At 40.3% G+C, this 64,446-nt stretch overlaps 1 protein-coding gene across 1 annotated transcript; it reads right to left on the bottom strand.

Moving 5' to 3' along the window:
• Nucleotides 1-18,874: 18,874 nt before the first annotated feature.
• On the bottom strand, nucleotides 18,875-25,561 carry FST (follistatin). Its single transcript, XM_074166536.1, has 6 exons — nucleotides 25,480-25,561; nucleotides 23,257-23,448; nucleotides 22,595-22,813; nucleotides 22,005-22,229; nucleotides 20,726-20,956; nucleotides 18,875-19,989 (listed from the first exon to the last, which is right to left on the bottom strand). Exons 1-6 carry the CDS (start codon nucleotides 25,559-25,561, stop codon nucleotides 19,907-19,909), a joined length of 1,032 nt encoding a protein of 343 aa, XP_074022637.1. The 3' UTR covers nucleotides 18,875-19,906.
• Between the last annotated feature and the right edge of the window lie 38,885 nt (nucleotides 25,562-64,446).

Below are 64,446 nucleotides of genomic sequence, written 5' to 3'. Positions count from 1 at the left end.
AACAGGAAAGTGGCAAAGCAAAAGTGACATTAATTCCCCGTCAAATGAAGATGAACTATTATTTTGCAATAAATCATTTAAATTAAAACAATTCCCTTAACATATAATTAAAATATAATGATAATAGAAAATACTTCATGCAGTCCTTTTTTAATTTGGGGTCACTTTTTATCCCATTTTCTATGATATTTTCTTGACTAAATTGTTGTTGTTTTGGTTTTGTATCAGAATTAGTTTTCACCAAAGGCAGTAGTATTGCAACACAACAAAAAGCCACAGAAATAAATCTATATTTCCTCTGAAACAGAAACAGTTACACACAAATAGGTCTTTTCCACATGGTTTAGTATTCCTGGTGAGTTTAATTTTAGCTAATACAAATAGTAAAGTTATTCATACTTGTGCCTTTTGACTCCGATATTAACATGTCAAGATGAAACTGGGGAGGGTCAAACTCATCTATGTGTTGTGTAAACAAGGCTCTTTCATAGAAAAGGCTGTATGATCATTCCTTTTCCTCTTTCTGCTCGTCAGTGAAACAGTTAAGCATTTTCTAGATTAATTGGCTTGTGAAATTACCTCATCTTGGTCCTTTTCTAATTTTATCTACATATTTATTATTCCTCTTCTTACCTGTCCTCCAAATGTGGGAAGAGAGGTAAGATTTGTTCTGACCTCTAAGCCTTACATTAGCAATTACCTTTCTTTGAGTAATTTTTTTCAGAAAAATACTCATTTTGGAGAGATTATCTCATTCCATGAAGAAAGCAGAAATAAGTTTAAATGAAAGACTTCATCAAAGAGACTTGTAATCCCAGCTGTCTCTGTGTATTCTTCTCATCAGTTTGGAAAGTATCATAAAAAAGCCCTTCTTTGAGACTACTGTTCTCATGTATTTTCCATTTTAGACCCTTGGAGTGCAGTGGAAAAACAGATAGAAAATATAATACTGTCATTTACGTTGATTTTTTTCCCCCCAATTTCATAAGCAGCAGGCCAAATAATACTAAAGCTCTCATATTTCTTCCTTTGTACTCTATTTGCCGTGTGAGACTTTGGAGACTCTTCGTCTTTCTCATTTTCTATCTTCCTTATAAGAAGGTGAAGGCTAGTAATATTGTAAAGGGTAATAAATTCCCTGTACACGTGTACATGTCAGTGGTCACAGAAATTGTGACTAAAATGACAGATACAATAAGTATTCTTCAGGGTCTTTTGTTAGTTTAGATTTAGGTCACAAAGTGTATTTCCCAGGCTGTCATTCTAAGATGAACCAGACTGACAATATAAATGTTGTTTTAGCTTTTTCAGAGCACTGGCTTTTAAAAGCATTGAATTAAGAGTTTTCAGAACTTTTGTAGTGTTCCTAACAATCCACATTAAGCCATAAAGATTAATTTTTAAACAGTACTTTCCTTCTCAAATCCTCTGCCCATGTTTCCATATGGTTTCATTTTAATGCCCATGAATCCATACTTCTATTATTGCTTGCCCCCTTTTACTGGAATTCACTGGAGGAAAGTGCTATTAGGGTTTTCCTTTTTGCAGAAGGGGCAATTGTTCTGAAAAGAGAGCACAAGATGAAATAAAAGGGTACATTTATGAACAAAGTGGACATAATGATTAAGGTTTTTAGTTGAATCTTTGTGGTCTAGAGAGGATCACTGGCATTCTGAATGAGAACAAAGGGTCTCAGAAAAAAATTAAGAAATTAGCAACTTTTTCTGGAAGCTTAAATTTTATCTTATATTCGTGTCTCTTTCTAATTCTTATGAACCTTAGAAATAGAAAAGTAATTTATAAGTATTCACAAATATTATTTTTTATTAATGTATGTAACAACTGTATAAGTAGCATCTGACAGGTTCAGGCAATTTAAAGGGAACTCTTTAGCCTCATGTTTAGATATTTGATGTATTACTAATTTATATTACCTGATTAGAAATGCGTATTAAAAAAAATGCATTTTGAGCACATTTGAACCCAAAATACTTTATAAGGTCTCCTCAGATGTGTTTAAAACTCAGCTGTATTTCTCACGCTCATATAATGCATTCAATGGAGATATTCATGGCCCTGAAGAAATTTGGAACATGCTAATATACTTTGCTGAACTGAGGCCTCCAATTCCAATGAACTGGAAAAAAACCACCCTCAAATAACAAGGAAACAACTGCAAAAAAAGTACAACTTTCAGAAGAAGCTTTTAAAAAAGCTTGTCACATTTATCTTCTTGGATAAAAACATGCAAAATTTTGCAGTGACTTGAAATCCCCATTTTATTCACAAACTTGGGATTTGCATTTCAGAAGGACAACTAGAATAGTATAGTAAACACAGAGGAGTTTTCCCTTTTGTTAGTTTTCTGTCTTTAAGAACACAGACAACAGTGTTGAAACTTGGTTTTACATTTTTCTGAATTCCAATTTTTAGGGATATTTCCTGAAAAATGTCCAAGTTATGAAGCCCATACATAACATTCACAATTTCAGTGTTTAAATAATAAGCAATGTTTGATTTACCAGCAGGAAAATTATATATCCAGCAAAAACCCTAGAATTTTCAACATTGATATTAGGCTTTGTTTAACTGTTACTGATTTGCTACAAAATGAAGGGGAATTTCAGGAATGCTTACGTAAATTATTTTGAACTTTGCCTTGAATGATTATCTTTATGACCTCCATCACCAGAGCCCTCAGTCTTATAAGTCTCCCTACAGGGGCAAAGCCCATGGCTTCTTTCCTGTATTTATTATGGTTTGACTGTTGTCTTACCAGGTTAAAAGTTTTCCATCACAACTGGGTTTCTGTATTCAGCTTATTGTCTTGAATGCTTAAAGGGATTCAAGTGATAGCTTCTCAATGTGAAGAACTGGAACAATTAAATAAATTTGAATAGAAAATTCTTGAATGCACATTATTGTGCTCATAAATCACATTTCTAGAAATAGTGGCATGGTGTCTTGGTCTTTTTAACCAAGAATATATAGGGACTGAAAGGGATCTTCCGGCTCATTCAGTCTCCCCCTATTTCAGGGAATCACATAGAATCATAGAATTGTGCAGGTTGGAAGGACTCTTCAGATCATTGAGTCCGTGATATAATCTTTTTAATAAATTGATAGAGTTCCATCTTAAAATGACCTGGGCTAATTTTGCCCCATCACTCCTTCTGGAAGACTGCTCAAGAACTTCATTCATCTTTCTGTCCTGTCCTGGGGTTGTGTTTGATTTGTAATACGTCCATATCATACAAAATGTTCTTGTATCATTGTTAGTAGTCCCTCAGTCTGGAGTCTCATTCTTTTTTCTCTTGTAACTAACCAATAATCAATGTCATCCTGTTCTTTCTGGGTGGTATCTGTGTCTTTGTCAGTACTGACCATGTATCCTAATGTTTGTTATCAACATGTGTATGCTTGGATTTTGTCTCAAGGTTAAGTTAACAAATATATTAAACAAGATGTTTAAGGAGAATTCTGATATGATACTTAATTTCTCAGGACTATCTGTGAACGTCTCCTTTTTCCTCTTTTTGGCCATATTTTTACCTGCCTTATCATTCTTCCAGTGATCCCCACCTTCTTCTAGCATAACTATGAATTTCCTTTATGGTGTCATAGCACAATTTTTGCTGATGCCCAAGTGGATTATCTCTATTGCATTTGCCTGAAAATATGTTAATCTGATAAAAGAATGTCAGCATCTGACCACACAATGTCAGTATGACAAAATTTATGTCTAACATTTTACTCATCTCTTCTTGGCTTACTTTCCACCCACCCCACACCCCCCCATTTATTCTTGCCTTCTGCTATGAACTTTCGCACATTCTTAGGGTCATTCTAGCAAGCCCATAGCTGCTTATATCACTTTCCTGGTCCTTCTCAAAAATACGTGCAATGCTATGTATTCTCTGATAAAAGGGTGTCATTATAGATAATAATCTTATCCATAGGGCAACCTCATAGAACCCGAAGCTGTTTCTGCCAGATCTTTAAGAACGAAGAATTATGAGCTAGAGGTTTCCCAGAATGTCTATCACTTCTGCTGTTTGCTGTGTCAATATGTAAGACAGAAACTAACCTTTGCTTACTAATGGAAAAAAGCAGTGTTGGGATGTCTGCAACTGTAAATATCAGTGAAAGTTTAAATACTTTCATGCAAAAATAAACTTAAACTCAGACTTCCTAGGAAATGTTTTTATTGGAAGTTGATTCTAGCCTGGTCCAATTTTATTCTTGTTTTTGTATTATTCATTCCCTTTTTGACAACTCACGAAGTCATGCTTTTTCCTGGCATAGGTCATCCTCCTTTTTGTAGCAAAAGTAGGTGGAGAGGAGTCAGCAGAAAGAAATCGGAAAAGGTCCTGTATATTTCCATACCATTCTACCTAAGTATTTGGAGGAAGGTTGTATCTCTTTGTAGTATCCCAGGCGCCTAATGTCCTTATCACCAGTTTCTGACAATAGGTTTCCAGAATTAGAATACAGTTACCATGTAGCCTGTCCAAAGATGACTTGAAGACCTCTTGCAGACTTAATGACTTTTATTTTCCAGCAGCTAAAAACCCGCACCTTTATGAATTTTGATTGCAAACTACTACAAAAGAAAGATCCCTATTGATTTGCAGGATGGTTGTAGTAATCTTTCAGAACGTCCATCTTTTTAATCTTATTTTTTATATATAAAAACAAAATACAACTTTTTAAAAATATAGGTGATGTTTTGTTTAAAGGGCATAATTTCTAAGGATGGATGTGACTTCCCTTGTAAAGGACTTCTTGACTGTATCCTTTAAGGGTATACAAGCAGTCTAGATACCTTGATGGAAATAGAGATGATATCAAAAAAGGCAACTGGCCCACAAATCCTCATGTCAATAGAAAAATAGAAGTCTTTTCTTCCATCATGCATAGACTGAGTTAAGTTAGAGTAAGACTTTATTTTCAGATGACAACAAGATAATTTTATGACAGATGTCTTTAGTTGAAATTAGGCCTGCTGGATTAATTAATGAATCTTAGCAAAGCACTGCTAAAATTAGCCTCAGAAATGCAACAGTCACTATTTTGTAGTTTTCTTATGCCTTTCTCCCTGTTTACCTTTATGTTGCTAGAGCCTAGGATTTCACTTTTACCAAAGCTGATTGCCCATTTCCTTTGCAGTAAAAATCTAAGCTAAAATCATCAAAGTGCCGGTGGCTATCTGAGACCCTCAAGCAGTTCTACCAAAGACAGAAGTTGTTCCAATGGAAAAATTAAAAAAAAAAAAAAAAAAAAGGAAAAAAGGCTCATTTTATTGCAAGGGGGAACAAAAAAAGTGGATTTCCCAAAGAATGCCAGACTTTGCACATATAAAGGGAGTACAGCTCTCAGGAGTGGAAGAGTAGTACTGCACTGGGCTCCTGGGCTAACCTGAGTGCTCAAATTGGGTGCAGATTTCTCCAGCTAGCATTGCAGTGAAGGCTTAGAAGCAGTGGTTTCATTTCTGTATTTTCAGCTTGTTTTTTTTTCCCACAGTGGATCAACTAGTAGTACCTGCTAACTAAGTCTATAAAATCCTAATGGAGACAAGGCAATTATCTTACTGCTCTGAAGTATTAAGGTAATAGTGTTGACTCTGCCTAGTTACTTCTGGAAAATTTGAGTGCTTGCTCTCCACTAGGATGCTACAAACAAGTAGCTTTTAATTACCTGCTGTAAAATCAACTTTCTGGAATGAAAACAAAGGCACGTAAGCATCTGTGATTTAACTCCTCTTACTCGCTTGCTAAGACTAGTAGTCCATCTGGCTATTTTAATATGATTTATTGTCATGCATTCTTCCTTTTCTTCTCTCTTTTAGTGATGTATTTTGCTATTTGCTTTAACCTTGTAAAAATTTCTGTGATCCTTTTAGAACAGAGCTTCATGATTTATTTTTGTTTAGTAGGTCAGATAACTTGTTCTCATGCAGACAGATCAGTGACATACAAGAAAGGAAATGTGAATTATCTGCCCACGTCCCATAGTTTAGATAGCATCTCAGGCTGAGCTATGCACCTGGGATATTCCTAGTGTTACCAGGAACCCACGAGGTGTGTCCAATAGTTCTTCATTCCCTCTCATTCCTTGCTTCAGTCTGCCTAGCTATATTTGTGCAGACAGCAGCTCTTTAAGCATCAAAGAAATTATTCTAAGCAATTATTTGGTGCGAGTGTCTCCGCTCTTGAAGTAAGGTGTTGATTCCATATACCATTGAGACTGTATTATGTAGTTCATTACTCAGAATATCAAGACAGAATTGACTAATAAGAGAAGCATAAGACAAGATGATTTGCATAGCTCAGTTGAACTTCACAGTTTGCATTTCTGAGCAGGAGAAAACGCCAAGATTCCATAAGGCAACTACTTATTCCAAATCTGGCATTTCTCCTATTCAGAAACACAGATTGTGAAGTTCACTCGAGTTACGCAAATCAATCAATTTTTTCCCTGAGTATTTTAATAACAAGCACATTTTTGTTATTAGTGTTTTACTTGTACACTATTTGCATATTAAGATATTAATTGAGTATATCCACATACCTGCTGTCTCTCCTGATTCTCCAAGAAAAATCTCTGTAGTCTATTTAAAGGAGTAGGGAACATAGACAGGTTGATACATGTGTGCCTGTGCTAGAGAATTAAGATAAGTATCATGCACAGCTCATTTGTGGCTTTGTCTTATGTCATTCCATCACTTGCAAGTTATACAAGCAATTCCTAGGCCATATAAATAAGGGGTTTCACACGTACAACATGTAAATCTGACTTGAAGGCTGTGTCTGTATTAGTGAATAAAATGGACTAAAAACTGTTCTTTGGTCCTGAAGCTAATTGGGATGGCAAGCCCTGTGCCCATAGCTCTTTTGCCCTTCTGACTATATTAACTGTATTCTTGTTGGGGATGATTCATGGCCTGTGTGAATCTGTAAAATACAACTTTGAATTGTGGGAGAGAGGTAGCTGGCCTGAGCCAAAACTATGCCAGGAACCTTGGTAACAATTTCACATGACACTCGCACACCCATGCTGGGGCCCTGCTGAGCTTATCAGTGCAGTGCTACCAGAAGATTTTGTTGTATCCCAGCCTGCCTCAGGGAACCATTCTGGGTCCCTTTCTAGCTCAGTAACCTAAGCACCAGCCCATCTCTGTGCCCAACCCAGTGGTTTAGAGCTGCTTGCCTTTGTGGAAGGAGTGGAAAGGCAAAAAATTCCACCTCCTTCCTCAGCCTAGGCTTATTTATTGGCAGTAGTGCTGCCCTGTAACTTGTGGAGAGGGGAGAAGGAATGCATGTATCATTGGGTCTATTTAACCTCCCTCATGAAAATAAGCAACAGTTTTTACACTCCCTCTGCTCTGTTGAGCCACCGTCCCCCCATGGAGGCTTCAAACAAAGATAATCTCTATGGTCTGCAGTTTCTGTGAAACCCAAAGAAACTTTTGAGGATTCTGTGCATATGACACATCTGCCAATCTGCCCAAGACAGACAGGACATAAAGTGATTTTATGTGCAAGTAATGACATTTATTTGCTTTGAATATCCAAATAATGTGTACAAGCATTTTTCCATGAGTTGTTGAAAAATTGACCTTAAATATTTTGCATTTCATTAGAAAAGATGAGGATTTCACAATGACAAACATATTCAAATCTTCCTCTTCTCTGGATCAGATATGTCAAATTTTTTTTTTTTTTTTTTTTTTTTTTTAATTAGCCCAGTCAGAACAAAGAGTGAGAACATGGGTTCTGGACTTGATACATGCTGTTGAATATTTTACCAGACTATAGTAAAAGCTCATTGGATATGTTCTTATATGATTTGCTACTGTAGTGAAAAGCATAGCTATTAAAAGTTTATAAGCAGCTGTGGCTACTTGCTCCTGTGAAAAAGCAAATCCCAAATGTCAACTTGGTTTCTGTGGTTCTTCAGAAAATAATGTATTCAAGTCTGGTCTATACTTAATAGGTTTTTACTGACATGATTATGTTTGCTAGCCGTGCAATTTTTTTCATTGTCATAACTGTGCTTCACACTACCTATTCTACCACAGATGTAGGTATCCTGGCACTCTTGCTTCACTGTCCAGACGGAGGATATACCTTTAAAACATATTTAAACTAGGTTTACCATTTCTAGATGAGGGGAATGATTGCCCTGTGTGGGACTAATAAAAAGAGATGTTCTTAAGTGCAGACAAGGCTTCAGTTTCATAGACACAGAACAGCTCTGAATAAATAAAGTCCTCCCTGCCTAGCAGTTAGCCCTGCCAAACTCTTACAACTTTATCATGTTTTTCAATATTTGGTTTTAGTTTATTTCTTAAAATCTTCGAGTTCTTGCATAATATGAATGCATAGAAGTCTGGGCTTTACATTAGACTGTATTTCTAGCATTCGTAGTTGTGGAGGAAAAGCTTGAAAATGCTCTTACAATCCCCACTTCTAACACAGCAAATAGAAGGATCTGAAATGTGCAGTATTTTAAAATATTGTAAGTTTTAAATCAAGTTCCTTCTTTCTGAGACCTTCCTTTTTTATAGTTTGATAATAATGACTTCTATAAATTTTATTTGCCTGATTTAATTTGAAATGTATTAGATCTCATGTACTGAAATATTTAGGCTAAAATGCATAAGAGGTACTTTTTAATAGGATTGCATACATTAAAAAAAGTATGTTTTTCAGATTCAGGGGCTTCTGCTCAAAATTGTGGCTGTTTTCTTTTTGGAACATGTTACAGTAGGTACACTTATCTTTTTTAGATGTGCTTTATGACTAAAACTTAAAAGTTGAGCTCTGTGCAGGGTACTGATTATTAACATTCTGAAACGAGGAGATTTGGAACAAATTTCACAAACACAAGATATCCCATGATTTTGTTAAAATAAACAGTGCCGATGAGGCTTCTCAGATGTAGTATCAAGAAGGAGCTTTCTGCCTGTCTGTGACTGTACACATCTGTTAATTCAGAGGTTTAAATGTGAAATCCAGCACTCAGGGACACCAGGTGGATATTTGATACTCTCTGAGGAATTTGGGCTTCATAAACCATTGTATGGATTATTCACAGCCATGCATTTTTTTCCCTGCTTGTGACAGAAAAAAATATGGATGAAATATTTGCATCAATAATTAATCCTGGTATAAATCAATACGAGTTACTAATAAATGAGAAACAGAGACATTTCACTGCCAAAAATCAGCTGTTATTGCCTGTTCACTTACTGAAATGGCACGCTGCATATCACAAATGTTCTATTACTAACTATAAAATATTTCTCTAGATGAAAGGAATATTTTCCAGCTCTACTGTGAAAGCTGCAGGAATAGCACAGTATAATTTGAGACTGGAATAAATGTGCATAGAACATGAGAAATATGGAGATACAACTCTTTATGTCTACTTTTCATGACTGTTCAGAAGTACTTACATGATTTAGGAGCCGAAGGGCTCAATTCACTTGTCCACACATAGGGATCTTGTTCCATTTAAAATTCATTAGGGTATCATAAGCTGCCTTGTGGGGCTGTCGGATACGACACAGGAGTTATGGAAGAACTGTCTCCTTTGGGAGCAGCAGCTGGAGATCAACGAGGGTATCTTAGGGTGCCTGGAGTGCACTAGATGAGCGTGTACTGGCAACTGAACCTTAAACCTTCAAAATCCAGGCTGAATTCAAGCTTAGGATCTGTTCTTGAAGAAGGTATCTGTGCAACTTCTTCTAAAGAATGGAGTAAGACAGTTTTTTCTTCAGAGTGGCTATCCCATTGTATTCAGTATGCTTGCTCAACATAGAATCATAGAATCATACAATGGTTAGAGTTGGAGGGGACCTTAAAGATCATCGAGTTCCAACCCCCCTGCCATGGGCAGGGACACCTCCACTAGAGCAGGTTGGTCAAGCCCCATCCAGCCTGGCCTTAAACACTTCCAGGGATGGGGCATCTACAGCGTCCCTGGGCAACCTGTTCCAGTGCCTCACCACCTGCACAGTAAAGAATTTCTTCCTAATATCTAATCTAAATCTCCCCTCTTCCAATTTAAAACCATTACCCCTTGTCCTGTCACTACACTTCCTGACAAAGAGTCCCTCACCAGCTCTCCTGTAGGCTCCCTTCAGATATTGGAAGGCTGCTATGAGGTCTCCCCGGAGGCTTCTCTTCTCCAGGCTGAACAACCCCAGCTCTCTCAGCCTGTCCTCATAGGGGAGGTGCTTCATCCCTCTGATCATCTTCGTGGCCCTCCGCTGGACCCACTCCAACAGGTCCATGTCCTTCCTGTGTTGAGGACTCCAAAGCTGGACACAGTATTCCAGGTGGGGTCTCATGAGCGCAGAGTAGAGGGGCAGAATCACCTCCCGCAACCTGCTGGCCACACTTCTCTTGATGCAGCCCAGGATGTGGTTGGCTTTCTGGGCTGCCAGTGCACATTGCCGGCTCATGTTGAGCTTCTTATCCACCAATGCTTCAAAGTCCTTCTCCTCAGGGCTGCTCTCTAGCCATTCTCCGGCCAACCTGTATTTGTGCCTGGGATTGCCGTGTCCCAGATGCAGGACCCTGCACTTGGCTTGGTTGAACTTCATGCGGTTTGCACAAGTCCACCTCTCAAGCCTGTCCAGGTCCCTCAGGATGGCATCCCTTCCCTCCAGTGTGTCGGCCATGCCACCGAGCTTGGTGTTGTCGGCAAACTTGCTGAGGGTGCACTCTATCCCACTGTAGAGTAACATCCTTACTCTTTCCTTAACCAAACATAATTGTTCCTTGCCCAAAGATCATGTAGGTAGTGAGGGACAATCCCCACCTCCCCTAGTAACTCTGCAGAGTTGGGGGGCAAAACTCATAAACGTGGCTTCATTCCATGATGAAAAATGGCAGAGGTGGGTATGATTTCTTCAAGCCAAGGATTGTCAACCAAGTGCTCTAATCAGTAGACTGCAGCTACTAATGGGTATTTTAAACAAAATGGTGGATATGTTTTCACCACATGACAGGCCTGATCTTTTCAAGATGTAGTACTCACAATTCTGAATTTAATTCTCAAATCTCTTTTTATGTAACTGAGGTCTTTACTTGAATCTGGCAGTAAATCAGCCAGAAATGAGACTTAAGTCTCTGAGAAATATAGGCACTGTTAAAAACTTTAGTCCTCAGCAGTGATTAAACTCACCATCCACACAGGAGTCTCACCTAGTAGCACAACATCAGTGCTTCCCAAAGTTTTCCCTTAGCAACCCTACTTCCAGGGTCACAACCCCACTTTCATTTTCACTTCCAGGCTTGCAGGCCCCAAGTGGGGTCATGACCCTAACTTGGGAACTGCTGTATAACACATTGAAAAAATTAACATACCAGCCAGTAAATATATCACCAAACCAAACCCATCCAGTCTACCCAGGACCCTGTGCAGTCTGCCATCCCTAGAGGCCTTACCTATTAAACATGGGTTTTCAAAACCTTGTATCTACTTGCAAGCTCACATACTGCTTTGGGTATGTGTTACCATTGTCTTGTAGTCTTCCTTTGTGCTGTTTAGCTAAGTTTGGTGTTGACAAATACGTGCTAACACTTCTGAAAATATGACCCTCTTTTTCTTGCTCATTCATATGTTGGAGGTGCTGCTTAGATTTATTATTTGCACATAATAGAGTTCACAGTTATTGTGTGTCAGAAACAAGATCTGGAGAGTCTGTTGTTCCCACAGCTGGAGCAACACATACACATCTGCTAAAACTGCAGCGTAAATTGTATTGTCCTTAGCAATTAATCACTTACACTGTGTTCTATCAACTCTCCTCCCCCTTAACTCCTGCCGGTCTTTACCCTCTTCTCCCTTTTTCTTCCTCCACTGTCTTCTGTTCTCCTTTTCTTCTGTGTCTCCCACTTCATTTTTTAACATCTTCCCCATAAGTGCCAAGTTTGGACATGGAGATGCTGCCACAAAAGTTCCTACTTCTCTTGCAGAATGTTCTACCACTAGATCTCAAAGAGCTTTGCACAGGTTGTGAAATCACACAGGTTATGAAATCTTAGTATCTTCATTTTACAGGGGGGAGATTATAACATTGTTCTAGCAAGGTCTGTTACTCATAGTCATCAAAATATCGGAGTCAGATGTTTCATGTGTTCATGGTGGAGTCCAAGCAACCAGGTTAGTTAGCTAAAGATATACCAGTAGATGGCACATCAGCGTTCATAGCATTGCTTGCACATCTGAGGGGCTGATAAAAATTGGCTTCTTGTGTGTAGTTCTTCACATACAACTTCTAGCATAATTTTATTTCACTGTGATATTGTGCTCTTTTCTTGGGATCTTTACTCTGCCTTTCTCTTTTTTAATTTTCCTTGCTGTGACACTTTTCTGTTGCTTCTCCATTTCTCCAAGTTTTCCATTAGCTATGTCTCATTTTGACAAGAAAAAAAAAAAAGAGAGAAAAAGAGACAAAACAAAAAAAAAAAGAAATCTTTTAAAATGTAAATCCCTCACTGTTGGGTTTTTTTTGTTTGTTTGTTTTGGTTTGGTTTGGTTTTTTTGTTTTTTTTTTTCAGAAAAGAGTTCTCTAGATCCTGACTATTTCATTACTGAGGAGCAGTGTGAGAGAGGTGAGCAGGAGCAGTAAAATTTACTCACAAATGTCCTTAAGGTCCTAATTATGTATGTGAATGTATGCCTCCAAAAGCACACCACAATGACCCACCTGCATGTACAGACGAAATGGTATTAATGCCAAGAACAGACCATACTAACCCTCACCATGGGGTTTTTTTGCAGTCTGAAGCAGACAGCTATTTACTAGCTTGCAGTGTATCTGTGAACCACATCCAGACAACAACACTGTATGTCTTCAAGTCTATATGTTACACTACCTTTGCTGTCCACAGGCTGCAGCTAAACACTTCAAGCTCTGGCCTTTATTCCAGAGAGGAAATGAGGGGTTTGATGGGTCTTCTGCTGTGGGCCTTGGCTGGATTTCGCTCCCTCAGCCCATGTGGTGCTGCTTGCTAGGTTGCTGACAGTGGCAAGTGCCTTTCAATTAAGGCTGAAGTTCCATCAGAGCCCGTAAGTGGAGAATGCCGGGGAGATTAATAAACGAATTGTCACAGCTTCCAGGCATGCTGGGTTGGGAAGTGCAACTCCCGAGTTTGCGGGCTGTGTAAATTTGGAGCTGTGAGTCTGTATCTTTATAGAGATAGACTTAGTCCTTTTTTTCTTTCTCATAAAATGAATGAAAATTAATTTCTCTAAAGTTAAAGTCCAAATGTGGAAATACTCAATATTTGTATATCTTTTGTGCCAAGCATTTTAGGCTTTTTGCAGTTTTGGTGGAGTCACCATTTGAAACAAGGATTTGAATTGCTCTGACTAAACCATCTGTATGTGGGAAAAGATTATGGGAAACATCCCTGCAGGGCCCTTTTTAGTTGCTCCAGTGGGCATTATCCATTATTTTTCCAAGTGTCTTTCCTTGGGGTATTTTTTTCATATTTTTTTTTTTTTCGTTTGTTTCCTTGCTGTCTTGACCAATCTAGCTGGTACTAGTTATTGTCTCTTTGAGAATTATTGTCAGTCCTAAAAAAAAATATTGCAAATCTGAACAATACAGTAGTTTTAAACTGCATTTTAACTGCTTCACTCTTTCATCTTATTTACTTGTTTTCACTTAAAAATACAGACAGAAACTTTTGTGCATTTGCTTGCCTTTTCCCCACTACACATTCTACTCAGCACAGAATGAAAATTCCAGTGAATAAACGCTGCGTTCATTGAACAGCAAAAAGTTTCACTAAAATCAATGGGAAAATAGCATTTATGGGAGATTTTAGGATCACTTAAGGATCACTTTAGGATCACTTTTAGGATCACTTTAGGATCACTTAAGGATGTAAAGGAAAAACATACTAAAGAAGGAACATTCTATATTCCTACTGACAACTGCATCCAACAGCTGTGGTGATATGGTTGTTCCTTCAATATTTCCTGGGGGAGTTGTTTCTTTTTAACTGGACATTCCTTGCTGATATTGGAGTCTGCAAGACTTAAAAGTGAGTGGACATACCTCTTCAGAGGATCATAGGATATTTCAGCTTGGAAGGGATGTTAGGAGATCATCTGCTGGATTGTCCTCATGGGGAAAAAGGTTTCCCTTATACTCAGTGTGAACTTCTCTTGTTTCAATTTATGCTGTTGTCTCTTGTCCTGCTCCCGTGCACTGCTATAAGGACCCTGACTGGCTACACAAGGACCTGCTTGTAGGTGGGAAAGGCTGCTCTGAGGTTCCCCCAAGGCCTTCCCTTCTCTAGGCAGAAGCAGCTCCATCCCTCAAGCTCCCCTTGCAGGGCAGGTGCTTCAGCTGCTGAGCCTCTGCTGGACCCGCTTGTCATCAGTGCCACCTTTGTCTACATTGTCCAAGAACTTGCATAACTACCTGTCTGGTTTATCTATGTGTCTTGCCCTGTGACCTCTTTTGGCAATGCTTCTAACTCAGAAAACAAATGGTAGCATGTTTTAGTATCTTCCAAGTGTTTCCAACAACAGCCACCCCCCAACATCATCCTTGCAGTTCCAGGTGCCTCTTAAAATATGAAGTGATTGAAACTCAAAATTAAGAGCTTCTCCAGGAAGCCCACCAGAAGATCGACAGGAACTCTGTTATCTGAATAAGAACATTCCAAATTGCTAAGGGATCTTGGGAAAGATAGTAAAACTGTTCTTATGTAAAACTGTATTTTTGCATACAACGATGCTACACAGGGTAGAAATGATTTTTTAAAACATGCTCCTTTTGCTGTAAACCACTATGAAAAATAGTTCCAACATTCATTTTTAAATATTTCAGAAGTCTTTAAAAACAGGTGACTAAAATTTAGTTCTTGAACATGAGTGCTGTGGTTTCGTTTTGAGGACTTGTGAGTATCTGTAGACCTCACTGAAACACAGGGAGGTTAAGATGCTATTACTGAGTGGCACTGGTAGAAATTCAAGGGCATTCCAAGCTCAAATTGACACTGGACCACTTTGGTAAACTCATTATTCTGTAGCATCTGGTAGGTCTGATTAGCTGTTGTCAAAGTCCAGAGTACCTTCTCAGTTTTCTGACATATTAGTGCTCTTCAATCCTATAGTTAATTTGAACAAATTCATTTAAAGAATAAGAGATCAAAAGAATGTACCTGTAAATTACAGGAAATGAGCCATATGTGTGGTTTTAACCCCAAGTCAGTCTCTGAGCTGAACATTACGGCTCACAATTTGTTTTCATGTCGTATTTCTCCACTGTGTGGTAATTTCATTTGCCAGATTGTCTAGAAGTAATGAATGACTGTGAATTATACAGATGATTACAAATAAGTCTCAGCAAAATCCAGCCACTAGTGTCCTTTATGTAGTTACATCTATCAAAAAAAAAAAAAAAATTTAAAGAGTTAACTTGTGCGTACTATTATTTTTCATATACTATCTGCAAAATTCATGCTGCCATAATGGGTCAGGCAGGCCTTGGAATTACAGAAATATCAAACAAAAAATGTAATTGCCTTATCTTCAGGGAGTTATGAATTTAAAATCTGATACCTTGTGAGCTCCTTGGTCTAAGTACAAATGTTATGCTTCACCAGAAAGCATGGAATCCTAGTTCTTCAAAGGGATAAGATACAGATGTTTCCGTGCTGGTGATTCACTGTATAGTAAAATGTCACTGCCTAGAGAACAGCACTGCATACTGAAATTTAATTTCACCTGATTCCCATTTGGAGGGAAAGAAGGAAACATTTTTATGTCATAAAAAAAAAAAAAATGACAGCTGTTTGAAATTTGCTGAGAGGCTTGGAATGTAGTTTTAGTTGAGGTGTATTAGCAGGCAGAAAGAAAGAAAAGAGGTAAAAGGTGCAAAAGAGGTCCATGATACTGTTCTTAAGTCTGTCATATGAACACAGCTATCAGGAATGCATTCAAGTGTGATCAAAATTATATTGCATGTATTGCACGGACAAATACATTTGGGAACCAGGGCTTTAAAGGCAATATTCTTATCATTCAAATGCCTCAAGATGGGTCTTTTGGAATTAGGCTGATTTTACTTAAGTGCCAGAGTATGGGTTTCTGTTTTCAAACATACGCACTCCACTCTGTGTTACTGTTCCTGCATTTGTGAATGGAGTTCACAGGGCTGGGATTCTGTACCAAAGTATACTCCATGGTGAACTACAAGTTTCAGAAATGCAATTTACGGCAAGGGGAATATGTATGCCACGCAACAGAAAACAATGAAGAGAAAGATATTTCTGAAATTCATTTGTCTCATGGTTTTAGGAGCTTGTACAAGATCGTTTCAGAGCTGGAAACCACCATCTTCTACTTAGACATCCAGACATCTCTGTTTCTTCATTTAAACAACATTCAGGGTAGCCTGTGCATTAAGAGAGGAAGCAAAACCAAACCAAAACCAAAACACCAAAAAAAAAGGGCAAGAGGTAGAAATAATGAATTCAGCACCTTCCTTAGACTGAAGGAATTAAGTTCACATTTCCACTTTCCAGGAAGTTCTCCATGTACAAGCCTAGAAGAGAGGATAAAAAAAGTAAAGCTTCTCCTGTTGTAACTATGACTCAGTTTAGAAAAAGACGTGAGATTTGTAATCTTGATTTAAGCAGAGAGTTAAACATGATTTCATAGCTCAAGGATGGAGCCACTTGCCTACTGGGGGAAAGAGAAGGGGAGGCAACCTGGATTCTGGCCCCTGCTTCGAGCACTATTTATGTATGTTACTCAATTACAAATGCAAAATGTGTAGGCAGCCCCTGGGGCAAGAACCCAGGACTTCCTCTTCAAAAGAAGCACCTATTAGGGTTGCAAATTATTCTCTCTCAATGAATCTGCTTCCTCTCCAACAGAAGTATGGCTTCAGCGGGCGTGACAGACAGTTCTCCAGCCTGAGCTTCACCTTGAGTTGGTGGTAGATGCACTCTTGGGAGATGTGGGAAAGATCTCCTCAGGAAGAGGCTAGCAGTGAACCTGCATCTCTCCCTTCATGAACAAGTGCCTTATCTAGAAGCATGATATTATGTAAAATGGTGGCAGTTGTGCAACCACAACCTCTGGACATGTTTCTGAGAGAAAGTGTCTGGGGCTGTTGTGCTTCATGACGAGGTTGGTGTACGTTAGGCGTGCTCAGAAGATCCTTACCTCATGAAGCCTCTCAAAAGATGCCTCAGCTGTACATCACAGGCAGGCTTTGGTACAAGGTAGGTTTCAAGATTTTCAGCTGTATAGAAATAACAGTAGCAACGGGAAATGCAGTAGCAGAACTTCCAGATAATTTTATCAGCAAAATACTGATGTAGATTTTTGTGGCCATTTCATGTCCACATATATGTGTAAATATAGCTTCCTGGCATTTTTGTTGCTTTTTTGAATTTGTCTGTCAGTGACTTTCTCAAAGTTACTTTATGAACCAGCAGCAGGACATAAAATTAGAACCCAGAAATCCTGCTCTGCTACAGTCTCTTTGTAAGACATGTAAATATATTTACAATTAAAAATAGTCTTTTAATGTTTTTTTTTGTTGGAAATGAAGTAGCTGGCACCTATCTGAACTTGAGAAAAATCTCCTCTGATACTCTCCACATCTATTAAACATTTTGTCTCTATGGCATTGTCATGTGTTTATGAATTCATTGAGAGATTTTATGATAGGTTCTTTTTCCATCCCTCTGTTTTCTTGGCCCTTGTTCTTTTATTCTGGGTTCTGTTCCCTCAGGAGACCAAAATCCTGCTCCCTTCACTCGTCTCATCATGTATTTCCTTCCAAAGAGACTACTTGTCTAAATGAAGGAACAGGAGGATGTAAGGCAGAATTATTTTGCTATTATTTTGAATACAGTATTATACATGCACACTTGTAGTTTTTATGTATTCAAAGATGAAGAAATTATATTTGCTTTGGATAATACTAAACAATCCATAACAAATTAGAGTTTACTATACAGTAAAAATATACAGAAGACTATAGCAGGAACAGCCTTCAAATATGATTTCTATTTAAAGAAAATGGTTGTCAACTTTGGCTGTCAGACCTCAGTTTAGTAAAGTACTTAAAACACCACTGAATAAGGTGCCTAAGTGCATTTTTAAGTTTTGTGGAGGACGATAGAGAAATTTTGGTAAGTGGGGCCTTATTTGGGAGACCAGCATAACCCAGGTAGCTTAAAACATTCTTTTGTTTCCTGCTGTGCTTATGGTTGTTGCCTTTCCTCAGTTCACTGTATTAGTGTCCACTCTTAAAAAAGTGTGTCCAGTCTTCACCAAATAGAACTTTCTGAATTAACCTTCCTTTTGGGAGAAAATAATTTCCAAGTGATAATGTGCTCTTTGATGGTTTGTTGGTTTGGGGTTTTTTTGTCTTTTGTGCTGATTGTTACACATCTTGAACTTGGCCAAGTTTCTATTGGTCATCTAAAATGGTGATAAAACTGCAACTCCGGTAACATGTATGTGATGCTTAGCAAAAATTCAAACGCATATTCAAAACCTCCTAGAAATATGGAAGTTAAAGATGTCCAAGAAATGACAGACTTTTTTATTTAGAGGATGAAGAGGGAAACACAAATGCCGAATCTCTTCTCCTCCATCACTGTACTTGGATTTAAAATTAATTAATACCAATGAACTGGAGATATTGCTCCTGTCTGAAAAAAGGGTTTATTAAATCAACGTCAGCTGAAAGCTTGGGCCTTAACCAGTCTGTTTCACTGCTATGACATGCACAAGCCTCCTTTCAAGTAACCACCAGTATGTCTTCTCTGAATCAGAGGGCCACAACTTTAGAACCAAAAACTGAGGACTGCTTCTAGGGAAAATTCCATTTTTTATTTTTTCACTCGTCATTTATTTACAAATACACATTATAACTTTTATATACATTGCACATTTACATGGTAGAAAAGTACAAAACTATATATTTAAATGAATTTATATTTAACTCGCCATGTTTGAAAATATAAAATTGCATCAGAAAAAAAAAGTATTATGAAAAGCAAGAAACTTGAACTGATAAAGCTTTGATATAATTTTTAGTGACACACTGATTGGGAAAAGAAAACTTTGAAATTGGTACCGCAAGACCATCTTAAAGGAAACGCCTGATAAAACACTTATGCATGTTACAAAAAAATAAAACAGTAAAAATAAAATAAAACCTTTATTCTTATTACAGTTAGCCCTGTAGCTATTAACAACCTTCATAATCCGATTTCTTTGGGTCTGGAATTCGTATAGTACAGTATATATGCTCAGCACATTGAGATCACTTCAGTACATGATGTGATCAAAAGTAGAGAAAAGTGAAGTGGAAGAAGTTTCCTTAAAGATCGCATCACTGCACCCTGGAAGTATACTTAAGTCAGTTACAATGCCTTTTGGTCAGTCAAGATTCCTTGTAAACAAAAACCCGAGGGATCTTTTATGAACAGAACCGGCAAGAATAAAATCCAATAAATAAATGTAACAGAAACTGACATGCAAGTTTGTTAAAGTGGAAAAGAGTTAACATCAGTGAAACAAAGAGATGAGATCATGTGGGTAAGCTCTAAGGAATGGATTTTTATAGTTTACAAGAAAAAAAAGCTTTACTTTACAAGCAAGAGACCTCACAATAAATAACACTGCTCTTCCCGTAACGAATAAATTTCTTCAAAAAACAAGGTGTACAGTCAACCAGACATTTTATGTATAAATTATAAAACATGACACAGTATAAATAAATGTCTACCAGACTCAACTATATGTATACTTTTTTTTCTCCCCAAAATAAATAAGCATACACTTATTTACAGTATGGACATTGATTTCGTGCCCAATGGCTGTTCCAATAGTGATGGAGGTTTTACCACTCTAGAATGGAAGATATAGGAAAGCTGTAGTCCTGGTCTTCATCTTCCTCTTCATCTTCTGGGTCTTCATTAATGGCTAGATGGGGGAATACAGGGGAGCTGTTGTTTAAATAAGGACAACAACAGCGCAGAAGCAGCTCAGTGCATGTTTTCAAAGCCCTCTGAACAGCCATAATACAGCGTTGCATTTTATGCGACTTGTAGTGAGATGCTCTTTGGCATCTGCTGTTATGCAATAAGGTTTTTTTATACATAATCTATGAAGTCATAACTGCAGAAAGTTCTGAAGAATCAATGGCTCAGGTTTTATTGGCAGATTCCTGAAATCGAATAAAAAGCGCTCTTGTGTTCTAGGTTTAACTGCTTTGTGTCCTTCATTCAGAGTTAGCAGAGGCAACTGTGCTGAACCAGGTGCCCATGTGCTACCATTAGGATTGTTCTTTTTGACCAAGAGAGAGTTTATCCGGATGTTAATAAAGCAATCAGCGAAGCACACCAGAGCAGACAAAGTAGGAAAAAATCACTAGGATTACACTCCTAGGGCAAAGCCTTTCTGACAGAATGACTTGTTCACAGAATATCCCCAAACACCAACACAGAATATCCCCTTGAACGCCAACTCGTCGTTGGAGATCTATTGCATTTTATCAGTAAACAAAGTGTGTATGTGACAGATACATACTTATATGGCACCTGCACAGTATCTCAAATCTCTAAATCAAGCTTTCTTAGGTTTAAAGGTGTAAGTCTTCATTACCTAGGGATTGCCTTCAGAAGCTTTAAGTGTCTGCAGAGTTAAAAAACTCACTTACAGTTGCAAGATCCGGAGTGCTTTACTTCTAGAAGCATGCCCATGGAGCAGGCTGCCTCTTTCATGGCACACTCGCTTGGGTAAGTTGTGTTATCACTGGCGCAGACTGCCTCGTCTGACTTGCTTTCAGGGCACAGCTCATCGCAGAGGGCGCACCGACCTCTGCCAACCTTAAAATCCCACAAGCATTTCTTCCCAGCACTGCACTGAATGTCTTCACAGGATTTGGCTTCTAAAAATATACACAGGATAACAGAGGTAAGTGAAAAGACAAAGAAAAAAGAAAAGCAACAACAAACAACCCCAAACTCCCTTTTCCCTGTGAACTGTGAATAGACAAAGCTCAGATGCAGTAGATGTGATGATACTTGCTGATTTTGCCCAAGCAAGTAGTCCCTTGGACACCATTGCCTGTCTCTATGTGGGGGAGGAAAGGCAGCTGTGCCAGCAGACTTTGGCCCTGGGAATACAGAATTACATTTGCCTATTGTACATGACCTTCCTGCTCTGTTTGATGTCAGTGGAAATTCAGCTCCCCAAATTAGCAGTATGTGCAGAATTTGCCAACACATTCAGCATTTCTAAATCAATTATTTTTAAACTAACCCAAACAGAGTAGTTGTCTGTGAGATTGGAAAGGGAATTCACCTCAACCTATGCCAACTAAAAGCAGCCTGAGACTCCCCTGAATTCCCCCAGCAGTTTTGGGGCGCAGAGGCTGCCCTGAAGGTGCTTCCTTGTAACATGCTTTGCTATCAGTCCTTTCTGGAAATCACAATACAAAATGTCAGGATCCGCAGACATTATTTTCCCATCTTTACCCACCAACTGCCTCCAAACTCTGCAATATTTCTAAAGAGGAAAAAGTGATCAGATGTTTCCAATTAAGTTAACACAAGCTTTGCCAAGACCACTTGAAGACAATTGTTTCCAGGAATCCAGATCCACTGAGTATCGAGACCTTGTTACGCTCTAACCATGTCATTGTCTACTTAATGGTGGGTACTTCTCCCTTGGAAGCTAATGTTAGCACCCACAGCAATAGCAAAAGAAGCAGGATTATGCCCTCTACTCCCTCATCCCTTTTGCAATCTTTTCAGGGGCAAAACTCATCCTGCCTCTCCTTTTCCCGGTGGGGAGCACAAGCCCAGGCTGCCGGAAGTCTCTCCTCCTCCCCAGCACTAACTACATCCATCCAGTTGCACACATTATGCTCTGGAACAGCTGATCAAGGAAGCTCCCCCCACCCTTACCCTCCACCCTCTGACTGAGATACCTACTGATGCATTTTCCTTCGTAGGCTAATCCAATGGATCTGCCCAGTAGGCAGGTAGCTTTCCTCAGGTGGCACGCACTGGCGTAAGTTATGCCATCATTCCCGCAGAGATACTGTTCAGGGGAGGTAGGCTCTGGGCAAATTCGATTGCATGTCACGCAGTAGGCGTTATTAGTTTGGTCAACCACACATGTGGAGCTGCCTGGGCATAAAACATCCCTGCAGGTCTCTGAAATAAAGATGGAAACATACAGTGATTAATAGGCGACCCCAGAGCCCCAGTGAGGAGTGAATGGGTGACACAAGGAAACAAACAATCAAGAGGGTAAGAGCCTTCAGCATCTCTCCTCATCTAAGTGCTGCTGGAGGAAACCTTCCCATCTAAGGGTAGCTGGTGGGACACGAGTACTGATGGACTATGGGGAACTCTCAATCCAACTATTTGTCTGCTAAGCGTGGGTAGTTACTGTCTCCCAGCATTTGGAACATCACTCTAGTTCCTGTGAGGAAGTATGTCCAACAGCTCCTCCTCCCTATACTCAGACACACACCCTTTGGCATTTGAGGGAGATTGGGTTAGATTTGCAAACCTACTTTTGCATTTGCCCTGATACTGGACTTCAAGTTCAGGCTGTTCTTTACATCTGGCTTTGAGAAGGGCACACTCGTTCCTGTAGGTTTTCCCATCTAAGCCACACACGGGGCCCTTCCAAGTGATATTAGAGCAATCCGGAGCACAAACACACCGAGGTTTGTTCTTCTTGTTCATTTTACATTTCTTCCCGGGTCCACAGTCCACGTTCTCACACGTTTCTGATGGAAGGAAAGAGGCACCACTTTAGTACCGAGCGTGGAGAACAGACCTGGTGTCAAAACTGCTTAAAGAAAAAAAAGACACTGTGACACCGGAGCACAGAGAGAAGGCACCTTCCCCGCCCCCCCCCCCCCCCCCCCTTCCCCCCCACTCCAGGAAACACCACTCGAAGGAAACTCCCCCCGCCAGTGAAGGCAGAGGGGAGAGGAGGTCGCTCCCCTCCTCCCCCGCGATGTGCACGGTGGCCAAGTAGAAACGGGGGTTCCCTCCCTGAAGCTGGTACGAGACGCCCCTCAAAGCCCCACCGAGGAAGGAAGCAGAAGGACCGCCCTGCCCCCCCTCCTCCCCCCCCCCCAAGCTCCTTTCCCTGTCCTCCTCCCCCAGCCCAGACCCTGCCTGAACCGCTCCTCAGCAAGGAGAAGCTCGCCAGCACCTCCCTCACCTTTGCACGGGATGCAGTTTGGGGCTCCCCCATTAAAAATCATCCACTTAAAAAGCGTGTTGTCGTTGACGTCCTCTTCCGTCCATGAAGTTGTCAGGCGGCCGGTCTTGCAGCACTCCTCCTTGCTGAGGTCGGTCTTGTAGAGGACCTGGCAGCGGCCGTTCCGCGCCTGCCGGAGCCAGCAGTTCCCAGCTGCAGGGGAGGTGGGGGGGAGGGGGGGGGGGGGGGGGGGGAGGAGGAGGGATGAGGGGGAAATAGAGGGGGGAGACGGGACACCGAACCGGATCAGTGGCAGGCACGAGTGACCCAGACACAACACGTGCGTCTTGCAATGACTTTTACTAGACTGTTTACTTTTATTTGTCCCATTTCATAACTCGCAGCTACTCCGGCTCATTTGGGAGCGCAGTTAAAAAACAAAACAAAACAAAACAAAAACCAGAAAAAACCAACCACACAAAAAACCCCCAACCCAACAAAACAAAAAACCCCAACCAAAACCCACAAAAGAACAAGCCGAAAAAACCAAAAACCCAGAAAGAAAGAAAAGACCCAATCAAAACAGGACGAGGCAGTTTTCGGAGGTATTTATTCCATATGTAGAGCAGAAGGAGCACTGCCGGCACGTGACAGAGGCTTGAAAAGGATGTGCATTTAAAAGGGAATAAAAAGAAAATCGCGCTTGCAAATTCCTTCCTCCTCCCCCTGCCCTCTCCTCACCGCGGCTGTACAGCAGCATTGTTTTAGTGCCGCACAGAGTTTGTCCCAGCCCATTTTGCAATCTGCACGAATTGGGAACATTTGCTGCTAGCGAAGTCTTTCGAAATCTCCACATTTTGCTGCTTCTATTAACAAATGCCTTTCCTTCACTAAAATAAGTCAGCCGAGCTCAAAAAAAAAAAACAACCTCAGCAAAGTACATAGAATACAGGGGCACATAGAGTAGGAGGCTCCTACGGAGTGTTAAAAATCGATCAGGCTGGAAAAGTTATAGGTGCCATCTCTCCCACAAGCATTTCAAAGGAAGGTACGCTGTCCTTAAACCGGATAGAGTGGGTTTTGTGGTGTTTTTCTTTGCCCCCCCCCCCTTTTTTTTTTTACTAGTATCCCTGTTATTTGTGGAGCCGAGCCAAGAACATTAGTCTAAGCAACTCCCCCTTTTTTAGCTGGAGAGTTTTGGTTGGGATGAGTCTCTCGTGAATAACCAATGTGACTTCTCCAGCAACTCAATACCAATTGATTCTGGTGCTAATCCAGCCAGGGCTCGATCCTGCCTCCTTACTCCGATGGGAATGTACTGCAGCGAGGGGTCAGGATCAGCCAGCCGAGATGTCGCTGGGCGCGGGGCAAGATATCCCGCCCCCCCTCCGCTAAAAAATCATTGAACAAACAACGCCCTTAAAAAAAAAAAAAAGTTTTGCGTCTTATAGTTGCCTACATTAGATTAAGTTACGCTCTAGCTCGGTAGTGGGGAAGAAAAGAAAAAAAAGAGGAAAAAATATAAAACAAGCAATGGTAAGACATCAGGTTGTGGTTGGAACACGGTCAAGACAAGGGAAAAAAGCCCCCAAACTAAAAATCAATATTCCCTTGTGTCGAAAGAGGGCTCTTAAGAGTTGTCAATATCAGGTTCGCGGTTGTTTTGTTCGCATGGAAAAAAAAAAAACACCCTAACTTATTTAAGCATGCTCTTCAGTGCAAGAGAATTTACAATACTAATATTTATTCACAAAAAGGAGGGGGGAGGAGGAAATCCCAATATTAAAGGAATGTCCGGAAAATGACCATTTATTAGTTTCTAAAAATGTCAGTTGTAATCGTGGGGCTCCCCATCATCACCTCTCCTTCCGTCAGGCAGGCGAGATAAAAATCTGTGCTAAATTACCAACAAACTTTGAGCACTCATTCGGGCTCCGAGACTGGGAAAGTTCCCTCGCGATGCTGCTCTTCATTCATGCTGCATAATAACAATAAATACCAAGAAACATCCTCATCTGTACTCTGTGCCTATGCAGAGCAGTGCGAAGATCCGATCAAAAAGGACTCAAAAGTGACACCTCTGCACCTCGGCAAAAAGCAATCCCATGCCCACAGTTAACTTCTGTCCTGTTGGACCTTGGAGAGAGGCGTTTAACACCGCAAGCAAACTAAACCGTGCCCGAAAGACAGAAAACAATAGTAATAATAAAGAAACGTATCTGCGAATAAATAATGTGGTCTTACCCTGCACTGTGTGATCTTCCATGAAGTGGCAGAGAAACATCAGGAGTAAGAGCATGCCCGGGTGGATTCTCTGATTTAACATCCTCAGTGTAGCAGAGAGTGAGAGAGACACAGAAACGGCGTGAGGGGGAGTAGGGAGAGGGAGCGAACACTAGCCAGCCTGCTTATGATCGCTCTATTGAATGAACGTCAGGCTCTGAATGCAGTCTCTCTTTAAATCTATACGGGGGTCTTAGCTGTCTGCGGTGGGCGGTCTCCTAATGTGTGTGTGTGTGTCTGCTCGGGGGTGGGGAGATTTAAAAAGTTCAGTGTGAATCAGGTGACATTTTCCACCTTCTGGAAACCCTCGCCAATGATCTGCTCTAGGTGCACGCACACACACGGCCGCGCACCGGCGCGCACCCCCCCGGGCGCGCACCCGTGCAGCCCCACGCCAGCCCTGGGCGGCGGAGAGGACGGAGTCGCCGGCGCAGCAGCGGCGGGCAGCCGTCCGCGCCCGCGCAAGCGGGGGCTGGCGGGGGTCACTGCCGCGCCAGGGGCGCACCTCGTCGCCCCCGAGGGCGCAGTCGGGGGCGCGGAGGGGGATGTCCGGGAGCCGAGCGAAGCCTGCCCGCCCGGGGTGCGCTGCGCGGCCGCGGAGTGGTGCCGTCCCCACGCGAAGCGGCTGCGAAGAATAAATCCCACTCCCCGCACCTCCGCGGGGCGGGAGGCGGCTGGCGAGCGCACGGCGGGACTCGCCCTCCCCCTCCCCGTCGCCCAAAAAGCCCCAAACCCCAACCAACCCCAAACATTTTAAAAAAAATAAATTAAAAAAAAGAACCAAATAAAAGTTTAATACCTAGGGCTGCGCCCAAGTGACAGCCTTTTCACCGGGAGCCCGGGAGGACGAGACGGGAATGGGGGCGACGTAGGCGGTCTCCTTTCAGAATCAGAAAAGATTGCAACATCGATAATGAACTTCTAGGGCACTAGTTTATTAAGCACAGTCTGGCATTATTCTCCCCTTAGAAAAGTTGGCGGTCTCTCATTTATAACATTTTTTGGCACCGCTGAATGAAACTGAGTAGGCGATATTTCCTTTTATACAAAACGATTACTTAACGGAAAATGGTATTGTTTATTCAAAAGCTGCCTTTTTAATTTCGGTTCTTTCGCTTTTCTGAGCCACTAAAGCACAACAGACTGCGAAGTATGCAGACAGGAATGCCCGGACAGTGCCGGGTCAGGGGCCGATGCGCGGCGGCCGCCCGCGCCCTCCGCCCGGCCCTCCCCACACCCCTCCTCCCCGCTCCCGCCCCCCGCCCGCCCCCTCCCCACAACTGCAAATAACTCAGTGATAACAGATTTTTTTCCACCAACTGCAGGAGATAGTGCTAATCTTTTAATAAAAGATCCCATTACAATGGGATCTGTCTGGACAGACTATAATAGATCCAGAAATACAGCCGTGCTAATATTAGAAGACAGTTGTTTGGGTGCCTCAGACCGGGCCCTGGTCCTGCTTTGAAAGTGGGCATGAATCACAATGTCCCTCGGTACCACCTGCGGTCACACGCATTAAGAAGCAGACTGGTAAATGATTGACCTCGCCGCATTTTTTTTTTTTTTTTTTTTTTGTTATTATTATTATGATCATCGTCCTGAGCAGCGCCCGGGCATTTTGAGCACTTCAGAAGCTCCGGGACTCCACATCCTTTTTAATCTTTTCCCAAATTGGTGCCACTCTCTCTCTCTCTCTCTCCCCCCACCCCCCCTCTCCACGTCCCCCCTCCTCTGCTCCTCGCTCGCCGGAGCCGCTTTAATGCAGGGTTGCTTAGTGCCCTCTAATGGCAGACGGCATTAACAATTAATAGCAAAACACCCCTTACAAATGAAGGGCCGGTTTCAAAACCTGCCTCTCCTCCCGGAGGGGACGGATCCCGGGCACAAGGCGCCCCGAGGGGGCGGTCTCCCCCCTGCCCGCCCCGGGCACGGCTCAGCGGTGTGTGGGTGGGCAGCCAGGGGGGCTCGCTCCGTCGCAGGGTGCTCAGCAAAGTGTGCGGAGCCCGTCGAGGCGGCGGGGTCGGAGGCCTGGCTGCCCTCGCCCCCCACCCCCGTCTTCCGGGAGCCCCCCTCCCGGTCGCCCTCCGACTCGCCCAGCGGGGCTCCGATCCCGGAGCCGCACCGCCGCCGCACACCTCGGGAAGCAGCGTGGAGCCGCGCCACCCGCCCCCACGGGGGGCAGCGCCGGGGCTGAGTCGCCTCTCACCCAACCCCCAGGGGGTCCTGGGGGGTCCCAGGCGGTTGCTGCCCAGCGAGGAGGCACCGCACGGCCGCGGTAGCGGGGTGTGCTGCGGCGGCAGGCTCACCTTTCCTTACTCAGTTTGTGTGTGTTTTTTAATAATTGGCCAATACGGTGTTTATCCTGATAATGTTTTCAGTTATAGAGAGGCATTTTCAGGCCGTGTTCCTGGAAATGAGATGCCGGGTGGGTCGATAACGTTTGCACATGTGCCTCATGCGTGCATCATCAGGAGATCAATATGATTGCGCTGGTATGGAGATTTGTATCACACCTGTTCTCTGACATCACATAGAAACAGCTGCTGTTTCTTTTATTGTTTTTCTTTTTTTTTTTTTTTCCTTCTTTTTTAAATGCTAAATATTGGGTTTGTGTGTAACAACATGTCAGGGATATATTGTATAATCAGAAATGCTTTCTTCTTTCTCACTGTGTGCCTCCCGGTACGTCTCCCCCACCCCTTTCTGCTTTGCCAACAATCACATTTAAATTATCCAAAAAACAATAGGGTCGATCTGTAACTGAAGTGTCAGGCAGCACACAAAAAGAGTGTTGTTCTCAGCTGACAGGTTTTAAAACTTCTTTCTACCAAGAAGTGTATGCATTTTAATATATGTTTTTGGATTTGAATCCAATCTTTGCAGCTGGCCCTGGTCTTGGAATAATAAAGCCTTTAAAAAACCCCCCATATATACTAACATCTCAAACTTTTGGAAAGCTCAGATTTAGCTCTCAATTTACATAAAATGGGTGTCTTTGTCCTATCTGTAATATAGCTATAGCTACAACAGACTCCATAATCCAAAACATTAAGTGGCTGGTCTCTGAGGAAAATTGCAGCAAAATACTGAGGAGGAGGAAAAATAATCCCCAAGTGTAACCTTGTGTGACATGTGCTATTAACATACATATATATATACACATACACATATACATATGGGGAATATTTATTTTGTGATAAGTCAGTATTCATTGTACTAGTGTAATGTATTTCCTTTTACTCTTTTCCCCTTAGTGTGCTGCTTCTCAACAGAGGAGCGGTTGCTTATATCAAGAATGGACCACCTCAGGACCTTTACTTCAATAAGGATCATGTCTGCGTAGTTTTTTTGGAGGATGTGGATAGGACTCTAACCAAAAGCTGATTATTTGGAAGGGATTTGGATTTTGGACAAGAGAAAACAGGAAGGCCTATCCTGGCATTTCCCAACCTAACATTCAAGAGAGAGGAAAAGGACTCAAACACCCTCCTGTGGTCCTGGATGTGCGCATCATCCTGTGTGGTTTCTCACACAACTGGCTTCTTCCACAGAGCACGTACTCAAATAAAGGTAGAACGTCCTCTTCTGGTAGGAGAGAAGACTTGTTAGCCTCCTTTATTTCCACCTATTTGCTCTGGTTATCAGAAAAAGAAGGGAGCGTTCCTGGGAAATTGCAAAGGTTCCCCTCTTTTGCATCTCAGATATAAGATTTAAGGACTTTTCTGCGCATGATTGTATTATTCAATTTTACAAGCTTTCTTTTTCTGTTTTTGTCTTCATTACAGGGCAATACAAGCCTTCAACAGCCTTTTCTGTAGAAGTTTCATGTGCTATTTCTCAGCATAAAGTAGCATAAAAGTTTGGATTACAGTGGTTCATTTCTTGATTTGGCCAAGGCTTTTCCATGAAAAACAAGCAAAACAATTCCTTATAAAACTAAGCTCCAAAATATACTAACTGAATTCTAATATAGGGTAGTGTGGTATTACACTGAAATTATTCCTACACATCAGTGGGACTGTTAAACATAGAACTTTTATTGTGTAGTATTGGTGAGTATTGTGTGTATTAGATGAATACCGGTACAGTGAACAGTTATTTTTTCTTGAAGTTGACATAAAAGTTCATGTCTGTTTTCAAGTAGTGGGCAATGGATTGAATTAAGAGGTAGTAATAAATACCTCTGGTAAAAATTGCAAAGGGAATGTAAGCTTGACTATCAGTAGATATTTGGCAAGTCACGTCTGAAAAGCTGTCATCCCTTTTGACCAAGACAGCTGGAAACAGGTATGCTATCTGAAACTTCTCCCTCTGGTTCAGTGGAAAGAAGGAATTGAGCATTGTCAAGAACTCCCCTTGTAGGTGAGCAATTTGTAGTTTTAATAAGCTGCCCTATGATAGATGCTCAGACTATCTGGAGGGCACCCTAAATGTTTAGCCTGATTCACTGTGGTTCACAGGAAGACTAGGAGGGCAGTGTGACTGTGAGTATTTCTGATGTTAAATACGGAGTTTCTGGTAGCCCATGGTGGTCTAGCAACTTTGTGTGGTTTTTCCTTTGTTCATACTGTAGAAAGGGCATGTAGACAGATGGCATTCACGTTTTAGGTCAGATAAAATTGACATGTACGTGGTATAAGCCAAACTGACCCCTTTCCTACCTTTTATTGATGATTCAGGGTGTAGTAACAGAACTGCATATCCCTCTACAGTTTACTTTCCCCTTGTTGTAGGCCAGAACAGGACAAGCTGCCTTAGACACTGCAAAGACGTTTTCTTCTCTTGTGTTGGCAGTACCAGGAACCAGCAGTGGGGAAGCGCAGCAAGCCTTCTTACTCAGTGTCCATTCCAAACAGGATGTGATGTGGTAAGATGAGGTTTAATGCGTGAGTGGAATCAAAACAGGTTGCTAAACAAGTTACAAAAGGTTTCCAGGTTTTTGAAAACTTGGACAAAAGTACAAAATTCCAGTAGAAAATAGGCATGGAAAAAATTGTAAGGAAAGTATTTAAATCATTAACTATCTGAGGAAGGAAAATGAAAAATGATAAAGGAGTATACTGATCTATTGCTTCATTGATCTGATCTATCGATCAGATACTTTTCTATATAATTTCAGAGAACAGAAAGAAACTAGAAATATGTGCAACCTGTGGAATTTCTAGGGCAGAAAATGTCTCTCTCCTTCCTGGGACTGCAGTCTTGTCAGTAGCAGCAGGAATTCTGACATTGAATTTAAATGAAATTTTGAAAAGTTAAAAAAAATAATTTGAAAATGTAGTTACTGCTGGAAACCAGCTCTAAGCAGCTCTTTAGGATGCTACTGTTTTAAAGGAATGCCTAAATGCCACAAAGGGAGCACCACCAGCTCTAGACAACCTGTTTCCACATAAAGGCTTAAGAAGTGACATAGCAGGAAGGAGGTGGAAAGACCAAAGCTGTCAGATAAAACAGCCCTTGTAAGGCCATTTCAGCTTGAGCAGCGTTAAGCTAACCGTTGGCTGTCTTAAGTCATGTGCTAAGTGCAGAATGGCTCTTGCCCAGCTTCCTAACTGGCAAATTGCCTTTCCTACTTCCACAACTCTGCCAGGTGGAGCTATGTCATACTTGGTAATAAAACTTAAAATTTTTAAGTTAAAATTATAGATGAGGAACATGGGTCTTTCGGAATGGAGGGGTTATGTGTGGTTATTGTACTTTTAAGGTCTGGAACATTTTGTGTGGCAGACTTCAAAAGACATGTCAGTTGGCAATCAGTTGCAGCTGGAACAGGATTGGAGACTAAACCCAAGATTAAAGTGAGGAAGGACATAGTTTGTAAATAACTACTGTGAAAATTCAATTAATTTTTGCCATTACTTTATTTTTGTTCTTGTCAGTTTGATACTATTAAAGTATGTGGAGGGCATATCTGATTCATTGGATATGTGGAGTCACATCATTTTCTAATCCAAAAAAGGCTTTGTTTTACTATAGATCCTGGCTTGGAGCTTAAATGGAACGAAAATCACTGTTGAGAGTGATACCCATACCCAACTGTGACAAGCTGAATATAGCATGGCCAAAAGGGTAACAAATGGACAATTTCCAGCTCAGTGCACGTATTTGGTGATGTACTGGTTCTTGTTTCTAGACTGAGAGAGTAGGTACTTGAGTACGTCAAAGTTACAGCCTTGTTAGGGACAGATCATTAACTTCTTGTTCTGAGGTTTGTATTTACTTTATTGTCCATCAAGGAAGAGGATCAGTTTTAATGGTTTACTTTCAAAGATTAATGGAACCAAATGGATTTTAGACTGCTGTTTAGTCAGTGGCAGCTCATTGGGACATTATCAAAATTGTCCTACACGGTACATGTTGATAAATTCCAAATGTCACCTTCGAGTACTGCATTGCACATGTTGGTGAATATAGAGCATGTGATGAAAGAAATGAACTAGACAGAGCCCTCAGCAAAAATAATGATCTAAACCAGACTAATTGTGACAAAGAATTTTAGAGTTAAGGTCATGACTATGATGGAAGCAAAGAAAAGTTTGTTTCCCAATTGCGATGAGCTGATTTATTTTTATGAGCAGAAAAGAAGTATCTCATGATTATCCCAATTCTTTCAAATTTTTCCTTTGTAACTAAGTATATTTATAAAAAGCATTTAGCATTTAAACATTTTCATATCAAGATCTGGTACAGCATCACACATGTATGACGACTCTTCATAGGTCATAAAAATTTTCAGTCCATTAAAAAGCACATTTCTGCTATCACATAAACAACAGTGAATTTCCAAAATTAATTTTTTAGTACAAATTGAAGGCATTATGCTGTATTAAATAAATGGCACGGCAAGTGACTGTAGACTTGTCTTACTGCAGTGCAAAATAGTGGTATCTGTAGACTTTCTAAAGTCTTATTTTGAAGTCAGGCTCTTATGCAATAAATATGACTACAAATACTAGCTAGTACTATGGGAAGGAAGAAGAGCCCAGGGCAATTTATGCTTTCTTTTGGGTCCGATTGCAAACATTTCTTTGAAGTCGATGCCCTGCATGTACTGCTGACAGCTTTTTGGCTTTACAGTATGTACTGTGAGAACTGTCTCCTTCCAGTAGCACAAAAACTTGCTTAAGTCCTCCCAATACTCTCCCAAGAAGGGGGTTTAGGAGGAGCCCTGTGCCTCTTGTTCTGTCCACTAACTTGGTTAGTTCATGTACACTTTCTTCTACATTTGATCAAGAGGTAACTTGAGGAGCCAGATGTCCTGAATAGAAGGACTGATGTCCAGACTGCAAGTCCTTAGGGTATGGGAAGTTCCTGTCATCCCTGGGTGTCTGGAAAAAGAAGATATAGTGCATCTCGTGTGCACAGGGTAGCCAGTTCAGAAAGAGTTTGCAGTACAGTCCAAAACACATGGGATCAAGATTCTGCTTTCTTGTCTCTGCCCTGGCCCTTGCCTCTTCTAATGATCAACCAAGTCCTTTTTTATCTCTGGTCACCAGAGTGGGGCTGGTACCTGTGGGGCACCCAACTCTGAGAACCTGCTAATACTTAACAATTTCATTGCACAAGACTGCTGTGAGAGCAGGGAGAGTAAGCATGGAGGTCATTTGCATCTCAGATGAGAGGGGTTGAGATAGATACAGGCGGGAAAAGGGCTTTAGCCATTTTCCCACACAATATGCCTATCCTATGTGACTCCAGCTGCAGCTCCAGAAGTGTGTGGCATCACATCTGCTAGCCTTGTATGAATAACCTGGGTACACTTGGACTTCACAAATGACATTAAATGCCTTTGTTTAGGCAACTGAATCAAGCACAAAATGACATGCCCAAAGGCATATAGATTGCCTGTGGAATAGCAGGGAGAAACCCCAAATCTCAACTAAATCTATCTCCACTGGCCATCCTTTCTTGCTGCTGAGTTACTTTATGCATGCAAAAATCCATGGATTGGCCCAATGCTTTAAAATGTGAAATGGTAAAGAAAAGTTGATTATTAAAAGAAAAATTGTTTCATGGATGCATCATAAAATCCTGACATTAAGGATTTGGTCTCTATTAGGTGGCTGTCTTTCATTTATTACATTTACCGTTGCATCGTGTTTTTTGAAGACCAAAGAACTATCTGAGGTTTGCTTGTGAAGTCTGTGCCGCTTTCTTTCATTACAGGCAGTAGAAGGTGGCAGTGGTTTGGCCAAGATCCATGAATTCCTTATTTCTAGCATCACAGTTCCACCTTAATTGTACAAACTTGAAAGTCCCAGTTTCCAAGTCTAAATTCAGTCAGTTTCTAGTCTCTCATCATGCTCATTGCCATACTCTGCTGAGCTCATTGAAATTTTTGAGTATCCTTCATAGGATTCAAAAGGAAGAAGAAATTTGTGGTGGTGATGGTGAGGAAGTGGTGTAGTCTCCTTTCCAGCTTCCTATATAAAGGAGGCCACCTCTGCAAATGGGAAGAATCACAGTGTAGTCCAAAACTGATCCATCAGATCATTCAAACTCCTTCTAAGCTGAATACTGTAATCGTGCTATCCATTATGTATGAGCAAAACCAGGAAATTTGAGACTCTTGGCAGGCCCCTGCTTGTCTATAGTGATGGCAATAATGGTTAACTAGAGGGTGCCTTAGGTCTTACTTCTCTCACCAAAGGTTCTCATCAGCCTTTGCTTTTAATGGCTGTTTGCCTTAGTGAGCTGCAGCGTTGCCAAGGTCAAGTGTCCTGAATGTATGCATATCGTGAGGTTTGACTCAAGTCAGTTTAAATAAGTAGTTTTTAACTGAGTACTCTTTCTTTCCTACTTTCTGGTTTCTGAGATGGCAATCATGTTTTCAGGTCTTTTCATAGAACAATGACATTTTGCAAATATATTTTTTTTTTTAAATGAAAGCTGAGATTCTTATATGATGTCTGGATTCCAGTAGTTAGCCTTTTTAGAAGAATACCAAATACATCCTTGATAGAAACGCTAGAATTTCCAAGTAGGAAATGGGGCCGTGCTGGCCTTGAAAGATGTGGAAGCAGAATAACAAAAATGGCCTATTATATGGAAATGTGATTGCCAGAGAAAGACACTTGTCTTCATATTAATTTACAGAAACTCAAGAGCATTTGGTGGAGGGGCAGGGGAGAGGGAAGGGAAAGGATAGTGTAGGGATAAATAGTGGAATCTTTAGAACCTCAGAGAGGACTGGAAAATAGAGAATCAAAACAAACTTGTGCTATTAGATTTTCATTGTTGTTCATGGTATTTTGGCAGAGAAAAGAAAAAAATTTACTAAGGGATCTTAGCAGTAAACACATAGTAAGGGAGGTTTTGAGGAACAACTTGAAAATCTGAAAATACGTTAATTTAAAACAATGTTCACTACTCCAAACTGACTTATATCTACAAAGAATTCATAAAATAAGAGAGACCTCTTGAGGACTAAGGATGAATTCCATTAGCTCCATTTTTCTTAGATGGCTTAGATATCTGTGTAAGTTGCTCATCTGTTGGTAAGACAAAGGAAAACAAAATAAAGGAGCGCATTCCTGAGAAGACCTAAGTCAACACTGATTTCGCATCCATTAGGTGGAAAGTACATCCACAGGCAAGTGAATCCTTTATCCACAAAATTTTGAAGCATACTTTAGTAACCTGCTACTAATAAAACCCAAACCCTTAAAAGAATTAATTCTGAAGTATCTCAAAAATGAAGACATAAAAAATCTAGACAGTATGACAGTCATTTAAACATTAGACTCTGTGTACTATTTGTGTCAAAGCATAATATCCCAAAATTCAATACTACAACTGAGGTAACTGACTCTTTTGAGGAAAATAGCAGCATACTAATGACATAACTTGCAATGTCTGGAATCACTTACAAATTAAATAAAAGTACTGTTTTTTCCCTGTCTTGTTTAAAGATGCACATAATTTTAAAAATCTTCTTTAAGCCTCCTACAAACTTTTGTTAGCAAATCCTCATGATTTTTATCCTGCAGCAGGATGGTTGTAGGCAATTTTTGTCTTTCTATGGGATACTGTAATAAGAGTGCAGTATGTGGGCATTGATTGTATTAATCTTATTTTGAAAAAGAGAAAAACTCAAAAATGTCCTGGGAGCTTCTCAGAAAAAAAATTATAATCTTTTCACGGAAAAGAGAGGTCAAATCCTGGAGAGGTTCCAACCCCAAGTTAAAAAAAAGTAACAACTTGCAACAAAGATGAATGGTCACAGAAGAGTATGTCGGGATGCGGGGAGAGAAGGTAGATAGTAGGGGTTCATTTGTAATTAATTTTATACTCTTTAATATTTTAGTATGTTACTGAAAGTGATAGGATGTTTGTGATTCAATTGCAGTAATGTCCTTTTAGATGCAAAATCAAGATTATCTTCAAGTCTGATCTCTCTTTTTTGAGCATTCCCGTTCAGATAAGGTACACAGGTTATGATGCCTATTATTAGATCAGGACCCATCACTTTCTCAGTTACATGCATGGTTAGTATGCGTGGCCTGTTATTTCAGCCAAACTCTTCTGCAAGAATTCCTTTTTTATGCTGTGAACATGCTACATACAAAAGTAGTTCTTTTGTATGTCGGAGGAGAAGTGACATCATTTAGCACCTTCTTTTGTCTTACAATCAAAAAAGTTTTCTTGTTCCATAAGCAGCAAACTCAGGCTGAGAAAGATTTGTAGAGGGAGCTTTGAAGGCTCAGAGACACAGGCAGGGGAAAAGGACAACATTTAGGTGTTTTATGCTTCATAAATTGCTCCTGCAAGAAAAACTAGTGATGTAAAGCAGAGGCCATACCCCTGTATTTGGCCAATGAAAATCAGCACTACACTGGGGCAGAGCACACCGTCCTGCCTGTTACTGCTGCTGTTTAGGCTTGTCCTTTAGGCATAACCCTCTAGTGGAACCGGATGGGATTTCAGTCGCATGTGGGAAATGTCTCCAGTGTCTTTCAAACGGTGTGCCATGAGAGATGCTCCCCCGGAGACCACTCTGGTCGCATCCAAGCTCTGACGCCCTGAAAGGCTGTGCAGAAAGACAGATGTTTGGCTTGCAGCTGTCCAGAGGGGCATTTCTGTGGTGTTTCTTGAGGAGTGTTCCCATCAAGTCCGTGGGAACCCCACAGTTTGAGGTCTATGAGGTGTGCTGCCCTCTCAGCTGTCCTGCCTCTGCCTGGTTATCTCACGTCACATCAATAATTACACATCGTTGCTCTAGATTCCCTCATGAAGCCTCACTGCTTTGCTGTTGGTTTCTGAGCTTTGGTGTTGCTTCTCCTTTTGTGGTGAAAACAGAAAATCGCAAACTTTTATTAATCTGAATTGTTTGTAAAATAAGTAAATAAAAATCAGCTGCAGAGATCCCAAGATGAAAGAAAAAAGGAAATTCTGGGGTTTTTTTTTAGGCAGATGAGTGGAAGGACATCTTCAGTACCATGAAACTGGTTTCTTTTAAATTCGGATTGCCAGTAGCTACTTTTTTTGACTCCCCTCTCCATGAATTTCACCAGATGACCTTTTCACACAATGAAGACATCTTATTTGGTTCTTGGAGTGGCTTCCTTTCCCCAGGTATCTGCTGTAAGGAAAGACAGAATTTGATGTACACAGATTGGTTTCTTTCAGGAATAATTGTAACCACTGACTGGGTATATTAGCTGCTGCCAAATTTAAAGGGATTATTCACCCCATTAGAAATAGTTGGGAACGAAAGGAACAGGTTTTATTTCTCCCAGGCCTTAGGCAGTTCAGCATTTTGCAAGAATACCTTCAGGAATCCACTACTAAGCAGTAAGGTATTGGATATAAATGGACTGACATTGTACACATAAGGTTAATTTGCAAAGGAGAAAGATGGATTTGGGGTTAAAATAGAACATAGCAGATGGAAAATCCTTACTGGTCTTTCTTGTGTCATTCTGAGAAACTGATTTCATTTGTTTTGTCCTAGGTCACTGCAAATTTATGGTAATGGTAATATGTTGTAATCTGAGTGCAATTATGAATGAAATATTTGGTCCTGGGATATTTTGAAGCTCTGCTGTCAAATACAGAATGTGTACCATGTAGCTGCAGGGGAAATGCAGTCACTGGCACTGGGATTGCCTGTCTGATAACCCGGATGAAGGAGGACCTACTCAGGTGCTGCTCTGGAGGTCGAAAGGGAGCTGCTGCTTGGGACGGGAGGAACACGGTGCCCCTCGGCACCCTAACATCTCTGCTGTCACATCCTAGCAGTTCTGGTGGCACCTGCTGAAAGAAGGTGCAAAAGGCTCCTGCCCACTGACTGTTTCCCTCTGCTACTTGAGGGCTGTGGGAAGGGGAGAGGGATGGGCATCTCTGCAGGTGAGGGTACAAGCCATTTATGTGGAGGTGTGGAGTAACTTTCCTTGCTGGCCCTGAAACCAAGATAGACTGTGACTGTGCAAGCAGCTGCACCTCTGCTGTTGATACTTTTACTCCTGAACAGATCAGTGCTAACTCCAGTTGTTATCTGTCCCAAGCCTCTCTTTGGTGCCCACAGCTCTTTTTCCTCTTCAGGTGGGATAGTCATTCCGGGATTGTGCAGGGCTTTTCCTCTCAGTCTAACTGGAGTCAGTATTTTGAGATTTCAAGGAAACCTTGCAAAATAGCTATGCAATTGTTCTTACATTTCAGACGATGTAGAATGACAGACTCTGAGTACCTATGCTGTCATCCATAGAGGTGTAGCACTGAAGCTTCTGATGCAAGTCACCCATTTTACAGGTAGGTCAGCAATTAAAAAAAATGAAAGAAACCTAGTCAGTGAACAGACCTTACAGATGCAATGCACAGCCAGGCATGACAGTTAAAATTAACATTTCAGCACCACCTAGCCACCTATATATTTCATCAAGCAGAACTTTTAAAGGGCCTTGTGGAAGCACCATCTCCTGATTTCCTATAAAACTACAAATGCCGTGGAAACTTTCTGCTGTTTGTTCTATGTTGAAATGGGCTCAGTGCTAAATACTAAACAGAAAGAACTTCCAGCTTGGATCCAGGTTTAAATCAGGATGAGTTTATGTTGCTCTGTAGTTTATGGATTGCTTTTCTTTCCTATGCAAGTTAATGGAGAAAAACTACTACAACCTGAACTTCTCTTCTGTGCTTTCCAGATCATGTGACGTAGCATCTGCAGGATCGTTCCTGGTACTTTTAATAATGACTCTTCATGATATTTATAAACATCCCAGGAGATTCCACTTCCTGATTACTTACATGATAATTATACAAAAACAAACCACCTAGCTCTAGTACAGGGCCAAGATACAGTATGCCAGCTGAACACACTAGAGTCAAAAAGCAATGACTCATTTACAGACCTGTTCTCCACAGACGTTTATAAACAAAAGGAAAAAACATTTTCAAGGAAATAGTGGTTGAATGGATTTTCATAATCCTTTCTAGGTAGAACGACATGGAATACATTAAATTCAGAAACTGTGAAGGGGATGTGGTATTTTACTATACTGAATCATATGTGAGAAGAACCAGGGCATCCTATTGCATTATCAGATTTCTTTTTATGTGTGGACAACTCTTCTTCATCTTACAGGATTTAGTCTGAAGAGCTCAAGAGTGGGACATGCGTTGTTCTTCAGAGTTAATGAGATTACTGTAAGTAATGGTGGGAGCTGCCTTATAACACTGCAGAATAATTTTACAGAGAAGGTAAAGCATGACTGTCTGTCCTGGGTTGAGAGACACAGGACTAACTTTTCTTCTAATGCTGGGGGAAATTGCACTTTTAGAAGACTCTAGTGTCTGAATTTGTGAAAATATTTACTTTATAGCCAACCAGGCTCAGTGGGATTCAAGGTTAGTGCTTTCGAGCCTTGCCAGGTGCAGGAACAAGGAGGAGCAAGGCCTGGGCATTTGACCCAGGCTGGCCAACAGGGTTATTTCATACCATGAACATCACATCCAATATAAATTAGAAAAGTTTGCTGCATAGCACTCTCTCTCTCTCCCTTGATGGCAGCGGTCCAGACAACTCCTTGCCCCGCTGCCGGAACCCAGAGCCCTTCCCTTCCTCCTGAAGCCATTGCACTCGCAGTCTCTGGCATTTGCTGTCCCCTGCTGGGAGTGCACAGCTTCCTGCTGATAGAATTGGCTGAGTATAATTCCTGTATATCTTATATCAGTATCGGGATTAATACTGGTTCTTTAGTATTATTGTTAATTATTTAGTCTTAGTCTATTAAATCTATTTATATTTCAACCCTTGTGTTTCTTTGTGTTCCCTGATTCCCCTTTCTGGGTGGGGAGGGGTCATCGGGTGATAGAATAATTGTCTAATGACAATAGATTGTTATGGGTCTTCTCAAACCATAACACTGTCTTTGTCAGACGAGTTGAATAAAAAAAGTGTTTGGGACTACTCACATGGGTAGAATGAGAAATATTTGACCCATGATCTTACATATCAAATATCTTTACATATTATTAACAATCTATAAAGTTGGACATAAAAATGTGACTTGTTAATGCCAAATTTATGTCATGTGGAACAGGAAGAGAAAGAACAGAGTCTTTCCTATATGGTTTGTCAAGACCTTTTTCAATAAACTTGTAAGTGGCCCATGGCCATAGGTGCAGATTATAAATTAGCTGGGAGGCAGGTGTTTCCGTGGCTGCAGGGAAACTAGTGCCAACATGTATTCACAGACCTTATCCACAATATCCAAACTAAAAGTATGTGCCAGTGCTTGCAATAGACAACAAATGGAAGTAAGCTTATGATGCTGGAAGTTTTTTTCCTATCTACTAAAATTAAAACTGGAACAATAAACAGCTGGAAGATTATTTTTGATCTCTGCCACCATTAAGATTCCCATTTCAGATGTTTTGCTTGTAATAGTTCTGCTTAGTTATGTAAAACCATGAAAGGCAGCGATTTTTCCTCTCTTTCATTTGTTCCTCTCTCTGTCTTGCACACACACAAAGATATATGGTAAAAGAAAGGAAAGAAGTTTCAGTTCTTTATCTGGGACACAGAAATGACGATGCTGAGTGCCTGAGTGCAGTAGACTATCTCTGACAGAGATCAACTCTGCCAGAAGCCTCTGAAAAGGACCGAGAAACCCCAGAGCAGACAAATAAGGAATAATGTGACCACAGGGAAGATTCTTCATTGTGGTAGTCATTTAGTGGTCAGCTCTGTGTCTGAAACGTGCATCGATGCTCTCACTCTCTCAGAGAGGGTATCTGTCTACCACATGTAACTGCCGTGGTTTTGACCTGTCACAGATTCTAAGCCTTTCAAATCCCCCCTAAATTCTTTGCCTGGTTTTTTATCTTGTAGCAATGAGTTTAACACTTAAATAAGTAGGTCTTTTCATCATGCCTAAAAATAACTCCTATTTTGATGGAGGTGTGAATTAGAAACATATAATTTGGGACCATAGCTGCTTAAATTCTTCTCTCTGATCATTTCCAGCATTGAATTCTCCAGAAAGTAGTGTGGAGAAAGATATGATATACAGCACAAAATGTTTGGAGTACTAGTTGGAAACATCTGGAGGTCCGTGCTTTTGTCACTGTCAGCTGCCCGGGGTGCCTGTGTGCCAAGGAAGGGAGGCAGTGACAGAGGGAGGGAGCAGGAGAACTTCAGCCCCACTTTCTGCACCGGCAGTCCCTTGCAGTGTCCCAAGTGCTCCAGTGGCAAGTAGAAAAGATCCTTTCCAGAGACAAGCTTGCTGTCCTCCTTGGCAGTCTGTGTTCACGTCAGGGTGGTGTCTGGAGTGGCAGGAGGCTGGGCTGCAGCCAGGCTGGGTGGCACACCTGAGGGAGGGCAGCTCACTCCTATTGTCCTCCTGCTTGAGCAGAGGATGCTTCCCAGGGGTGCACAAGCCACACCTGGGGCTATGTTATAGGAGTGTTTCCCTTTTAATATTTAAAATGGGTTGCCTTTTAAATTTGTTTCCTTGTTTTATGAGGACAAAAGATAAGTAAGATTTTTTGTTTGTTATGGGTTTGCCTACTGACCATCTGTGGGCGTCACTGTGGTAGCCATAGCTGAAATTTAGAGTAATAGATAGTTCCTAATTCTCATATCTCAACATCAAAATAGACCAAACATGGGCATAGATGAAGGGCAAGAAAAGTGGCAGAAAATGCAAGCAAAATAAGAATATTCAGTTCATATCTGTCATGCAATTTTTTTTTACAGGTGTGCTTGTACTGTGGCTGCTGGTTTTATTTATTTCCAAGTTAAATAATCCTAACATTTTAAGGCTATGAAATCCTTCTCATGGCTGTAACATGCTTATCAGCAGCCTCCAGTCACTTTCTATTTCTCTTAAATCCTTGCTTAGGTGGAGTAATCAGAACAGAACATAATATTCAACATGAGGGCATACCACTGATTTGCATAATGGCATTCAGATATTTTCAGTATTATTCCTTATTACTTGCTGACCAAAGCAGTTGGAACAGATGTTTCCCCTGAGCTGTACACAATGACATCTAGCTGTTTTTCTTGAGTGTATAAGCAAAGCAGAAGTGGTTCAAATTATGCTTGCCATTGTACATTGCTTCCTGAATTGGTGTAGTAATATTATTTATTATCTGCTCATGCTTTGCAAAAAAAAAAAAAAAAAAAAGCTTTTCACAATGGGCTATGTAAGCAGGGAATGGTGGAAAGCTTCCCCTCTGTAAGTCTGCAAAAATCATGCCTTTTTGATGAATATATTATCAAAACTTTTCTTTGCTGAATTTTTGGCCATGGAGAAGTTTCCAATAGCTAGGAATGGCTGTAGAGAGCCAAGACTTAGGAGGTTGTGTAATTACTACATACTCCTCATCTTTCATAAGACAGGCTTATCTACAGGCTGCAATTCTGAATGAACCGAATACTTAGGTTAGGTGGTTGAGTTCTGCTGCTTCCCTTTCCCTTTTCTGGAGCTCTGCCTGAAGGATAGTCAGCCACACTTTATGTGGTGACTGCTAAGAGTGACTTTCTTCCATCCCTTTTTAAACAGACACTTTGGGTAGTTTTAAATGTAAATAATTTAACAGACTCTAGCCAGCAGTTGCTAAGGCTAATGCAACCATAGCATTGTTTGTAAAATAACAACCAATCATTCAGTCCTGAGGCTTTTGCCATGACGTACATGTATGATTTAACAACCTCCCCCCCTCGCCTCCCCAGTGGTGCATAACAAAGCAACAGCTAACATGCACTTGTAGCATAGTTGTAGCTGCAGAAATCTAGAATGCATTTTCCCAAGTAGCATAGCACAGATAACATTTGTTGTCATAGTATTTGTGCTTTTATTTTTTTTTTAGTGTAATTTTGTGTGTGAAAAGGATTTATCAAGAAAGTGATTATAGTTGTGTTGTGTCTTATGCCTTATTGTCAAGTAACAGAATCACATGTCAACTACTGCACCTGCACATACCCTTTATTTTATGTTTTGAGGCATGAAAAGGAACAATTCTGTGGTATCCCATATTGGGACGTATTGAGCTGGCTTCAAGGCAGCACAGACCTGTATGAAATGAGAAAGTTTGAGAGCTTTGTGAACTTTTATAGAGGATCAGAAGAAAGCTATTTGGCACAGGTGTTTCTGTAATTGTGATACACTGGAAAAATTCAGCATGTTCAAGGGCACTTATACTGTGGCTACAGCTGTTCTAACTCATACTTCTGCATGGACGATGTGGTGTTTTAGTGTTAGCACACTTGGTTGTGTAATATAAAACAAGTAGGAAGGGGAATATTAGACCAAGGTGGTGCTCTTTCTTTTTTTGTTGTTTTATGAGGTTTTATCCCTTCTCATAGAAATGCCACTGGCAAAAACCATGTCATGACAAACTGACTGGGGTGGAGAGTGGCCAGACATTTCCCAATACCTCTGCTTCGCCCTGATGTTCATCTTCATGTGCCACTTGTTTTCCCTGAGCTAGGATGCATAAAGCACAAATGCAGAGGGAGAGAACAAGGTGGGGATGTTTTGAATCTCTCCTGCAGCACAGAGGTATGGCAATATAAGTTATTCTTTTGTTCCCTGGCTTGAAGTTTGTTCCTGTCTGTTTAAAAGAAAAGGGGTCTTGAACTCTAAGGCGACTGGGTTGCAAAGCACTGGTTTCAAATCTATCAGGATTGTACTGTGTGCATCTAGTGATCAGAATTAATTTCAAAACAGGCACTGGCATTATCGTTATTGCAGTTATCTAACCTATTGCAGTTATCTAACGTGACATTAACACACAGAGAATAAGAATAAGGTTCTTGTCTACAGGAGAGTCCAGTCTGTGCTGGAACAGGCGTTTGTGCAGACTATACTCTGAGCTTGCAGGCTGCTGCTGCTGGGATGGGTGCTGGCTCAGGAAGACCTGTCTGAATGGCCAGTCTGATCCTCTGCCTAGGTGGCTTCTCTGAATGATAGTGAGGTTATTCTGCAGTGTGTTAATCCTAAAATGAGATTAGGCATCTGTAGCCACTTAGGCATTTCCACAGCAGTTCGAGAGAAATTTAACAGGGGGTGGTAGACTTTATTCCTAGTAGGTCTACTGAAATACACTTTCTTACAGTGCAGCATTTTGTGGTTAGATTCCCTAGCGTCTAATAATATACAGACTCATGCCACAGCTTTTCCAGGGACACTGATAGGAGCTATTTTTTCATTCTGGCTATCTGTTTTCATGAAGCTCATAGAAGCTTAACATCTCTGAGAGTAACTCCCCTCTGCCATGTTGATTAATTAAACTGGGTAATGTCTTCAAAAGCTTTGAAGGATGGTCAGAGTCTGTGAGAGAGAAATACACAGATGCATAAGTATGTGCGTAGACACACACATACACAGAATGCTCAGCATAATTAGGCTAATAAGCTTAATTTTGCTAGAAAAAGAGGCTCAAAATATAAAAAGAGAATAAGGAACAAAGTTTGTGAAAGTTTGTGAAATTAACAGGGGAAATTCTGTAACATAAACAAAAACTTATCTTGAGTTAGATCTGATTTCCCTGATGCTTCTGGTTCTCTCTTCATTAATCTTGATGTGTCTGTTTCAGTGTCATGTATTGTCTTATTCACACTGGTGTAAGTGAACAGTGAATCAGACTCAGAGGGATGAACAGAAGGTCTCTTGATAAGGGATTCTGCTGTAACCATTGGCAGTGAGACATACAGGAAGGGTACATTTTTGGACAGCTTTAATATAAATTCCACTGTCGATTTGGAGGCTAAGCTTTTTGCAGGAACTTCAGTGGAGTGATGCCAATTTATGATAGACACCAAGCAACTGAAGAGCTTTAGCTTACCGATTCTAACATTCACTCTACTTGTTAATAATTTTCATTATACCTAGAGTGACATTTGAGAGACTTCATACAATGGTTGGAATTAATATCACCTGACTTTTATTTTAAAAAGTTAGATGTTTAGTATGCATTAGTTGGCTAGCCTCCTGAGTGAGTGAAAAAGGAAGAGGCAGTGATTTTATTGATGATTTCAGGATGGAAGAAATTGCACTTTGGAGGTACCTTTGTAGGCAGCCTAGACTAGTAACTCAAACTAGACATACTGGATTTGAATTGCTAATGTGAGGTAAGATGGACATTACGTAGAGCCTCTGCTGACACACATAGGCTATGTTGAAGAGGTCTTACCCAGAGATTGCTGTGCTTAATATGGCTTGAAACTTCTTACTGCTTGTGAAGTATCTGCTTAGTATCATGTGCTTGGAGATTTTATTTCTTTTCAAAAATTTTCAAGTTGTTGATGATGGAATATTTCCTGTTGTTGATGTTGGTTTCAGTAGGAAAAGGTTCTTGGTGCTTGGCATGTATCTACATGGTAAATTGAGTGATCAACCTTCAGAGATAGTCATGGTACCTAAATGGTTCTAGAGTTCTATCACATATTTTGGGTATGAATGACTGTGTGTTACTTTTCCCAAAGAACAGTTCTGAAGTGGGGAAATGTTGAGAAACTGGTTTTTGTCACAGTAGTGTCTCTCCTTTAAACAATGTTTCTCATTAGATGGCTCCATCAATCTTCTTATAGAAGGTCGATAATATCTTATCACGACACACAGAATGTAACATCCATCTTCCATTTCTGTGTCATGATTCATAGCAGTTGTATTTGCAGTTCCAGTGTGGTTAGAGGTTGACAGACACACAATTGGACTTTTTCTAAAAAAGTAGTGAGATTTATTATTTATTTAAATAGCACAGAATGATATTGGGTTTTATGTAAAAGGCATTTATTTTATTAAATCTTCTGTATTTTTCTCTTAAAGGATCATACGGATAATCAGGTAAAATTGTAAGAGCACTTACACACAACTTACAATAACTTAACAAAAGTTACCAATAATAGCATACCACTTGTTAAACCTCTAAAAACCACAGCAGACTGGTAATCTTACTGCTGATGATAAATTGAACTTTTCCATTTCTATTACTATGCTAATAAAGAGGAAGAGTTAAAGACCAGCCATTCTGTATAGGTTGAATATTTTACCCTTTCCTGGAATGAAATATGTTATTTTCTATTCTTATTCCTTTAGCAGACATGCATATAAAAAGGCTACCTCTTATTTTATGAAAGTATGGTTGGTGCACACATCTGTTCATTTAACTGTACTGTACTGTTGTCCTACAGCTGTCTTCAGGGCATTACTTAAAGCAAAATCAGTCCTGCAAAAACAACTTAATCCATTTGCTTCTTTCCTCTCTCTGAATTTTCCTTATCTCCTGTATCTATCTTCTAGACTTACTGGATTATTTAAGTTCACTCAAAGTCAGACTTTATTGTCAGATATTTTTCAGGCACCTCACAATAAAAGTATTCAAGTGTATTTTACATCCAGATGAATATAACAAATTAGCATTTTATTTAGACTAGTAAAGTTATTTATCACTTTGCCTACAATGGTCTTTTCCTTTAAAAAAAAAAAACAAAACCAAAACATGGAAAAAATCAGAAATTGAACTTAATATCTTATCAGACAGCAAAATCAAAGCTAACTGCTCTGTAAGCGGGTTCGTGACAATTCAGAGATCTATGTTGTAAGATCCCAATCAAGTAAACAGTTACAATAATACTAAGATATTTGCCCATGGGCCTTTAAGAGAGATGGAAATGTGGCTGACCTTCCTGTCTCCTCTTGTGTGACCTGACATACAAGGAATATCCTGGAAGAATCAATGAAGTGAACAGTAGTAAAGCCAGAGAGCAGAAACCTGACCTCAGAGATGATAAGCATTCTATGAATGCTTTGATAGAAGGGCAGGGAGGCAGACAGAGTTCAGATATAAAGAGCTTCATGGAAGGAAGGCTGCAGGCAAAACTGAAAAGAGAATCTAAAGAAGACAATTAGGGAGAAATGTTGTCAAGCGTTGACACTGAAGCTGGGGAGAAGGGAGAAGGAGAGGAGGTATAGCTATGGGGAAAGGAAGGGATGCAAAATCCCCATGCTGTGTTTGAGATGTTAAAATTAGGCTGTGAGTCGAGTGTAAGATAGAGCTAGGATTATCTGGAGTCCTAGTACTTACAGCAGTGGTAGGAGATGTTGGCAGGTGTTTTGCAAACGGTGTGTGAGCAAACAAGATGAAATGAAGGAAGATGGGAATGAGGTGATTCTGCTATCAGTAAGATTTTATTGTGAGGAAAGAATGATTTTTTTTTTTCTTCAGGTGTATATTGACAAAACATCAGGACATACAAACAACAATTACTGTTTGGAGATGGCTGTAGAAAGAGGAGGTGAAGGTGTTATAGTTCAAAAATGCAGTTGATGGGAGGGCAAGTGACGTATATTACGAACATTTTACTGAGACAGCAAAGAGCAAAGGTGGAGAGAGATCGAGAACGAAGAAGGCATGGCTGAAGACAATGTTTCTAAAAGAATGGAGAAGAGGGAAATGACTATGATGCTTTGCCCTTATAACAGAACATACTGAAGTAGATGTTTATGGTGTGAATTGGGGTCTGAGGAGGAGCACTGTTTGTGAGGCTGCAAATTTCCTTCCATGCATGAATTTACCTTGCTCCCAAGCTGCTGTGTCCCAAGTTGTACTGAGAGGCGCAGATTCATCCTGCCTAAATATGGGTAGGAAGTATTTGTGACAAATGTCAAACTGAGGCTTCTAAGTCTGGGATCCTATCGCCCTGCATTCTCTTTTCTGTCAAACTAAAGGAGACATTACAGTTAACGGCAATGGCGTAGGACCAAGGTCTTAGTTCTGCATGGAGGGAGTGTGGACAAGACTTGGGATTGTGCATCTGCTCGTCATACTTTATTTAAGGGAGAGCTGGATTTAAGGGAGATCACTATAATAATTGAATTTGTTATATGCTTTACTGTCACAAATTTTGAATCTATAATTAATTAGAAATGACCAAAAGGCAATATGTCATTTCCCAAGTTCATAAAGGCTGGAAAATATTTTAAATTGAAATCAGAAGAAATGGGGGTGGGGAGAAAATATGGAGAAATATTTCACAAAGGGGTAAGAAATCAACTACCAGCCACAGTCACGAAAAAAAATCTGTCCATAGTGAATTACTAGGGTCCTGCATTATTGTTGAAGGCAAGGAAGAATAACTCTAATATTACACAACACATTTGTTTTCACATGTTTAATTAGATTTTGTAGAAATGGAAAAATAATTTGTTTTTATGGAACTACTATCAGTCTGTAACCCAAAACCTCTTTCAATATTTAAATGTTTTAATATAAACCATTCATAGTGGACTAAGTAAAAAAATATGTCCAAAATGGAAATAATCCAGATAATATGCTCTGCTTTCTTTTACAAGCCTCAAATAGCTTCCATTTTACTAACAGTTTTATATCTGTATAAATGTAGGTAGGAAATGTTTGTAACATAAAGATGTATGGCCACTTTTTACATTACTGAATGGGTTGTATGCCAGCAGTATGTTAGGCACATTATACCTCAGTCTTACTGACTGTGGTGTTGATTTCTTTGTAGAGTCATCAGAGAGTTACAGAAAGCCATCTTTTGAAAGCCATCGAGGATTACTTTGTCATCAGACCAGTTGGATCACATCTGGACTGCTTGTCATCAGCTCACTGCAATCGTTTATTGTGTTGTCACAAGTATAGGCAACCTTTTCTGAGGTTTGGCCTTTAGCTGATTGTGTAGCATTCTCTGCTAATCCAGCAGAGGATTGTGAGAGTGCCGATCTGAACTGGTAAGCAAACAGAGATTCGAGTTGAGGGGAACATCAAAGGTTAAGGACAAGCTAGGCACAATTTTGCAAAACTCTGAAACATGTTTCTTTGGAACCTCTCAAATCACAGGGCAATTTTTTTGTTGTTTTTAAATTAATTTAATTAATTCACCCCACAATGAACATTATCTTATACTGAAAGTAGTTCCACGGAAAGAAGTGATACTATTTATAGGGCCAAATGCAAGTGCTATAGAGCTTGTTGGTGGGAACTGTGCAATCACCTGTATGGCATTTTATAAGGCCTTTGAACTGGCTCTTACAGCTCTTGTGGGGGAAACAGTTGTATCCAAACCCACAGCATGCCTGTGAATTCATGTCAAACCCATGCTTGGAGTCCTGAGTAATATTTCAGAAAAAGAATTCCTTCTCCTGAGTGAAAACAGCATTTTTGTATTTTTAGTCACATATCTGACTTTCTGGCAGAGGTCAGACTTGGTGAACCTACCAAATTAATAGCTAGGATAGACATTTTTTATTCAGAAGTACAGCTATTGTCTACTTGTTATCCATTCCCTGGGCACATGCAAGGCCCAATAGTCTGTTGGTCAAGCTGTCCCAAAATACCATTTTCTTGTCAGTTTGGATTGTCTCGATTATCCTTATCCCTACACCGGATACTAAGATTAACTTCATACTTAATAGTCTAAACTTAAGGCATTGTTCTGAGATCTTATGAGTCAATGATTCTCCATACTGCAAAATATTGCACCATATGAGGAACTCTAGATGAAAAAACCCCATGTTGTTAGGTAGGAGAAGACAAAGGACGTGTTTGGGTACATGAGAAGAAAAAGACGCTTAAAAAAACTTCATAGAAAGAGCATTTTGCCTGAAGCCTTGACTGACTCTGGAGTCACAGACAGTGATCAGCAGCAGAAAGGCTTTCCACCAAGTGTGTTTTGGCCCACAAGAACGGCAGTAGTCCATGGAAGTTGCACAAACCAAGAATGGGAGGGCCATCCAAACCAGGTCAAGGACTGTGACAAAGGCTTCTTAGTGAAGCTAAATAGCTCTCAGATCTTGCTATGTCCAGATATTAGTATTGTCTTCCATCTTTTTTCTTTCTCCTTCAAATAGTTTTCCCACCAAAACCAAAAGCATTTAATGGCAAATGTTAACCAACCTTCCAGGTAGTTAAAGGTGGGGAAAGGGTAACTTCGTTTATCTAATAATCTGATTAGGACAGTGTGGGTAGGAAGAACAGGCAAGCTGGAAAGACATAGTTTATATTCTACTCAACAACATTTTTGCAGTCAATGTGGAGGCAAAACCTACAGACCCCTGCAGGAAAGTATTTTCTGCTATTTAACTTACATTTGCAACATCTTTTGAGAGCAAAAAATCTCTACTATAAATCATTTAAAGTGTAAATCATGATATTACGTTATTATTACATTTGAAATATCCAGCTGTTTAGGGACATCAGCTTAGAAACACCGTTTTTCTTTTTGTTTCAAGTAGAAGATATGATTTTGTGGAACATATTTCTTTAACTGCTATATTATCTTCAGAAGTTTTTATTTTTCCTTGTCTATCTTTTCAATGAGGGAGGGCAGGAAGTCAGAAATGATTCATACAGTTTTGGGATGTGCTGCTTTCTTTGATGACGTCTGATTACAAAGCTGGGCCCACTTGTTAGCAAGAACATCACAGAGGATGTTTTCAGCTCCATCCTCTTATTAATCACTTCTTAGTTCTTGTAAATAATCTACGCAAGTACATCCTTAATACGTCATAGACACTCTAATGAATAACTGGCAGTTTAGGTTTGAGAAACGTAGCCCAGAAATTTTTATATGTATTTTCTCACCATTGTGGTCCTTTTCTTTCCATTCTATTTAATTTGTCTGAGGCAATTGTTTGAATTTTAGAGCCTTGAATCCAAACACTTATTTTTTGCAGTTATTTTAAAATATATTTCCACCCCCAGAAGAGGGTCTTATTCAGAAAAGCAGGCTTTTAAAAATCAGGAAACATGTATAAAAGAAATCTATTAAGCAATGTTTGTCTGGGTTCCCATTGATATTTTTACTGCAATTTTTAGAAACTGTTGGTATTTTAATGAGGGTTTTTTCCATCCATCTGCTTCTTCAGCTTGATTTTGCAGAAAAGACATAAATCCTGCATTTATGACATCACAGTTTGTTGCCATGGAATTTACTATGCTATCACAAACACACTGTTATGATTACATGACAGTTTCAAATCAGATGATAAAATACATTCCAAGTGAGAAAACATGTCTTTAAGTCAAGAAAATATAAATGGGAGAAATAAATTACTCTTCTTAAGTGCTGAGCACCAGCTTGATGCTACACAGACACAGTATGAGGCATTTTTTTACTTCACAGAGCTCCTAACCTGATGCAGACAGAGGCATTGCAGAGGAGGCTTGCAGTATGCCTGCCAAGAAGATAGACTTGCACCAGTCATGAGACTGACAGTTGTTGGGGTTGTGTCGGAGGAGGGGGCTGATGGAAAAAGACAAAAGAGAAGGGAGAACCACTGTAGTTAGAGATACTCTGTGCACTTCAGAAGCAAGAAGAGCTAAGAAAAAACAGAGTTTAGTTCATATATACAAAAGTAAAATTGCTTCGTCAGTGTGAGCGAGTGACTGGAGCATGGAATGTTCTTCCAGGGAGCCAGAGAAGGCGGCAAAGCGGTCGGAGGAGTCTGGGCAGGGCAGAAAGCACAGAGGGAGAGTCAGTGGATATTAGGGCAGAGGTGTAACCGCAGCTCTGTTGTGCAAACTTTGAAGGGCTGACTGCACCCTGGCACAGAAAGGGTAGCGAGGAATTCAAAGGGATGAGCACTGCGTTCTTGAATAGTGAGAATAGGAAACGAGTCTGGGCAAATGAGAACAAAGAGAAAGAGGGTAAGAGAGAAAGATTGTGGAAGTTGGTATAAAGAGTGACTAAGGCACAAGTAAGGCTTTTAGTGGCAAAAATGAGAAAGAAAGGATAAGTGCGGGAAGAACACGAAGAAAAAACTATAGAATTTTTCAGGAGTTTGGCTACTAAAGGAATTCAGGTAAAGACACAGAGAACATGAAGCCTCTCGTGGATATAAATAGACTACAAAGATATAACCTTACTGAAGGTTTGGGGTCCTGTCTGAGAATCCAAGAGAGAGGAAAAATAAGATAGTGATTAAAATACTGAGAAGTGTGAAAGCAGTGGATGGAAAACAAAGGCAGGCTGCATTTGAGATGACAACCAGGAACTAGCCAGGGAGATATCAATGTGGCTGTGGAGAGAAGTGGGAATGCTGGGAAACGAGGAAAGGAGGTGCCTGAATAGCTGAAGAGGAGCTATAGGACCAGCCACCCTCTGGGTAGAGCATGGTGTCTGTGCTGTTTTCTGCACTTGTGCTTTTACTGTTGTGGCAAGTCCTGTGGTTCCCTTGGGGAGCAGAGTTCTCAACTAGCAAGGTAAAAATCCACTGGGTATTGACACAACTGAGAATAATAGTGGCAGTACAGTACTGGGGAGTTGGACTAGATGATCTATATGGTCCCTTCCAACTCTAAAAAAATTCAGTGAAATTCAGTGAAGATACTGTACATATATACATTGTACATACATTACATGCATATACAGGGAACAATGACTTTCTTCCCTCCTGTTCATAAGTAGGTTTATAACAAGGTTCCTTTCTCTGTGGCAGAAATTTTCCACCTTGGTGCTAGACAACTTTTATTAGAGCAGAATGATGAAACTATTTGCTAATACTTTCTATGCAGTCAGTGCAGAAAGCTGTAGCCATTTAGCATGAATAAAGCAGGCGATTCTTGCTTAAAACCTCTGACTTGGTTAAAAGCATACAGCCCACTTTACAGTGTCAGCCTTTCCCCAGCTTCATATGGTAATGCCACAGCCACAGCCACATAGAGACAGCTTTTAAGCTGCTAGGAACTAGTTGGTTCACTGACTTTAGCTACAGCTGTGCCAAGTCAAAACAGGAAAGAATCAGACCTGTCCTAACTATACATTTATTGATTTCTGTGGTGGGGCTCTGTGTGTGCTGCCTCCAACTAGGAGCTCTTGCAGTGGGAAGTGGATCTGCACAGACAGTGTTCAGTTCTTTTCCCCCAAGGATGGTAATACATGAAAAAGAGTTACGTGCTTTATCGATTACAAAATGCAGATATAAAGTTTTCCAGGGCTATTGAAACACCTCTGTAATACCTCCACTCTCCCCCTCCACTCCCCCCCCCCCCCCCCAAAAAAAAAACCCCACATTCATTATACTTGGTCTCATGTTAGCAACACATTCAAATGCTGGCACAAATTATTATTAATTCCTTTGGTGTTTTTGTAACAATGTTAACCATGATGAATTCATTTGGTACCAATATGGATGTCATAAGTACTTTATCAGATTTCCAGCTCAATTCATGACTAATTACCTTTACCATTATTTTAAGGAGTTACCCAGATGTGCTTATGATAGAATTAAGGTAAACAATGACTGATGCTCAGAGGTTATGATTAGAGCAGCTCTACACAATTTGACAAAACCTCATGTGCCTTTCAATATAAAGCACCTGCCAAGCCACATGTGCACCAGATTTCTCAAATTCCTTGTCACTCATTAATGCAGATGTAGCCCATATTTTAAAAGTCAATGTGTAGAAAGGAGACTTTTTCCAAGAAAAAGGCAGGCTTCCTCTTCAAAACCCACGCACTCTGAAACTGAAATTTTTAGTGACCCACTTGTTTGCTGATTGAAGTACTGTTTGTCATATGACCTACAGGTTTTTTTCACCCACTTCAGTACACCACTTCGACACAGAAATAAATGCCTAAAACGTATTTTCACAAAGTGGTACAATTTGGGTATGATAAAGGCCTATTACCTCAAACTATCCAACTTCCTGCCTTTGTCAGGTTGTTTCCTCCTTTAAAGTAGGGTTTAGTAGGGTTAGTTCACTCCAGTTTTGAAACTATTCAAGGAGCCTAACCACTTCCCCAGGGGAGCTATTCCAAAACCTAATATGTCACAATGTCAGTACATAATTCAACATAATTACTGCATATTTGGTGTTTACATCCTTTGGATATTTGAAGACGTTTACCATGGTTGTTCTGCTTCTTATTTCTGCAGGTAAGTGGGTGGGAATTTTAATAAATTATTTAATAAATATTGGACACCTTTGTTTATAAACTATCTGGGGAACATCTCATACCTTTTGCTAACTATGTGGTGGAAGAAGGCGGGAGGAGGGGGAAGACTACCAGGGGGTGGAATGACTGGTTTGCTACATTTAAAAGGGTGTATGCAGCTCATCAAAGAGTGAAGAGGAGAAAAAGACAGCTTCTTTGTTTACCTTGGCCTTTAGTCCTGGATTTCAAAGGTGCAGGAAGTCTAGACTCTGCAGACTGTCTAACTTGAAAGGACTGTGAACACAGCCCATCCAGAAACCTGGCCATCATTCTCATTTTGTGCTGCCATGCAGCGTTCATTATGAGGAGCCAGACATGAGGAATTAAGTGTTTTTTAAGCAATATATGTTGATCGTGTGGGACAGGAAAAGATTCTTCTGACTAATAAAGACCACAGCCCTAATTGATAGTCAGTGGGAGCTCATAGCGATCCAGGACTTCACCCGCGTTTTTACATGTATTATTTCTGCTCACAAAATTCGAGTTATGTGGTTTCTTGCACCTAAAGTCTTTAGGTGATCCAGGGACGTATTTTATCCATGCTCACAATACCTGCAAAGCAATTTTCTTCTTTGACTGTGCCTTGTACAGAACCATAGAATCACATGATAGTTTGGTATAATGTTGGGCAAGTGGTGCTGGTGACTGCTGGTTGTGAGTACCAAAAATCAAGCCCATTTTTACTTCAGTGCTCTAGTCTATTCTTTCAATAATAGCCAGGACTTAGGTGGCACCTATGTCTAAATATCATTTGGGCTTACATGCTTTGGTACTTTGGAAAATCCCTAGTCTGCACTTTTAAATGCTTAAAAAAAAATAATGAGAAAAAAAAGTCACACCTTAATTAACCGTACCAGCAAAACCTCGGTTTTGACATTAATATTTTTTGGCTTTTTTTAATTAACCTTACTAGCATTTTTGACATACTAATACTGTATTGAACGAAGCAGATAAATATTAATGGAGACTTAAGTGATCCATAAATAACTTATCTCCTATTTTAGCTTTTAAATGTAACATTTTAGTTTTTTAAATGTAAATATACTGTGAATGCTTTGAAAACACAGTATTTTTCAAATGGCGTGTAACAATACCATAGCAAAGCAATTGTAATTCAATGCTTCTACACAGTTTGCATGAACAGTATGTTACCAAAACTATTTCCAAGCAATGACCCTTCCAGCAAATTGCCCTCAAAAATGGAATTCTTTGGGCTGATCGGAAATGAGAACATAAAACTGGGCAATGTTAGAACACTCCAGGAACTGAACTGTCTATTTTATAAGAAATTTTGTGACCTAGAAAGAACTTTGCCCTAAAAAAACCCAATCAAACAAATGTCCTGAAAAACGAAATCACTGTGCGTGCTGGCAGAAAGGAGTTGAGAGTTTATTTTTTATTTACTATGTCTTTTATTCAACCACTTAATGTATAAAAGATAAGGAAATGCTGTAACTAAAGTTATGACAATGTTATGTCTTCTGGACTTAATGTCCAACTCGCAGTCTTACATATTTCACTGCTGTGTAACCACTGCTTGAGACTTTTACCATGGAAAGCACGAAGAGAATTGGGCTGTTTTCTTTCAGTGATTTTCAGTAGCACATTTGTACAAAATACTCTAGTTTCTTCAGCACTTTCAAACCATTTTTTTTTTTGAATGGCTAGATCTAGCAAATATGTCTGTTCTGAGACTTTGCAAACATAAAGCATTGAATTTTGCGTTTTATATTCATCTCTTGTGTTAGACTGTTGCCCACTGAATTACTATCTCGCTGCCTGGTCAGCTGCCAGTATCTCCCCCAGTTCCTCTTCCTGGTGCCCACTTTGCCTATGAAATTCTGAGCAACTATAGTGCCTGGATATGCAATACTCAAAGGTCTAATGGGATCTGTCTATATGCTTGCTACTGCTTTTCTGGGCAGGATTACACAAACCTAATACTTATTTAGCTTTGGGTTCTAACACCCCATCCACTGCCCCAGGGGAACAGGCCAGGTGGCCTGGTTTTATAGCTCCTTTACATGACCTCATATCTTGCTCTCTTCTCAGTAGTTTTCTTAGTCTGCCTCTACTTTGTATTAAGCAAATGCTGTAAAATTTTTTAAATTGGAGATTGTACATTTCTGCACAATACATATGGTCCACATGCCATTTTTCCACTCCAGCAGTTTCCACTTCAGCTGTTCCTTAGCTTATACCCAAAGTTTGGGAGGGTTAGGGTATGTTTTGCACCTGATGGAATGCGGTGCTAATAAACCATGAAGGGGTGGGATGAGCTGGGACTTGCCCCACTGCTGATGTTTTAAAAAGATAGCCAGCTGTTAAGCTTATTCACTGTCCCACCAGACTCAGGGTTGGGTTTGGTGCATTTTACAGATCACTTGACTCTTCGAAGACCTGGAAAATCGGAATTAAAAAGGAACCCTTCCTGGATTTCTGAGTAATCCTTTTAAAACTTTAGATCTGGTCACCTGTTAGGAATTCTGCCACTATTACATCTTTTTGATTTCTCACTGGGTATCTTTCAAACCAGTTCAGGAGAGGGGGCCATCGTGATGGCCCAGAGTGGTCCAAAGACCACTCTTACAGTTTGCGATGAGGTGTGGGAAGTTAAAGGAAATGGAAGCATCTGACAATCCAGGTTCTCCCCTCTGAGGGTTACAGATGTACTAGAGAAATACTGTGATTACTCTGTCTCACTACAGTACTCTGGCTGGCTCAGTGCCGTTCAAGGTGGCTGACTGCCAGCAAGGTCTGTGATCTTTTGATTTTCTTCTCAGTGTGAACCATCTGCTCCTTGGGTCCTTGCTGCAAATCAACTTTTTTAGCAAGTTCAAAGTTAGCTACACCTTTCTCAGTCTCCTTTTTTTTTTTTTCCAGGAAACTCTCTGATTCATGACACCCAGATTACTGATTCCCTTTTTGATTTCTTTTTACTACTGAATGATGGGAATGTTGTTATTTTTCTTCCTAATAAGTCCAGACATTTGTCACTTATAGACTGAGGTGTTTTCCCTCCTTCTTTTCAGTTTTTCTCTGAGCTCTTCCTGGGAAGTTTCCAGATGCTGTTTTAATTCCTTTTGCGAAGATTCAGCCTCTGACTGGAAAACATCTTTGGCTATCTTGGAGTTTAGCATGCTCAACAAGAATCTCAGCTCACAATTTCTTCCCATAGGGAAATCTTTGGTTTCCTCTTCAAAAAAGATCTTACTACTAACACCATTGTTAATGTTTTTATAGAGTAGGTAGCCAACATTCATGGTTTTGCAGACTGTTTCTATTATGACAGAAGATATATAATATAACCATATGTTTTTTGATGTGATCCTGTTTATTTACATGGTGTACAAGGTAACATTCAGATTCCAGGAACTGAATAAAGGTCACACAAGAGAAAGCATTTTCTTTGCTCATAGATACAGGCATTTTTTCAGCCAGTGTTCTTGCCCAAATTCCACAAGTTGGCTTTCTTTCAAACCCCCAAGTACCTGTCTTGCTGGCTTTTTGGCTTCTTTACTTGCATTTGGCTGCTCCTGCCCATAAACACGTACACTCTTACCAAACAGTACGTGGTTTAGATGAATTTATAGACATCTCCCAGCAAAAGTCCTTCACCATCTAGCTCAGCTTCTGATTCAGCTAGCATATGGCCAGAGTTTTGGGTAGTGACTCATTTGTTTCAGCTGTCTTGTGTGCCTTACACTAAAAGGGACTATAATTGTTTCTTCTGTTTGCCCTATATGAGGAGCCTTTTTAACAGCATCGGTGACGGCTCACTGAACTTTCACCATAATACTAAATCTGTGCTAAAGGAGGACCGGATTATCCTGCAACTGGTCACAAATGCACAGCCTGCCGTAGAACTGCAACACAATTTAATTTATGCTCTTATCCATTTTCCTTCTACTGGTTTTCTCGCAGCAGTCCTCAGAAATCAAATGAACAGAAAAGACTATCTGTGAGTTAAAGTTCACCTTTTATTCATTCTGCAAGGCATGAGTTAATGGAGACAACTGTTTCTTGTTCAGTCAATTGCTTGATCAGTCAATGAGACTTGAGATTACCAATAAATGCAGCTTCACGTTGGTTTATTTCATCACTTCCCATGTCAGTAAGGTATTGTATTGGCTGTAGCTGGCAAGGTGTTGGCAGTGGGGGGCTGGAGGGTGGCCTCTGTGGGAGAAAACCAGGGGCTCCCCTGTGCCCAGCCAGCTCCAATGGACCCATGGCAGGATGCAGCTGAGCCCATCAGCCAAGCTGGTGGCATCTCTGGGAATCATACTTACATAAGGGCAAAACCACTGTATGGTCAGAAGAGAAGGGAGACAAAAGAGTGAGAAACAGCAGAGGGAACACCGTGTTCTTGAGCCTAAATTTATCAGACCAATTCACACCTATATTTCTGTACTGGGGACATCCTGTTGGCTTGAAAGTCATCTGCATAATAAGGCATGGTTGGGGTGCTGGGGGGTGAGCTGCCCACTGCCATGCACTTGGAAACAAAAGGCAAAGGCCTTTAGGCAGAACCAGAACAGCTGAGTCTCCAGTCATAGCTCTGCATGGTTTACCTCCTGCAGTTCTTTTGGATTTGTACTGGTGAAAGATACAAGCTAATTAAATGTTGCCTATATGTATGCTACAGAAACATAACTTTTCAGTAGCTGCAGAAAACACACTGTCGCCGGTATGTGCAGAAAAATAGTTTCTGTAGGAGGGCTTTGGCCCCGACACAGAATCCTAGTGCTTTCAGACTGTGGAAATACAGATCTATAGATCTATTTATCTTTTATTGTAGTTATAACCAGTAAAAAGGAGGTTAGAATGTCAGATGCAAAAGGTTTAGATATGACAAAGAATAGGCTGAATTTAAACAGCTGTACTTTAAGTCAAGACTGAAGTTAAAAATAAAATTCATGTCATTTGTTGATCAGCAATCCTTCCCAATAAGCTGGCATTTTTATTGGTTATTATGACTTAAAGTATATTTGAAAACAGTTATATAATTGGTAGTTATGAAAATAGGCACATTCTTTTTCAAGGAATGTTTGAATTTCAGTAAAGCTTCATCATTGAAGCTTTACTGAAACTGCTTTCCTTCTCTATCTTCTTCACACACATTTATTTATGATGCCTACCTCCAACCCCAATATGACTTGGCTATCACTATGAAGAACTCAATTGCACAAGTTCAGTGAGAACCTAAATGAACTCTCCGTGCAGATGGAATAGTTCTGAGAATGTCTTTATCCCTTGAGCTGGGACATCGGCCTATGTAATTTTTTGAATTAAGTCTGTTTACTTTTGCCTTAACAATTCTGGAACTTTTGTTCAGGCCAAAACCAAATCAACGCCATTCAGGCCTTTTTTTTGTTTCGTTTTCTGATGGTCCCGTAATAAAACAGAAAAGGCTTTTCAAAAATCTGTTTGTTATTATAACTTTACCCTAATTCCTCCCATACAGGAGAAGGATCTCAGTGTCTCAAAACACAGAAAGTTCCTGAAGGTCTCAGGGATTTAAAGGAATTAACACTGCTCTTTAAAATACCTATCCAGCCTTTCTATACAAAGAAAACAAAAATAAACAAAGTGCTTTAAGTCTATAATACAAAGAACCTTCTCTTTTATTTGTTCTTCCTTCATCCAGACTTCATCCTGTTTCTTCTTTCTGAAAAAGACCTGAAAGAACAGTGTGGAAAATATTTGTGTGTTACCTTAGGAAACTCCAAGCAACATACCCAATCCAGTTCTGTAGAGTGTAAAATAATGTAAGGCATGGCACAGCAGTTCGGTTATGCCATCCTTTTTGTTGCCAGTAAGGCTATTTCCTGACTGTGTTTCCCCCACCTCACCTTTTGTGTTCTGGCACTAATAAAGAGCTTTATCTGAAGTTAAGAAACTCACAAAATAAATGATCAGAAATTCTAATATCACCGGGCATCCGTGGTACCACAGTTCTTTGGTTATCCACTTAGTACACCTATCCAAATAAAATATGGTTCAGTCATCATGGTATGTAAGACAAACACAATCAAATGATGGCAGATAATTTAGAGAGCCTCTTTAAGAAGTGATGAGACATAAATAAGCTGCTATTTCTTTTCTCATCAAGACTTGTGGTTAGAGCAGTGAGAAATCTGCCAGTTTTTCACTTTCATGATGGATTGATCTAAACATTTTTACTTACTTGTATTATAGAAGTTTTGAGTTAAAGCAAAAGCCTAGTGCAAAAGAAATGTTGAATTTTATTAATGTTTCTTAATTAAAATCCATATGACTGACTCATTTTAAGACAGTTTGTATATAAAAATCAAGAACAGTTATCAGGAGAACTGATCTAAAAGACTTCATGATTTTTGTGGTAGGGCTTCTTTGAGTTCTGTGCTTGTATTTCAGTAAAACATATCCTTGTTGCCTGGAGGTTATATGAACATTGTACAGATCCAGTGGTTTTAACAAGAAAATCACACTTGCACAACGTGATTTGGTGGGATGATTTTAAACGTAGTTTCTATCTAAGTTACACCAGGACATGTCAAGGTCTTTGAATATTCATAATCTGATCTATCCTTATGTAGTAGTGTATGGTCCTCAGGTCATTTCACAGTAACTCTCTGGTTATCATGTTAATTTAAAAATTTTAGGGTAGAATTTTGATATTTCTTGTATTTAGTTCTACATCACTCTTAAAGCATCACTATTGGTCACTGAGTAAGGTGACATCCAACATGAGTACAAGAATCAGCCCTGAGCACTGAAAACAGTAATACGATACAGACCTAATTAATGGAACTCTAGAGATATATGGACATAATATTAAATGCCACTGGGGAGGAAAACCCACCATTTTATTCAAGACAGAGTAATAAGTATGAAAGACTGTAAACTTCTAATGTGTCCCAGTTAAGCAGCTCATGCTGAACATCTTAGCTGTAGAAAAATAAGTAAATAAAATGTTCAAAATTCTAAAAGAATTTAAGAATAATTCACCCTAAAATTAACCAAAGAACTTTACCCCAAAATAGGTAATCCTGTTTGGACAGTGTTTACCAAGATAGTATCTTCATCTCTGACATGGTTGGAAATGCAATTAGTTAATAGAAATACATAAATTAATTAAATGTTACCTTCATATACATAAACAATAACAAGAAGGTAGCACCCAAAATCCCATTCAAACTGGAACATAGATAAAATCTGCCTATGTTGCAGATAATATAACAGTGACTGGTTTTTTTCCGTTACTGTCAAGGTGCATTAATGTAATGAACTTCTCCCTGACTGGCCTGCAAATTTCCCAGGTGCCTAACTTCAGTTGTCCACATCTGCTCACAGATACACTAAGGCTGTAAGTGCCCCTGTCTTGCCCTAACTCCACTGCTGTATAGGCTCCAGTGGGGATGCTGCCTACGTTTTTCCTAAGTAATCGAAGAAGCCTGGTAATTTGTCACAGCTTTGTGGCTGATTTCAAAAAGTTTCTTCATAAAGTGACCTCTTGCTTGGGAGGCTGTTCTCATGCTCTCCTGATCCTGACAAGATGTGAACTGTTTGAATACGTTGTAATTTGGGTGCAATCCTCTTTTGGCAAAATTGAGAACACAAATACAGGGCCAGAAGAAGATCAGGGTATAAGGCTTTCATTCAAACTTAAGAAAGGACCAAGGTTTTTGATATTTACTCCTAGCTGGATTCTTTTATTTTATTTTTGTACATCCCCACTCTCCTGTCTGAGGGGAGAGCCATTTGTCCTTTCAGCCCATTTACTTTTGCATTTTTCGGAAGCTGGGGAGTGAATACTTGAACCTGCTTGGTAAGTGACATGTCTGAGCCATGGGAGCTGTGACCAAATCTCTCAGACTGACAGGGGCTCAGGGCCTTCCTGGTGGCCCTCCTGATGGCTGGAAACAGTTCCCATGAGGCCATGGAACGGTCTCTACAGAATCAGTGGAAACACAGGCAGATAATTTAGTTGGACTGAATCTCTTACAATATGGTTTCAAGACCCCAGCTTCTCCCCATTGATTTTATGGGAATGTGTATAGTTATTTTAGAAGGACAGGATGAGCCTTCTTGGAACTGAGTGACTAAGATGCAGGCAATTCCTAAACCAGGCACTTTTCACTGAACCCCATCTAGTGCTGAAAACATTGATACATCTGGGAGCAAACACTATTGTGGTATTTTGGTGTGATACATTGTATCATTATCACAGAGTCACAAATTGCAAATTTTTAATGGTACTTTTAAAAAAATCGGCTTTCCTGTTTAGTATGAGTTTATGATAATTTTCTAAGCTATTTATTTAATTATTTATTGCTTTATTTTCTCAATGAAGAAAACAGAGGTGGAAATCCCTCAGCTGATTTCAGCAGTGCCATTTTATGAGCTAATGAGCTTAAAAGCTACAGTGCATGACCTTCAAATGACAAAGCTTTTCCAATTCCTCTCTTGGAGACAAGGATGGTGACAGTGATGGACGTAACACCACAGGCTGCCTGATGATGAGAGCCCTTCCCTGTGCTGTACGGCACACAAAGTCTTGCTGTGTCATACTGTCTGCTGCCTTTGATCCTCCCTGGAACAAGAACGACCTTATGGAGAACACCCATATATGATCATCCAACCTGGATCTAGAAAATTCTTAATTAGGGCAAAACATTCCTCTGTGTCCACCCTGTGTGATGCAGCTCTCACTGACGTAGATAGGTATTGCTTATTTTAAATGCCTGTAGCCAGTGAGTAAGGAATGAAGTCTGAGCCTCTATTCCCTGGCTACTTTCTTTAGCAGATACATGGGCTGCTGTGTCACACGAATGGTCTGACTCAGCTATGACTTAACCTTGCATTGACCCTGTAGTTTTCAGTCTGAAGGAAATAGTTAAGTAATAACTGAAATACACATGAAGTATATCTGCTTACTATATTATCTTGCCCAGATTTACAGTACTTTAGGAGCCATCAAGTATTTTACTTCAACAGAGGGATGAAATGGTAGTATTAAAATTAGTTGTGAGGGATCTTTCTTACACAACCCGAATATGCTTTTTCCCTACCATTGACTGAAACGGAGGAACAGTCATTGCTTGGCTGCAGTTTTTCTTTAGCTTTGTTATGCGATTTTTTTGTAGTTTCTTTCCTGTTGGAATTAGGCAGTTTTTGTGGAGAGACCAAGGGCATCAGCTCCCTGGTCTGCTGCCTATGTTGCGTTTCAGGCATTGGAGTTGAGGTGGTATGGAAGAGCATCCTGCACCATCAGGCAGCACATGGATGGGAATGGGGAGAACTGGCCTTGTCAGACCACTAGACAGGAGGATGGTTATCATATGTTAGCATCAATGAGTAGCACGTAACATTTCTCCTGGAGCAAGGACTGCCTACACCTATAAGATTATGGACTTCCATTTAGCAAAGGCCAAATACATAGTGGTCCTGAACAGCAGTGGAGCTATCTTTCCCTGAGTAAAGATCTACTTCACCAAAACCAATGCTGATATGCAGATCTATGCAGACTTTAGCTGACTGACTGTTGAAAGGCTTATGGCTGCTGCTCTGGACACTGGATGGAAAATGCATTTTCTGTGCATTCACACATTTACAAACTGTAGCACTGTAAATCTTTCTATACTTTCCTCACCAGTATGTGTGAGCCTTGACTTGAAGGAGCTGGATTTAGGGGTTACTTCATTGACCCTATGACTGCCATGAGTCTGTGGTGTGGCCTCTCTGCTGAAACTGCCAACAAGAATACAACTGGCTATGTGAATCATAACGACGTGACTGAAAAGGGTGTATTCTTGCCATATCAGCAAATGTTATAGATGGCTTTGTAGTATGGTCATATGTAAAGTGGGCTGAGATTGCCAATTTATTTCATAAAAAGCAGCAATGATTTATATTCATCATCCAAAATCTGCAGAAGCCTACGTGAAAGCGTTGATGGAAAAGCTGCTGCCAAGCCACTGAGCCATCAGTCCCCAGGGCCATCTGAACAGCCATACGGGCCAGCACGAACCACTCGATAGAAGCTGGCACCCCATGGCATGTGCGAGACACAGGCATCCTCAGTGGGCCATGGAAAGTTAAAAAGGACCACATCTCAGGGATTAAAAGGGTTCATTTTTAACACCATTTGGGCACCTAACTACTTGCCTGAGCACTTCTCCCTCTTTGGTTTCAGTAGGAGTTAGGCATTTAGGCATCTGTTTGTGTTTTAGCAGCTGGAATATTGAAGATGAAGGCAAAAGCTTCTTATCCTGCAGTGATGAGCAGGTTGCTTGGCTTCCTGGGGAGGATCCTCTGCTATCACTAAAGCTTCACGTAGACAAAAGGACCTGCTTGCTAAATATGTCTACAGAATCAGGGCCTCTGAGGGGGAAAAGCTGAAGGAAAGGACTGGACACAGTACAAACAGGGAATCCTACTCCCAGCTGCCAAAATTGCAAATCTGGAAGCATTATTCATGACTCAGAATTACTCATTATCCAGACGTTTTTCACATGTGCTGTGTATAGTCTTAG

Source organism: Numenius arquata, chromosome Z (assembly GCF_964106895.1).
Source record: "Numenius arquata chromosome Z, bNumArq3.hap1.1, whole genome shotgun sequence".
In the NCBI taxonomy this organism is placed as follows: domain Eukaryota; kingdom Metazoa; phylum Chordata; class Aves; order Charadriiformes; family Scolopacidae; genus Numenius; species Numenius arquata.
Note: the sequence above shows the minus strand (reverse complement) of the source record. Positions and strands in the feature narration are given on the sequence as shown.

Excerpts from the sequence above, each read along its gene's own strand:
- FST (XM_074166536.1), bottom strand. The coding sequence starts at position 25,561 with ATGTTAAATCAGAGAATCCACCCGGGCATGCTCTTACTCCTGATGTTT. Across the intron at positions 23,449-25,479 it reads GGAAGATCACACAGTGCAGG|CTGGGAACTGCTGGCTCCGG; the intron begins GTAAGACCACAT and ends CCTCCCCTGCAG. Across the intron at positions 22,230-22,594 it reads GTATCAGGGCAAATGCAAAA|AGACCTGCAGGGATGTTTTA; the intron begins GTAGGTTTGCAA and ends TCTTTATTTCAG.